This window comes from Aethalodelphis obliquidens, unplaced genomic scaffold (genome assembly GCF_003676395.1).
Source record: "Aethalodelphis obliquidens isolate GAN/ISIS:26980383/991018 unplaced genomic scaffold, ASM367639v1 scaffold16, whole genome shotgun sequence".
In the NCBI taxonomy this organism is placed as follows: Eukaryota; Metazoa; Chordata; class Mammalia; order Artiodactyla; family Delphinidae; genus Aethalodelphis; species Aethalodelphis obliquidens.
In genome coordinates, this window is record NW_020837960.1 from 27,111,573 (window position 1) to 27,183,661 (window position 72,089).

Below are 72,089 nucleotides of genomic sequence, written 5' to 3' on the forward strand. Positions count from 1 at the left end.
TTGAATCTCTGGGGTGGATGTAAGGGGAGTTGTCATACTGTAAACTTTTCTGTATGTGCATATGGAAAACAAGAAGTTGGAAGAAAAAAAAATCCCCTCCAGATATTATTGTTTCTTTAATCAGCTTTACAAAGGCCTGGAGAGAGTGGATCACTATTTACAGCTACTATCTCTACCTTCCTCTACTATTAACTCTTTTGACTCAGATTTTCATTCCTATGTACCCACCAAAACTGTTCATTTCCACATCAGTGTTGGCATCCATGTTGCCAGATTTGGTGGGCATTTCTTAGTCCTCATTTTCCTTTTGACATCTGAGCAGCATTTGACACAGTTGATCATTCTCTTCTCTCCTCCTCCTACCTCAAGTTGTCTTCTTCATCTTCTTAGTATCTTTTACTGGCTCCTCCTCTTTAAGCATTGGAATGCCTCAGAGCTCAGAGCTCTTCTCAGTTTGCATTTGCTTTATAAATAATATTAGCCTGTTCTGTAGCTTTAAATACTATACAGATGCTAAAGAGTCCCAAGTTTTCTCTAGCCCCAACCTTGCCCCTGAACTTCAGACTCATATCCATTTGCCTACCTGATATATTTATTCACTTGGCGCCAAGTAGATAGATATTTCAAATTTAGTATGTCCAAAATCGAATGCTTGAATTCCATCGGTTACTTCTCACTCCCAAATAAAAACAAAGCACTTGTTCCCTACCTGCTACTCCCACATCCTTTCTCATCTCAGTACGAAGCACTTCATTCTTCTAATTGCTCAGATGAGAAACCTTGGTGTCATCTTTGATAGGAATCCTTTTCCCTTGTACTATACATTTAATCCCTCAGCAAATACAGTCAGCTTTACTTTTAAAATATTTAAAAATATATCCAGAATCTAAGCACTTCGCCACCTCTCCCCACTACTGTCTTAATCCTTGCCACCATTCTATGACACATTATAACAGAGTTTCTCAACCTCAGCATTATTGACATTTGGGACCATAATTCTTTTGGGGGGGAGTGGGCTGTCCTGTGCATTGTAGGATGCTTAGAAGTATCCCTAGCATCTACTGTACTCTGTGACTTTAAAAATGATTTATAATTTCTGCTAATTCTATAGGTGACTCTAAAGTTCTGTTGGTCTCACCTGGGTCCACTCATGCAGCTGCTGTGAGTTGGCAGCTGGCCTGGGGCTGAAGGGTCTGAGGCCAGGATGCTGCATCTCAGCTGGGCCTGTCTCTCTGTCTCCAAGCCATCTCTCCTCATTCATGGTCTCCCTTGGACTTTTTAACAAGGCAGCAGGAGTGTTCCAAGAGGGCAAGAGCAAAAGGCGACAAGGTTTTTAGGCCTAGTCTCAGAAGCTGCACATCACTTCTGCTGCTTTCCACCACACTATTATGTATGCATATTACTCACTTAAACTTCATAATAGTGCTATGAAAAGTAGGGTACCATTATTACCTTCATTTCTTAAAATGAGGAAACTGGAGCTCAGTACTAGTAGTTTGGCCACAGGTACCCAACAGGCAAGCCACAGAACCAGACGTGGGTTTTAATCTCTCCTTACCTATCAGCAAACTCTGTGACATTAATTTATCTGAGCCCGTTTCCTCATCTGTAAATGGGGTTAATACTACTATATAGAATTATTTTTAAGATTGAATTATTTGCTTTCTAAAGTACATAGCAGAGTACCTGATACAGAGCAGGTACTCAAAAATGTTCATTCATCACCTTCCTCTTAATCTTCTTAGTTTCTTTATTAGTTGAAGAAATGTTTTTATACGTGATATTTGTCTCTGTCTTAAAAAAAAACTTGAATGACCTATACTAGAATTATTATTAAAGAAGACTGTCATTAACATTCCAATAGCAGGGCAATAATAAAGAAAATTCCATTATGATGGAATTAGTTATTTTAAGACTGCGAACTTAGTTGTTCTACCCTAAGGTGTTAGTGGCTAATGATCACTTAATATATTACATTTTCAGAGGAAACAAAATGCCAGTGAAGGAATAGAATAGAAGAATTTTAGGTTTTATGGCAAGCCAGTGAGGAAGCGGTGATTTGGAAAGGGAACTTTGGTGCTCCTTGTGGTCCGCCTACTACCGTGGGCCAGCCCTGGCAAATTATCAAGTAGATCACCACACTTTGTGTGCAATTTATAGATTTGGGTTTCTATAGGAAGAAGAGATGCTTTTTAATAAATTGAGGTCATCATGCTGTATTACTTCATTTGCTTATGTGACATGTAGATAAATAGAGATGCAGTCATTGTACTATAAATGCAAACTACAGTGTTGACAAATTAAAGTTTGGGCCTGTTATGGGCTGATTTGTGCCCCCCCCACCAAAATTCATATGTTGAAGCTTTAACCTCCAGTACCTGAGAATATGACTGTATGTGGAGATAAGTTCTTTGAAGGCGTGATTAAGTTAAAATGAAATCTTTAGGGTGGGTCCTAACCCATTATGACTGGTGTTCTTATAAGAGGAGGAGATCAGGACACAGATGTACCATGTAGAGAGGGAAGACCACATGAGGACCCAGTGAGAAAACAACCATCTGTAAACCAAGGAGAAAAGCCTCAGAAGAAACCAACCTGGTAACACCTTAGTCTTGGACTTCCAGCTTCCAACTGTGAGGAAATAAATCACTGATGTGTAAACAACTCAGTCTTTGGTATTCTGTTATGGCAGCCCAAGCAAACTAATACAGGGCCCATTTTCCACCCTTATAGATGCTGTTTAAGTTTTTCCAAAACTGAAAATTTTGTTATAGGAGAACAAATCAGGAATGGGTTATAGGAATCTTTTCTTAATAAGTAATCAATTAAGTTATATGATGTGGTATTTGAAATAAATTAGGTTAGAAGTGTCTTCCTTTATTTTACCACTATGGCCATGGTAACCCCTTTTCCTTCCACTTCTCAATCCTTTTCACCTGACCCTACATCACCCTGAGCCATTCCAACACGCATGCATACCAGAAAGCTGGCTTCTTTCACCTTGCATTTTCAGGTATATTCTCTAAACAAGCTTTAGTTATTTTTCCTAAGCAACAGGAAAATCGTCCATCTTGTTTTTCTATCTTCACTTTGTAAAACACATGAGTAGCCCAGTTAAAGAAGGAGAGAGGGCTTTAACATTTATGGAGCACCTATTTTATGCTAGGTACTACGTTATTCACTTTACAGAAACCAGCTCCTTTAGTGAGAAAACAGCAGTGGCCCAATTTAGAAAAAGAGAAGGAAAAGCAACAGTAATAGCCTGTGGCATCACCTTGAAACTTTAAGTCTCTGGCCCTTGTCTAGCTTTCTATATACTTAGCCCTGCTATCAGATCCACAGTACCTGGTGATTATGAAAAGTACCTTAACTGTTTAAACCTCTAGATGTTAATCATTTTGTGAGATGTGAAAGCAGCATATCCTTGGGGTTTTCTTGGGAATGTCCCTGGAAATAGCATGGGGGTACTAGTGCTTCTGAGAGTGTGTAGTTGACAGTCACAAGTAATTTGCATGTGCATGCCTCCTTCTTAATGGAGAGTAACTGAAGGAGAAATGGGGAAAGCTGCTAGTTCTGGACTATTACAGTGTAATAGTTATAATAGTCAAGAAGGGACAGCTAGCTCTAAGAACTTTGGAAGCATGCCTTATCTAGTGTAAAATATCTTCCATCTAGTTGTGAAAAGAATGTGAAATAGTTTCTCTGGGCTTGGAACTATGAGGAAGAGGAACCTAAGGAAAAAGAGGCTTGTTAGCCCTACACATCGTGGGTGAGCAGACTTGCCCCATGGGTCAAATGTGGAATGAGGCCTGTTTTTGTATGTCCCTTGGACTAAGTGATTTTTACATTTTTAAAGAGTTTTTAAAAAATAATATGTGACAGAGATCTTATATGTCCTACAAAGCCTAAAATATTTACTATCTGACTCTGTAGAAGAAGTTTGCCATCCCTTGAATATAGTTACAGAGGATCTTTTCTGTTTTCTGTTGAAAGACTGGTGGTATACTGTGAACAATTGAATATGAGAAATCTTCCTGAACATTTGTAGTATTTCATAGAATTACTCAATTTTAGACCTTCTGGAATGTTAAGAGATCGTCTCTTCTGTATTAGTTTGCTGTAACGAAGTACCAAAAACCAGATGGCTTAAACAACAGAAATTTATTGTGTCACAGTTCTGGTGGCTAGAAGTCCAGGATCAAGGTGTCACATGTTGGCTCACTGTGAGGACTGTCAGGAAGCATCTAGTCCATCCTAGCTTTCGGTTGTTCACCCGCGGATTCCGGTGTTCCTTGGCTTATACGCGTTATCACCCCAAATTCTGTTTTCATGTTCACGTGGCATTTTCCCTGTGTGCATTTCTGTCTCTGTCCAAATTTCCCCCTTTCATATGGACACAGTCACACCCTAAATGACTTCCTCTTAATTTATCAACTGCTGAGATTCAATTTCCAAATAAGGTTGTGTTCACAGGTACTGTGAATCTTTTTAGAGGACACAATTCAACCCAAGCCTTTGTTTTACAAATAACACAGAGGCCAAGAAAGTATAAAGAAGTCATTCACCTCCTACAGCTATCTAGGAGCGGAACTGATATTAAAATGAAGGTCCTCTGACTGGTCCAGTAGTTGTTCACCTACATGCTTTATGCCATAATACACAATTGATTATAGAGTAATGAGGTTCATATCAAGTACAGTACTTGTTCATGCTGGCTGCATTATTCCACTCATCTTTTATGTGCCTTCCACTAATCACAGGAGAACAGTAAATTATAAGTGGATCAGAATGTAATCCATCATTTCCATTAGAAACACAAGTACATCATGCATTATTTTGGGTTGAAACCATTTTAGTACATTTAGTTGAGAAAGAATTTGCTGAAGGTCTGTTGTTGCTAGAGAGAATTTAAGCATACGTGTTGAGTATACACTAGGTAGTGGTTGTTGGAACATTGTGGGCATGTGCATTGGTCTGGATCTGTGTTGCCTAAAGTTTTCATTCCTGCTTCTTTAAAAGAAGGGATGAGGTTTTCTAAAATCCCTTGTAATTCAAGGATTCTGTAATTCTGTGAATGTGAATGTGATAAGACTCTCTTGTGTTTGAGGTATTTACTGGTTAGGGGCAATTCTACACTTCATATTAAGGAGTGTACGGCACACCTCTGTACGGACTGAGACTTATGTGCCCACCTGAAGTAGTACATATGAGTGTAAGTCGTGGGGCCCCAGTATCTGATTATAAAAAACTGTAAAGCTCTCTTTGGATACATTCTAGTGTATGCGTGGTTAAAAGAGGGAGGAACATTGCCAGGCTGTTGTATTCTCTGTTACAATTACTGGCTTACTTTCTGAGTGAAGAACTAAATTTAAAAGGTTATACCACAGAGATAACCTAATTTTTTTTTTTTATCGCTGGCAGCCCAAGGAATGGAGTTATTTGCACCTTCTTGGTACTCCCTTGGTATTTTCTATCTTTTGTGGTAGTCAGCTCCCAAGATGGCCCCTGGTGATTCCTGCCCCTTGTTATTCATACCCTTGTGAAGTCCCGTCCTGTACTAAGTAGGATTGACCTGTGTAACCAGTAGGATATTGTGGAAATGATAGCGTGTGACTTCTGAGGCTAGGTCATAGAAGACGTTGTGGCTTCCATCGTGCTCTCTGGCCTCCCTGAGAGTGAGTGATTCACTCACTCTCAGGGAGGCCAGCTGCCATGTCACGCGTGCACTAGAGCAGCCCTGTGGAGAAGCCCATGTGATGCGGAGCTCAGGCCTCCTCCCAACAGCCAGCACGAACTTGCCTGGCATGCGAGGGAGCCACCTGGGAAGTTGATCTTGCAGCCCTAGTCAAGCCCTAGAAGGACTGGAGGCCCAGCCCACATCTTGTCTGCAGCTCAACCAGCTAAGCCCTCCTGGATTCTTGGCCACAGAGACTTTATGAAATAATAAATGTTTATTGTTTTAGGCTACCAAGTTTGGGGGAAATATGTTATACAACAATAGAAATACCACCTTTGTTGATTCTGCCCCTTTTTTCAGATCATAGTTTATATCTTTATCTCCCGCTAGATTTTTATCTACTGAAGGGCAGAGTTTGGGTCTTAAACACACTTTTGTAGGCCTTACAGAGGTTATTACAGTGCTCTGAAAATATTTTTAACTGTATGTGATTAACTTATATAAAGCCTAGAACAACTGGGTTGCACCTATTGCTTCTGTTTGGAAAGGTTGTAAATTACCTCTGCTATTTTATTTGAAAGTAAATGCAGAAGGAGTTAGAATGTTTGAACAATGTAAATAAAACAAAAACAATTATGTATATGAGAATTAACATTTTAACAAGTGTCTAAACAAATGGGGGGAAAGACTCACAGCAGAACCAGGATGAACTGTTGGAGTTGGCCACCCCTAAAAAATTTACTGAGAAAAAAGAATGTCCTTTTTTGATTACCTGTTTTTATTCATTTGAAAGTAATTTCAAAACTTACAAGTTGGTAAGTTGAAAGAAACAACAAGAAGAATACCTATATACCTTTTACCTAGATTTGTCTGTTAAGATTTTTTGTCTCATTTGCTTTATCATTTATACTCCTGTGTGCTCGCTCTCTCTCAGAGCATGTGTTTGTAGATACACACATGCATGTATCTACACACACTGTATCTTTTCTAAATCATTCAGGGGTAACTTACATACATCATAGCCCTACATTCCTAAATTCTTAAGTGTGTTAATTCCTGAGAAGTACAGTTAACAAACTTCAGTAAGTTTAACATTGATACTTTACTGTTGGTATTCCTGTTCTGTCAGTTGATTCAGTAATGTCCTTTATGCCATTTTGCCCCTTCCCAGTACAGGATTGAGTATGGGGTTATGCATTTAGTTGTGTACCTTTAGTCTCTTTTAACCTGTAACATTTCCATAGACTTTGTCTTTTATGGCATTGACATTCTGGAAGAACATTCTGTTCTTCCTCCCCTTTTTTAGAAGAATGCTCCTCATTTTGGGTTTTCTGGTGTTTCCTTGTGAATTAAATTCAGTATCCTTTTAAATTTTCTAAAGTGAGAAAACAATATTCCAGTCAAAGGATCAATTTAAAGCAAGATTTAGGTCAAACTTAGTTCAAAGGAATTATTAGAAACTGAAATGGAAAACCAAAACATGTTGTAGAATCTTAGAAAATGTTTAGAATAAGAGAGTTTTCTATTTTTCACGTTACTGTAAATAGTGTTGATTGACTCAACAACTGGATTTTTAAAAGTCAATCAGTGTCTTGGCATTGGGGTGACCTTAGGTGGTTTCATCTAGCTTCATCATGAACTTGCCTCCCCAGAAAGCCAGTGGTATCTTTCTGTGGAAACAAAGGATTTTCTTCCAACTATTGCTAAATTTATTTAACAGACATTATTAAATTCTTATTACCTGCCAGACACTGGCGTGGATCCTGGGAATACAAAGAAGAACATAACAGACTTCGTGTGCCCTGCTGTATATTAAAAGACAATCACAGAGCCCGACATGCCACAGAGGTCAGGAGGAGCCTCTGCCTGGGAATAGTTGTAACCACACTGGAGTGGGAAAGCCTAAATGCTCTTTTCTGCCCAAAAGGAAATTCCTGTTGTTCCTGTAAGAGTCGCATCCACCTGCTAGAAAAACTTATCTTGCTGTTGTTTGGCATTTTTACCTATTGTGTATTAAAAATGACAAGATCAAGTTGAATAATTTAGTGCAGGTAATCCCTTTAAGAGACTGGGCGATAAGAGTTTATTTCTTTTAATGCTTAAATCTTGGATTGTTGCAGTTGTTTTGTACTATATAAAATGCCTAGGAATTCATTTTTTTAAAAAAATAATAGCACTAAAGGCTATTATTTTTGTATGCATCATTCCCAACAGTATCACAGGTAAAGGCTTAAAACTTTTAAGGTGAAAAATGTTCTTAAAAGCTGAAGATAAAACAACTTTGAATCTTCTGATGCTGTGATCATAGTTATGGCTTTGTTCCTGACTCTTTCCATGTGGCCGTGTCCTAGGCAGTTCATTTCATCTGAAGACTAATATATTCTCAGCCACTCAACTTTGTGATTCTGGTGTAGGGAAATGTCATTATACATGGCTGCCTAAAATACTGTAATTTAAACTTGGAAATAAAATGCTAATATGCTGAAACTGGGATAATTTCTAATAAGAGTGCCACTAAAGATCATTTCTTTTTTTCCCAAATATAACATAGGGGAATGGATATGGTTGTACTATTGTAGAAGATGTTCTTTATCTTTAACTAAAATTATATCACATGAAAGATTGATATTTTCATGTAATTCTCAATATAAAAATAAAATGTAATATCTTCTAAATTCTAGATTATATTTTGTTAATACAGTAACCAAATACCAGGCTAAAGCAAAGGAACTATGATTTTATATTGTCAGAAATGAGATTTTAAAAGGCACCTAGAGAACAGAAAGGAATTCAAGAAGATCGGAAAATCTAATATAAGATTGGGAAAGATTTTTTTTTCAAGTCACTGTATATATGTCCTTGCTCCTATGTTGGTAAATACTGACCAAAGAGAAATATTTTATTGATAAGTATGTATTTTAATCAAAATAATTCTCTGATATGACATTCAAATAAGCTAATTTTGACAATTTGTCTTCTCTTAAAATTGAGAGGAAAAGAATACAGATGCTTTTCACCTGTGCAGTTTAAATGCAGTTAACTTTAGTGTATAAATATGATTGATCTTTCAAACTACCTTAGTTGTTCGGCTGCCTACAGTAGGACAGTATCGTGAAACATAAGGTAAGCTCTGAATCTGATGATAAATGGAATGTAGATTATGTAGAGGTTATTTCTTATTTATACTGTTAATAATGATTTAGAATCGACTGGGTTGTCTTAAATCTTAAAATCCCTGTTGCTTTGCACAGAGCTTAGCAGAATACAAAATGTTTTAAATTTCATAGCACAGTATAGTATATAAAATTGCCAGGTGTTTCTTTTTAAAATCAAAACTGGTTGAATATTGGAAATTTTATATTATTCAACCTTAAAATGGGTTTCTTTGTAATATGGCTTCTGCCCCAGTCCACCTTGCATCTTCTAACAACATTTAACAGTCTGTCATTTCCTTGCTCACATCTAACTTTCACAGTTAGAGTTGCATTGTGTGGTCTGATAGCCAGTACTTGCATGTAGTCATTTAAATTTAACTTTGAAGTCACTAAAATGAAATTAAAAATCTAGTTCTTGCTGCAGTGGCCACATATAAAATACTCAGTAGCCACATGTGACAAGTAGTTACCTTACTGGACAGTGCACATATCAGATGTTTCCATCATTGCAAACTTGGTATTAATGTAAGCATTTTTGAGGCTATCCAGTTGCTAAAACACTTTCCAATATAATGCCTCTGGTTGACCAAAATAGTAAATATTTTATTTAAATAATTGGAAAATACCTGCAAAATAACGTTTGATTAATTACATTTCAAAGCATATGTGTTTTGCTGAGAAAATGAGATGATCTAAGTAGAATGTTTTGTAGCTAGTCAGTAAACAAAATTTTATTAAGCACTGCTACGTTCCAGGCACTGTCCTAGGTATCAGTGATACAGGAGTGAAATGGTGTCTGCCCTCAAAGAATGCTTACATTTTAGGAGGTGGGGGGAAGACAACAAGCACATACTATTTAGTATAGTAGTAAGTGCTAAGTACCTAGTATAGTACTACTTAGTACTTAGCTTAGTGTTAGCAAGTACTGTGAGGAAAATGTAGTAGAGTGACTGCGATAACTACTTTTGCTGGGTGGTCAAGAAAAGCCTCTTTGAGGTAACCTTGAATTAAGACTGAATAAAGGGGGATGTCCCTGGTGGCCCAGTGGGTAGGACTCTGTGCTCCCAATGCAGGGGGCCCAGGTTCAATCCCTGGTCAGGGAGCTAGATCCCGCATGCATGCTGCAACTAAGAGTTCGAATGCCGCAACTAAGAAGTCTGCGTGCTGCAACTAAAAAAAAGATCCCAGGCTTCCCTGGTGGCGCAGTGGTTGAGAGTCTGCCTGCCGATGCAGGGGACACAGGTTTGTGCCCCGGTCCAGGAGGATCCCACATGCCACGGAGCAACTGGGCCTGTGAGCCATGGCCGCTGAGCCTGCACGTCCGGAGCCTGTGCTCTGCAACGGGAGAGGTCACAGCAGTGAAAGGCCCACGCGTACCGCAATCAATCAATCAATCAATAAAAAATTAAAAAATACATACATACCGCAACTAAGACCCGGCGCAGCCAAAATAAATAAATAATAAATATATTTTTTAAAAAGACTGAATAATGGGTGCAGGAGGTTATAGTCAGAGAAAAGAGCAAGTGTAAACATCTTGAGGCAAGATTATATTTGGCTAGCAGCGGGAGGGGAAGGCTAGTGTGACTGGAATCTGGAGTCATCTAGGAATAGAATGGTAGGAAATGTTCAGAGAGTTAGTTGGGATTATTAGTTTTATTGACTAGGAGGGTAAGGAACTTGGATTTGGGTTTTTTCCTTAATGGGAATCCATTGAAAGGTTTTAATCAGGGAAGGGGCATGATTAGATTTGTGCTTAGGAAGATCAGTCTGAATGCTGTGTGGAACATGAGGCATCTGCAGTCCAGGTGAGACATTGCAACAGTTCAGACTATGTTTTAACAGTGGAGATGGTGGGGAATGGGTAGATTCAGGGTGGATTGGACATGGGGTGTAAGGAAAAGAGAATCATCATATTCAGCAGAAACATTTGTAAGTACCTATCCTGATATGGTGCCATGTTAGATGACAGATATACAGATTGATTTAAGCAGTTATTTCCCTTCCTTCTTGCATAGTAATTCTTCATCACTTCTTCCCATTTTGGTTTGTGTGTTTTTTTCCACCACCTAAATGGTACCATAAAATTAATTTTCTTTCTACTTAAAAAATAATGTATTTTTCAAACAATTTTTTTGAAGCATACCACATCAAACTCCATAATTCTAAACTACCCTACTTCTCTTACGCATGTCTTGTTATACTCTACCTTCTTGTTGTTGGCTCCAGCTTTGATGCCCATTTGTTCTGGCATGATATGGTAACTCTGTTGAAAATCATAAAACGCTCCCTTCAGAAAGTCCTGAGACACTATTTCTCCCATCTCTCCTACCTTCCCAGAAGGTCTTGGGGCTTATTGAAAAAAGCAGTCTTTGCCAGGGAGAACCACCTATGGAAGCATGGTTAACAGGTTAAATACATAACTGAGCACTTGTTCACATGTTAAAATGAACTCAGAACTTCTTCCTGCAGAAAATTCTGACTTTGTCTACAGGTGTCTCCCTCCTCGTTGAGTTAAGGTGGCCTTATATCAAAGCAGGAGTCCTGATTAGGAACCTCAATTTCCATTATAGATTATTAACCTTATCACCTGCTTGTCTGGTTTCTAATACATGTAGTTATGCTCTTAATCAGCGACATAGAGTACTTGTACTCTCTAAGCATCCTCAAACTATCTGTAAAGGATCTGTTATGGACTGAATGTTTGTATCCCCCAAATACATATGTTGAAACCCTACCCGCACATGATGTAATTAGGAGGTAGGGCCTTTGGAAAGTAATTAGGATTAGATGAGGTTATGAGGGTCGAGCTCTCATGAATGGGATTAGTGTCCTTGTAAGGGTCAAAGAGAGCTTGCTCCCTCTCTCTGCTCTCCACGGTGTGAGGATACAGCAAGAAGTCAGCAGTCTGCAGCAGGGAAGAGGGCTCTCACCAGAGCCCAGCTGGGCTGGCACCCTGATCTTAGACTTCCAGCCTCCAGAAGTGTGAGAAGTAAATTATCTGTTGTTTATAAGCCATCCAGTTTATGGTAGTATTTTGTTATAGCAGCCCAAGCTGACTAATACAGGGTTAGGTTATAAATATTTTAGTCTTTGTGGGCCATAACTACCCAGCTCTGCTCTTGTAATGTGAAAATAGTCATTGGCAATACAAAAATGAGTGGGAATGGCTGTGTTCTAATAAAACTTTGCAAAAATAGCAGGCAAGATTTGGCCCATGAGCCATTGTTTGCTAAACCCTTCTCTAGGCCTTTGAAGGACAAACTTGTTACACTGTTCAGCTCTCATCAAAGCTGGGCTGTGCTATTTATGGAATATGATTAGAAGGAGCCACCATATATCTACTTCTTTAAGTAAATTATAAGATTCAGTTTTTGGATTTGATTCTCTCGCATTTGTTTAAAAAACATTTTTTTTTGTAAAAGGCAGGTAGACACACAGCTATAAGTCTGCATTATCTACAGTAGAAATGCTGAAGAGGAAGAATGTCTTTATGTAGCCAGTGGCTTCTAGGGAAAGGGTGTCTCGATGATGACCAGTGGTAATGGAAAAAATGGGAAATAGATAAAAACCTATTATTGTCTCTCCAGCTTTACCCTCTTTCTTGCTTCTGGATGTCATTCTAGCCTCTAATTTTATTCAACTAATAGTTGTTAATGTCTGTTAGGTGCAAGGTGTAGTGCTAAGCAATGTCTCCTGAGAGTATCCTTCTACTAGGAAAAGACGCCTAATATAAACATCTGACATCTGCTTTCCTGCCTATATAGCTCACTCCCTGGCATGGAGAAGATACTTAATAAATCTTTGTGGCTGAATTAGTATTTCCTATTATAAATCAATAAATTGATATTGTTTGTAAATTACTCTCTTACAGATTCAGTTAACTTGAATCAGTGGATGAATTGATAAATAAAACAAGCCAAAGCTAATGTCCAAACGTGAACCCAGGCTGCTTCCAAATATCCTGTGATGCCTAAGGATTTTAACAAGATTACTGAAATCTCTCTCCTTATACTGCCACATGTAACATTGAAATATGTAAAAGGTCGTAATTGAATTAAATAGATACAGTAGATTTGTTTAGGGAAAGTTTTATAAGGTATCACTGTGAGCTATGCTATGAACCCAGTCTGCCTAACATATTTTCACATCTCACTGAATGTTCCCCAAACTCTGTCATGGGCATTATATTATAGTTGAGGTCATTAAAAAAATAATAAGTTATACTAAACTAAGAAATGATCACATGCAGTGTTTTCCAAGCTGATTTTTAAAACCACACTCCGCAGTGGCAAAAGCATTTTACATTTCAACTAGTACACAAACACACACACATACAAGCAACTGAAACAAAATTGTGTGAACTAGTACCCACCCCTACTGTATGTGATGCCCTCTGAGGTTTTCAATTATTTGAATTCTTTTCATAACGGATCATGACCTACAGTTTGTAAAATAGTGATCTAATATGATTTTACTCAGTATGTATTTTCAGTATGACAGTATGATATTCAATAAGTCATTTAAGAGGTTCATATCATTTTTTCTAGCCATTCTGTTCATTAATTTATTTTTAAATGTTTGTACATATTGAGTGCTTACTGTACGTCAGATGCAGTTCTAGGTCCCAATATATACAAAGATGAGTATGATTCAGTCCTTGCCCTTGAACTCAAATGGGTAAGGCAGACAAAGTTATAATAACTTTTAGTAAGTATTATAATATCAGAATAAAAAATGTACTATGGGAACAGAGAGGAGCAAGCAACTAATTCTCCCAGCAGAAATCCAAGAAAGGCTTAGTACAGGAGGTGACTTATGAAAATTAGGTTATATAGAATGAATGCAAATTTTCCAGGTGTAAGAGAGAAGGGCATTCCTGGCAAAGGGACCTGTATGCACAGGCGGGAAGTATGAAAGGGTGGAACTTGTTCCAGCAGCAATAAGAAGTTCAGTGTAGCAAGAGTTCAGGAGCGTAAAGATAAATAAGGCAGAGAGGTAGACTGAAAGACCTGTGTTCCTTGTTAAAGAGATTAGATTTTGTTCTTATGTAGTGAGAAGCCCAGAGGTTTTGAATCTAGGATATGTAAGGTAAGATATTTGTGTTTCAGGAAGACAGGTCGGCTCTTTAAGGGGTGGTAAGGATAAAAGAGATATTAGAGACAAGAAATTCTTTGCATTGCTTCAAATGAGAAATAAAAGGTTGAACTAAGATAGCAGTGCTAAGTATGGAAAACATGGTCCGAATTCCACAGTTCAGTTTGTCAGACATTTATTGAATGTTAACTGTATGTCAGGTTATTAAACACTGTGATACAAAAAAAAGAAGAAGAACTGGTCTCTGATCTTGAGTTTTCTGTCTAATGGGAAACAAAGACAACAAATAGATCCGTTTTGTATTATAATGGTCAAGTGTTATGACAGAGACTTGCATAAAGTATGAAAAGAGCAAAGATGAGACAAGGGGCATTACAGGCAGAGGGCAGAGGAAAGCAGTCCTGAGAATTCCAGAACCTGCGGGGAGCTCCCTGGAGTTCAGTACTGCTGGAGCACAGTGTGGGTGAGGAATGATACGAAGGAGCCCAGAGCAGGAGTGAAAGGTTCACACGAGTTCTTGTAGTGGGACTTGCAGGTTTGTATGGAGCCTAGACTTCATCCTGTCACCGGTGGGGAGCCTGTGGACTGACATGGGCAGCTTTGTGGTTGAGGTGGCTTATTTTGATAATGTGGAGGATAATGACAGCTAACTTTCATTGAATGCATGTGATATGCCAAGCACACTGTTAAGCATTTTACATGTATCACCTTGTTGAAGCAACCCTGTTGTTAATAGTCTCATTTTACAGAGAAATTACTGACACACAGATTAAGTAACTTGCTCAAGTTTACACAGTCAGGGGCAGAGCAAGGACTCAATCCCAGTGATCTGACTCTAACCCATAGTGATAATGGTGCTGGGTAGATGAGCGAGTGGCCAGACTATAGGGAAGAGATTGTGATGACCTGCCCTGGGGTAATGGTAGCAGATGGAGAGAAGTCTGCTCGGGCCGCCATAACACAATAGCGTAGACTGAGTGGCCTAACAACACAAATTTATCTTCTCACAGCTCTGGAGCCTAGAAGTACAGGCTCTCGATGCTGTCAGTTTTGGGTTCTGAGAGGGCTCTCATTCCAGCTTGTAGATGGCTGCCTTTTTGCTGTGCCTTCACTTAGCCTTTCCTCTGTGTGTGCATGTGGAGAGAACAAGCGCTCTGATGTCTCTTTTAAGGACGCTAACCCTGTCGAGTCAGGCCCCACCCTTATTACCTCATTTAACCTTATTACTTCCTTAGAGGCATCCCTTGGCCAAATACATTCACACTGGGAGTTAGGGTTTCAACATATGAATGGGGTGCGGGGGGAGGCACAAATACTCAAGCCATAACAACAACAATTGCAGAAAATATTTAGGAGATAAAATCAGCACAAGTTGGTGACTGATCTGGTGTGGGAAGCAAGGGGGAAGGGAGAGTTTAGGATGACTCTCAGGTTTCTCACAAAGGATACAGAAAAAGCAAATTTGTTGGGGGAAATGACAGTTCCGTTGGGATTATAGTAAATCAGAAGCACTTGGAAAGCATCCAGGAGGTGGTTGGCAATACTGGTTGAGGAGAGGGATCAGCATCTGATGGTCGTTGAAGCCACAGTTTGGGTAAAATCACCTAGGGAAATAATGCAGAGTGAACAGAGGTAGTACTGCCAAAAATGGAAGAGTACTTATGAGGTAAGCAAACGAACAGCAAAGGGAGATACAAGAAGCAGGAGATTTCTATCCCTGAATCCAAAGGAGGAGAGTACTTCAAGCAATAGGGAATCCTTAACACTCAAATTCTTTAGCCTCTTGTGTGTCAGATTCGTACTCTTAGGTGAGAAAAGGAAACAGTCTCAGAATCATCGCATTTTATTGCCTAATAGGCCCAAAGAGATGATTTTCCAATCCCCTTATTCTGTAAACAAGGAAGCTGAAGCCTTGCAAAGCCTAGGGATTTGTCTTTTTCATGGTACAGGAGGAACTAGAATTTAGGTCTCCCAAGCCTCTTGACTTCAATCCAGCGCTTTTTACAGTATATCAGACTGAATCTATTTGTGGGGTTTGAAAATTGGGTCTAAGTTGTAAAAACACTACACTAAATAAAATGGAAAAAGAAGCATCAGAATTTTATTATTGTATGATTTGGGTAAAGGAAGAAGTAGTATATAAAATGTCTAAAACTCGAAAGGAGAGACTGATCATGTTGATCTTGAATGATGATAAGAAAATTGACTAGGGCTTAGAGACAGGGATTCTGTTTTTTCTCTATTTAGAAGGGAAATGGCACATTGTCAAGGTCACGTGTTAGGCCCTGGGCACACATTTATACATGTGATTCCTTTTTATGTTTTTCCTATCGATGACCCCATATTAGGAATTTAGCAATACCATATTATTAGAAAATTAGTGTTAAGTCAGTATCTTATTATAGGCTTCAAACTGTCAGACTTCATTACTTTTGGAGAGGAGTAGCTCGCTCTTTTACAGGATTTCAAAGTTGCCTTCAGCTCATGGACTCCCCTAAGTGAAAATTTCTGTTGGTATAAGAGAGATCGTTTGTCTTATAATTCAGTTAATGAAGTATATATTGAGTCTTAACTATATAAAGCACTATGCTAAGCACTTCAGGTTTGTAGGTTGTATCAATATTAATGAATTGGATACAGTCCCTCTGTAAGACATTTAGAATCTGTTTCAGGTACCAATAATGTCATGTAAACCTTTAGACTCACAAGTATTTTAATGGTGTCAGTGGGGTCAGTAGTGCCGGTATGTCCTCATCGGTACTTACCATTGAAAATATGAGCTGCCTTTGGTTTGTATTTATCCCTTTCAATATTTTAAAAGCAAACAAAACTGAAGCAGGTTTAGCCACCATCTTGGCTTGTATATTAATTGCTTTCTTATTTTTTCCCAGCTAAGCAAGCCTGAATTTGACTTAGTAACACAATAAAAAAACTATTTTTCCCACTTTATAACTCTGTAAGCTAACGTTTAAAATAATAAGTATATACATACCATAAAGATACTCTTGCTCTGTATTTATATTTTTGGTAGATTTTAACATATCAAATAAGGTAGAATTGTACAGAAAATAACTGATTCACCAACAGACACAGCTTTGGTACTAGGCCATTAACAGAATTTTTATATGGTATATGCATATTACAAAGAGCACATTATGTGGAAAATAAACCAAGCTGGGAACATGTAAGCATCATATAAAAGGACTAGATAGCCTGCAGTTTGCATCATAAAAAGAATATTTGTGTTTGATACAGTAGGGTAAGTTTCTGCATCAGGAGAACCCTCAGCAAAATTGTGAAATAGGCAAAGCATAGCTTCAGAGGGATCAGAATCTTGGCATGGCCCATGGTATGTGTTATTCCAAATACGAAATTTTTTTTAATTAATTAATTTATTTATTTTTGTCTGTGTTGGGTCTTCGTTGCTGCGCGCGGGCTTTCTCTAGTTGTGGAGAGCGGGGGTTACTCTTCGTTGTGGTGAGTAGGCCTTTCATTGCGGTGGCTTCTCTTGTTGCTGAGCACGGGCTCTAGGGCACACGGGCTTCAGTAGTTCTGGCACGCAGGCTCAGTAGTTGTGGCTCGCCGGCTCTAGAGCGCAGGCTCAGTAGTTGTGGTGCATGGACTTAGCTGCTCCGCGGCAGGTGGGATCTTCCCGGACCAAGGCTCAAACCCGTGTCTCCTGCATTGGCAGGTGGATTCTTAACCACTGCGCCACCAGGGAAGCCCCCCAAATATGAAATCTTACCACTGAAGGCATTTAATGAAAAGTTTGATCCATAATGCTGCACTAGACAAGACTTTCAAGAGAATGGGGAGCTTATCATATTCATATTAATATTTCCATGCTAGCATGGTTCATGGAAATTAATATTCAGTAAATGTTTATTAAATGAGTGTATTCTGTTAAGTAAAACATTAAGAAGAAATTTTGACGGGGAATTATATTAACATTGTGCTATTATCATAAGAAGATTCATTTAGCAATTGTTTACTGAGCATCATCTATGTGTAGATGCTCACTGTGTTGGCATTAGGAATACAAAAATGAGTAAGATGGACCTTCAAGTGGTGAGTTTGGGGAAGAACTTGTAAACAGCTCTGATAAGATAATTGGTGCCACAGGAGAAATATGAAGACAAATAACTATTAAATAGTCAATCATACTAGTACCTACGAACAAAATATAGTTATATTATCAAAATATGAAGTGCTGTGTGATCCCAGAATAGAAACTGATTCCATTTGGAGGTGGGAGTGTCTGGCAAGGTTTCATAGGGGAAGTGACTTATGAGTTGAACTTTGAAGAATATCCCACTGGCATCTTGGGCATCTCAAATCCACGGTGTCCATTGGTATATTCATTATTTTCCTCTTCCACCCATCTGTCCCAGACCCACATGTCTGATAGTCTTGAACATGGTTAGTGATTTTACCATTCACCCTTGGATCCTTCCTTATGGAAAATGCTAGAATCACTTGTCTCCCTTTCTTTCCCCTCCAGTATTAATTTGGTCACTATAGTTGCATGAAGTTTTGAATAGTTGAGTTTTTTTATAATCGACATACTTTGTTCATAACCAAAGCTTATCAAACATATTTGTATTTGAGCATATCCACCTACTAATGACATATTTTAATTTTGTTGAATAATACACAAAAATGTCATATTTTGAAACCACTTATTTTTTGCACATTGAAAAAATACAATTCTAATATGTAAATAATGTACTGAAAATCCAAAGAACGTAGTATTCTAGAGAAGCTATCCTGGTAAGCAGTCATGACAGCATTTTTATTTTAAATAATACTATTCTACTAAGAATATATTTCTTTTAATTTGTCCTTATCTCTACAGACCATAAAATTTTAGCACCACTGCAGAATTTCTAGACAGTAATACATTTCTGCTGCCATTTGGAGGAGCCTGCATCACAGAGTAATGAGGAGTTCAGTGTGACTTGCAAAGATGCCTTCATTTGAAATTCAGAACCCCCCAGAAGAATTTAGTCAAATTCCATAGTGAATTGTGTCTTCTAGATTTCTCTAGTACTGAATTTAATGGAAGGTACAATTATAACTAATTATTTTGTAGAGATTCTAATGATGTTCTTACACCACTGAAACAGTAGATATTCTGAAAACTGAAAGTGAAACTGTCAGACCTTGACATCTGTAGTTAACAACTACTTAGAGTTTTGTTGATAGATATCTAGATAATTGTGAAATTAAACCACTGAGTGTGGGAGGCCTCTGGGCTTTTCTAATGAAACTGTTTAAGTTTTGATAAAATCCATGACATATAATCCTGGTCTCTTTCAATCCAAATTTTTAAATAATATCTATGAATACTTATTCTCTAGAGTGGTCTTAGGAGTTAAGGAAAGCAGAAGTTTATGAAAATTTCATTGTTTCTCCTTAAACCTTATGCCAGAGTTACTAAGAATTAGCAAAGTTCTTTGATACAAGATTTACTCTTCTGATATTATGCTCTGGTGAAATACTAGAAAAATGTTTTGAGAAATAAAAGACATGTGTGAGTTAAAGGAAATTTTAGTTAATTAACAGAGTTGTATTACAATAATCTTAACCATGATTGTGAAGTCCTGAATTCTAAATTTGCCTGTGCTAGTATAATGCTAATTATATATTTTACTTAATTTTTACGCTTTTATAATAGTCCAATTTCTATCAATAAGGTGGAGAATTCGCATTTAGAATTGCCTTCAAAATTAAATTCTTATGCCGTTACAAAATGTAACTGAACAGTCTGGTCTCCAAAGACCAAGATGCACACACTGCATATCTCTGATATGTCCTTGCAGTCTGTTGCTGATGTGTATGAGGAAAGAAAGGTACTTCCTAATTGGAGTATTAACACCACTTACCCCTAATACTCATGAAAAGTCCTGGAATCATTTCATACCTGGTGACATCACATTTATCCTTTAAGTTTTAACTCAAAGTCAGTTCTTTGAATGAAATCATGCTTACTCGCAACATCATAAGCCCGCAGAGCTAGGCCTGAAGCTATTTTCTTTCCTCCAAAGTAATACCCGCTATCCAGGTACATATCAATACAGAAGCAGTCTCGAGTGTAGTCTCACGGTCTATACAGCTAGACTTATGGTACACTAAATTTACTGAGAGCCAATATATCTGTTTTCCATTAATTTTTAAATATATATATATAACTCACTAAAATGGGTGGATGTAAATATTAACTACTAATACTATAATATAAAAATATATAAAGTAATACTTGTAAAATATAATACTCAAATTTATTAATTTTTCTTACTAATCTTAAACTGTTTTCAGTCTCTGCTTAGACAATCCCAGTTTTCTCCAGATTTGAATAGATTTAAATGCTTTTCATTAATCTGTTTGTGGCTTCAAAACCACAAGACTATGCCATCTCTTAAAAGTGGAATTTCATTCTTGAGCTTAGTTATCTTTAAAATAACTTAGTCATTTTTTGCTAATCCTGTAAAAGTGCTTCCCTACCATAATCAAAAGTAAAGCAATACAGAATGAAATGTCTATATATGTCAGAAATTTCCTTATGACTTGCATTTCTAGTCAGAATAAGATTTTTGTACCACCTTCCAGCTATTCTTGCTCTTTTACATTTGACTTTATGAAAACCTTTATAATGAATACACACATTTGTGAAGCTGACTTTTGAACAAGACTTTTTAAAGGACCTCTGATACTATTTCTTGAGAATTAATTTATTTGAAAAATCTTATGAGAATATGAAGATGCATATTGCCTTTATTTAAGAAGAGAGAATTGTATGAAATAGAACTCCTCCAGAAAATGTGAACTATCTCTATGGAGCATGGGGCTTACCTATTTGATGCGTCTTGGTAGAGTACCTGGCACAGTTGCACAAAACAATGGGCATTTAACAGAAAGCTTTTAATAATCACGGAATGAACTTCCTTAGATATGAAGTAGCCAAAACTGCTTTTATTCTCATTGTCTCTACAAGTGTAGGAAGCAGAGCATTTTAACATAGTGCTTGAACGAGAAAGCGGCGCACAAAATCAGTATACCATGTAGAAAGATCAAGATTTATGGAGGCCCGATTACATGAAGGATATGTTAGTAGAGCCCCATGTGTCATTATGTGGATGTAAATTAAGCTAAGCACTTACTGAAATTGCTTTCTGAAAACTAACTGATGATAAAATAAAATGCAGAAGTTCAAAGTGAGAAAGTTACCTTAGATCAAGAGGAAATGAGAACCCAATTATGCACTAAAGCAGTTTTGCAACACTTAGAAGTTTTCACTAACATCTAGAAATTCACGAGTGATTTTTTTCAAAGAATGAGAACTGAATCATTTGTTGCTTGCTTTATTAGTGTACTTGTTTAAGCAGAAGGGTGGTTTCTATGCAGTGCCTCAGATTTCATTTTCACTCCTACTCTCCCTGCTTATGAGTCATTAAGACCAGAGTGCTTTCCTTCACACACAAAGAAAATGCTGCTGACCCATTGTCTTGGTCTGCTCAGGCTGCTATAATAAATTACCATTGGCTTAAACAACAAACATTTATTTCTCACAGTTCTGGCGGCTGGAAGTCTGAGATCAGGGTGCCAGCATTGTCAGGTTATGGTGGAGGCCTTCTTCCTGGTTTATAGACTGCCGTTTTGCTGTATCCTCACATGGCAGGGAGAGAGAGATCGCCTCTCTTGTGGCTTTCTTATAAGGGCACTAATCCCATTCATGATGGCTCCACCCTCATGACCCAGTTACCTCCCAAAGGCCCCCACCTCCAGATCTCATGTTGGGGATTAGGGCTTCAACATATGAATGGGGTTGGGGAGGGTCGTGACAAACACCCATCATCAGGGAATGCACTGGATTTGTAATCATCAGTTCTGCTTTATTCATATTCCTTTTAATTAAGCCCGTGCATTTATAAATTTTTGGCAGGTTGTTAGAGAACCATGGATGGCTACAGACTCCGCTTAGACAACCTAAGCTTTCTCTAGACTTGAGCAAGGATAAAACATGCAGAGGTGAAATGCATGACCTTTGGCCTCATTAACACAAGAACTGATTCAAGTTCTAAATATATAGGTTTGGTTTTGGTGTCTTAAAAGCTTATTTTTTATGTTTTTTATCTTCTTTTCCTCCTCCCTCCACATTCCTTTCCTATCTTGTGACCTGTGCTTTCTGCTCTTTATCCGTCAAACCATACTCTGAAGGCAATATAGGAAAAGCATTATAGTAGTTAATAACAGAGGCTTTGGGAACCAGACTCAGAGTAGCTCATAGCCTGGCTCTGCCACTTAATAAATATATCATCTCAGACAAGTGAGACCCTTAATGGCATTGTTTTCTCCATTTCCTCATCTGTAAAATAGAAATAGTGCCTTCCTCACAGAATTCTGTAGAGGTTAAACAAGGTAGTGCATTTAAGGTGCTTAGTGTACTGCCAAGCATATAGAAGTACATACTATTGAATAAACAGCTAAAAATGAAAAAGGAACTAGACTGGTGGATTTAACTTATAAGATAATGTGTGACTTTTCTCAAAAAAATTCACTTTTTTAACAGGGGATAAAGAAATAATCTCTAAATATGATATATTTAAATAATCTCTAAATATGAAATTAGGAATACAGCGCAGCTGGTGGAAAAGGCTTTATTTTGAAAGAGCTAATCCCAGCACTCCTGTAACCATAGGCACATGCCTGTTTTGCTGAATACTGAACTACAGACCTTTATCAACCTCTTTGCTACTTAAAGCTTGGCTATGTCCTAGGATGAACCATTTTTACTTTTTTATACTGTGAATTAGTTTCCTAATGCTGGCAAAACAAATGACCCACAAACTTGGTGTCTTAAAACAACAGTTTATTCTTCAGTCCTGGAGGTCAAAAGTCCAAAACCAAGGTATCAGCAGGGTTGGTTCCTTCTGGTGGCTCTGAGGGAAAAACTGTCCCATGCATCTCTCCTGGCTTCCAGGGTTGCCAGCATTCCTTTTCTTGTAGCTGCATCACTCCAATCTCTTCCTGTCTTTCATATGGCCTTCCCTCTGTGTCTATCTCAAATCTCCCTCTGCCTCTCTCTTATAAAGATAACCTGTCATTGGATTTAGGGCCCACTCTAAATCCAGGATGATCTCATTCAAGGTTTCTAATTTAATTATATCTTCAAAGACCATTTTGCCAAATAAGGTCACATTCACAAGTTCCAGGATTAGGACGTGGACATACCTTTTTGGAGAACCACCATTCAACCACTATGTACTGTGTATGAGAACCAGACTCCGGAGAATGGGAAGATGAACTGGGAAAGGAAAACCATACTTCCTGAAGATCCCACAGAGTGGGAATACTAGAGCCTTGCTGCCAGTGTGGCCACGGGGACCATGGAAGATTAGTTTTCTAGGTACAGTTAAACCTCTGCCCAACTGGCAAGTCTTCATCTTCAGCTGCAGTGAACTGCTTTGGGATTTGTCCAGTTTTCCTTTCTTTTCCAAGTATGTCAATGCTGTCTAATTTCTGAAGCCTATTAACTCTCTTTGGGTAAAGAACAAGCAGTGGTGCTAGAAGTGCCTGCCTGTGATTTGGGCTTGAGAGCTATGGTGGAATGTTCTAAGAAGCACCAGCTGAGGAAGATAGCCATAGGTCATAGTACTTATTAGCCCCTTCAGTCACTTCACCACCATCACCCCTTTTCAGCAGGAATTTACCATGCCTCAGGGGTGTGTAATTGGAAATTTTGTTAACAAGTAGATAAGTGGAGGCGATTAATATTCTTGACATTTTTGGGTTTGGTCTGAATGGAGCACTGGAAATTGGCTGCAAGGGCTGAGTAAGGAAAGATAAAGGAAATCACCTAATTTTATTCACCACAGTCATGTGACTTGTGACTGGAAGAAGGACATTGTTAATACCAGGGCCCTTTACCTGAGACATAGAGTTTGATCCTAGTAGTTCTACCTAAAATGATGGTTAGTTCAAGAAGACCCAGGCTGGTAGAGTGTTGTAACTGCATGTGATAAAATTTCCTACCAACATGCATAGCAAGCTGCCCAGAAAAAGAGCATTGCACAAATTTTTAAATCAACTCATTAGGTCATCAGATCTCTACCTAGACCAAGACATCCTCAAAGTTAATTACTACATTATTCCTTTTTGTGTCTGTGGTTCCTATTACAGTGCTTATTTAGGAGATGTTTAATCAGCCAACTATCACTGCTCACCTTTTAAGTTGCTCTTATTGATTTCCATAAAGATCAAAATATTGAGAAAGTAAACGATATCACCTAAATGCTGGATTGAATAGGTATGAACTTAATTTTTCAGGATAACTTATTGTTTTCTTGGTAAAAAGAAATAAATGCACAGTTTCAAGGAGAAAAATTTGTTGATATAAATCGGATCAAGGTATTACTGCTTCTAAACAGTGAGAGCAAACTATGGCCTGTGGGCAGAACCCAGCTCCCTGCCTGTTTTTGTATGGCCTGTAGGTTAAAAAATGGTGGTTATGGGTCTTCCCTGGTAGTGCAGTGGTTAAGAGTCCTCCTGCCAATGCAAGGATCACAGGTTCGAGCCCTGGTCCGGGAAGATCCCACATGCCGCGGAGCAACTAAGCCCGTGAGCCACAACTACCGAGCGTGAGCTCTAGAGCCCACAAGCCACAACTGCTGAGCCTGTGTGCTGCAACTCCTGAAGCCCGCATGCCTAGAGCCTGTGCTCTGCAACAAGAGAAGCCACCACAATGAAAGGCCCGCACACCGCAACGAAGAGTAGCCCCCACTCGCCACAACTAGAGAAAGCCCGCGTGCAGCAACGAAGACCCAACACAGCCAAAAATAAATAAATAAAATATAAATAAATTTGTTTTAAAAAATAGATAAATAAAAACAGGTTAAGGGCCAAGACAATTCAGTGGGAGAAATAATAGTTTAAAAAAATGGTGGTTACCTTTTTAAATGATTGGACAAAAATCAAAAGAAAAATAATATTTCATGACACATGAAAAGTATATGAAATTCAGGAATTTATTTTAAAACAAATAAAGTTTTATTGGCACACAGCTCATTTGTTTATATATTGTCCATGGCTAATTCTGCCCTCCAATGGCAGAATTGAGTAGTTGCAATAGAGACCATTTGTGGCTGAGAATCCCTAAAGCATTTACTCTCTGGCGCTTTACAGAAAAAGTCTGATGACTCCTGCTGTAGTGCAGTGTTTATCAAAATGCTGATTTTTGAATTTCAGAATATCAAGAACTTGAGCTTCTCCCCTCAATCTGCAGTTTGACCCGAGGAAAGTAGGGATGTGTTGTATCACATAGCTGCCCAGCTTCCCTCCCATGGGCTGAAGGCAGTGTCCAGGCACTTGTAACTGGCAGGCTCTCCACAGTGTTCAGGAAATGACCAAACAGAGGCGGGCAAGCCAGGGAACAGTCTGAACAGGACACTGCCCCTGGCACCACTGACACTGAGCTCTCAATGCCACTCGTGCTGGGAATTATTTCTAAACTGTCCTTGCATTTTTGCAACGTGGCCTCAAGAATCATGGCCCTGGAAAGAAGCTTCTGGTTGGCTAGAGCCAGGCCACATGCCCACACCTAATTGTCAGGATACAGGAGAGTGAGGTACTCGTTCTAATTTGCTGATTTTCAACTCATCCCTCCCACTATGATGCACAGAGGAGATTTACCCCAAGTGAGAAGCCATGGTAGGCGGCCAGAGAATGTAAATCAAACATTTCCTACATCTTTGCTACTAGAACTGTGGTCTGAGGCCCAGCATCAGCATCACCTGTGAGCGTGTTCAAAGCGCAGCCTCCTTAGGCCCGTCTCCTGACCACCCCCCCCCCGAATCAGATTCCGAATTTTAACAAGATCCCCAGGTGATTTGCGTGTGCATTAAAAACTGAGATGATGCCCAAATAAAGTCCTAATTTGGCAGAATTCCAGGCAGTATCATGAAGTGAAAGGAAGTATTCAGGCGGCTTGGGGGTACATAGTTTCGGCCCTGCAGGTTACCTATAAACATGAGAGCTGTCCCTGGGAGCCTCCTCCCCTAGGCTATCCCTGCTTTTCTGCTTCTTCCTTTCTTAAACCCTCAGATTTAAAACCTCTTAAGCTTATAGCATTTCCCACAGCGGTGTACCAGGAGCCCCAACAGTGAAAGGCAGTGGGGGAGAGGGCATTTAGACGTGGGTTGTTTATAAACGACGGCTTGCCTGTGTAGGTCACAGGGCCAAATAATATTTTAAAGGGCCACAGGTGAGTTTATTGACCTAATATAAAATCAGAAAAGGAAGCTTAATTTGAACCCAGTCATACTTGGATTCAAGTCCCAGACTCTGTCACTTTGTGATTTTATGTAATTCACATAACCTTCCTGAGCCACAGTGTTCTCATCTCTGAAGTGGGGTTAACAAAATGAGTATGAAAGATAATCTATGTAGAGGAGATACCGCAGTGCTCAGCAAGAACTGTGTACTCCATTTATTACAGCTATCATCATTCGTTTTAATTTGCTCCATTCAGAGACCATGGTATTTTATGCCTTAGTTAACCAAAGTGTCAGAGTTTATTAACTCAGTTTGCAATAGAATTGTTACAACTACTGCTGCTGAGTGATCTATGCTGAGTTCTGGATTACAGATTTAGGCATTCAACTTCTATTTCTGCCTCCAGTTTCTGTCATCATGAGGCATCACAGAGTACAGTTGTTTATACCATCAGGACAATTTGATAAATTGTCCTCACGAATATTAAAAGTACATATTTGAAAAACTGCTGAGTGTACCTAAGGATATTCTTTATATATGACTTCTGGAATATTGCCACTGCTGACCACACTTGAAAACTCTCAGAAGAACCTTTCTGTAGGGTAGAAATGATTACTCTTAGTTATCATAAACTTACTGAAATTTACTACCAACTGTCCTTGGAATTGAGGAAAAACAGATCTTTGCAGGCACAGGGCAGTGGTTGGTATCTTAAGCATGTGCTATCCCTGATCATTTGGATACATTTCCTTCGAGAATCTATCACTTCAATAAAATTGATTTGAAAAAAATGTGAATTTTTATTTCCACAGCTAAAACGTTTTGGGCACAATGCCCCTGAAGTTATTAAAATAAACTCTTTATTGAAAAGCAAAATAGGTTTTCCAGTTACTATTTTAATTTTTATTGCCCTGTAAATTAAGGAAGAACACAGTTATAGAGTCGAAAACCAGCTAATAAAGCTTAAACAAGTTGTTAATAAATCAACTGGATACATAGAGTCCTTAAGCTATATCTCAGTTAGCAGTGAAGTGTCTTTATCCTCAGTTGTTAATACATCTCTCCCATGTGCACTTGTTTTTTTAACTATTTATTTATTTATTTGGTTGTATGGGGTCTTAGTTGCGGCAGCTGGCTCCTTAGTTGCAGCTTGCCAGCTTCTTAGTTGTGGCATGCGAACTCTTAGTTGCGGCATGCATGTGAGATCTAGTTCCCTGACCAGGGATGGAACCAGGGCCCCCTGCATTGGGAGCACATAGTCTTATCCACCGCGCCACCAGGGAAGTCCCTACACTTGTTTTAAAGACACCTCTAACGTGAAGGTCTCAGGTTACTTTTGACTAGAATCAACCTAAATGTAGATTTGCAGAAACATAGCTACTAGACTTTGAAGCACATGGCTGTAATGTACCAAATGAATGAAAATGCTGTATTATTAATAGCCAGGCAATGTTATTAATATTGGCCAGGCAGTGTAGGGGACACCCTGTCAGACATTAAGTTTGTGGGAATTTTCCCCTATTCTTTAAACAAGAGAACTGCTAGATGCTTCTGTAAATGCAGGAATCCATTTTGACATCTAAGCAAATCTTCCTTGTTGAAGTAAAATTTGCTTGAGTAGTTGCCCTCAGAATGCAAGGCTGGGAGACTTCCTGCTCTCACTGCTACGTGGAGCCTTATGCATTGTGCTCTGGAGGCTGACTCCAAACCAGAATGTCCACCCCAGGTCTAACTCTGACATGCAGTCATTAACGCTTAATCTGCTTCCTTTCCTTTTCTGGAGCTAATCTCATGATTTTATGCCTTCTATAAACCTTCTTAACCATAACCCTTTCGGAATCCTCTAGTTTACATACTAACAGAGGAAAGCAGAGACTTTCTCCTTGATTTGCTCCCTGTCATCAGGGTCAAGCCCCTGCCATCGTAGAAGCAGCACCTACTCCAGCCAACCCGGGGGCAGTTGTCTCCCCTTTAAATGTGTTGGCCAAATCCTGACCCCACCGACTCCAAGAATGAGGTTTCTCTTCAGGTCTGTGAGTCCATCCCACCAACATTTAAACATGCTTAAGTCTCCTGTCTAATAAAAAAAAATCTTCTTCAGCCACAGGCTGCTTTCCAGCTACTCCCCTTTCTTTTCTTTTTTTTTATTCGTTTTTTTAAAATTAATTTTTATTTTTGGCTGCGTTGGGTCTTCGTTGCTGCACGCGGCTTCCTCTAGTTGCGGCGAGCGGGGACTACTCTTCGTTGCGTCGCACGGGCTTCTCATCGCGGTGGCTTCTCTTGTTGCGGAGCACGGACTTTAGGCACACGGGCTTCAGTAGTTGTGGCTTATGGGCTCAGTAGTTGTGGCGCGCGGGCTCTAGAGCGCAGGCCCAGTAGTTGTGGCGCACGGGCTTAGTTGCTCCGCAGCGTGTGGGATCTTTGCGGACCAGGGCTCGAACCTGTGTCCCCTGTATTGGCAGGCGGATTCTTAATCACTGCACCACCAGGGAAGTCCCTCCCCCTTTCTTTCTTAACTGCAGTTAAAGGTCTTGGAAGACTGGTCTGTGCTCTGTTTGCACATGCACACACTTCTCACTCTCTTCTCACTCTCCGACCCAGTATAATCTGTCTTCTTTCCTGCAGCTTCACTGACTTCACTCTCAACAGGGTCCTCAGAGATTTCCTTGTCACCCATATTTGGCAGCCATCTCACTGTTACTGATTCATTCTTCCTTTTGGAAACGTCTTCCCTCAGCTTCCCTGAGTCCACTGTCCCACCTCTCTGGGGACAGTTGCCCAGTCTCCTTTGAAACCTTTCGTGTATTCCCACCACTGCCCCACTTAATATCTGGAACATTAAGAAACTTCTGGTCCTTCTCTTCTCATTTGACACATGCAGACTGGGTAATCTCAGCTACCTCCATGATTTAATACCACTGGATAGAATTACCTCCTCGTTCTGAGCTCCAGACAAGTTGTTGGCCGTTCCCACCTTTGTGAAATACTCTCTTCTCTTGGCTTCCCTGGTTCCAGAATTCCTTGGTTTTCTTCCTTTTTTTTTTCTTTTTTCTCAAATATTTCTTAGTCTTCTTAAATCTGTCACTTTCCTACTTAAGCACTTCAGTTATTTGAATTCAGGGTGAACTATAAATGCAGTCATTTTCTGGCTCCTACCCACTTCTCTAGATGCTTCCCACCTCACACTAGCTTTAGCTGTACTGATCTTTCATTTCTTCCAATACCTTGCTCTCTTGTCTCTTGCACCACGTATATAACTGTGACCTGAAGCCAGTTCTGATGTATGAACTCCAGCCTCTGCTGGTCTAAGTAGTTATTCCAAATTTTTATCACTTTCCAAATCCTTTCGTCTTGTTAACCACTACCCTCTCTCTTTGCAGTTGACTTTGCCACCTGCTTTACATTAAAAAAAAAAGGGGGGGCTGGGGAGCAGAGAATGAGGGCATGATGCTAGAATTTTCTGAGCCTCGTCCGTAACACTTAGAAATTTACTTCCGTGAGAACCCACCCAATCGTCCTCATTTTCTGTCTTAGGGGAAGAAATGCAATTCTACCTCTTTAAGCCTAATCCGATCCGTCCTAGCTTTTCAGGAATGTATTCTAACTTCCTTGTTGATATTGGCTTTTATCTCAAGTAGTTTCACCCAATGTTACACTCTTACACTCTGGAAAATCCGGTCCCTTGACTCCACATTTTCTTCTAGTCATGGACCTAGCTCTGCTTCCCTTCAGATTCAAGTTTCTTGAAAGAGTGGCCGGTGGTTGGCTATCCCCACTTCCTGATGCCTGTTTGATTCCTCAACCCACTACAATTAACTTCTCTTCCCAAAGCTGATAAAATAGCTCTTGCTAACTTGCCAACAACCTTCATGTTTGCCAGAACCAATAGACGGTGTGCTGTCTTTTATCTTTCGTTGCGCCTTTGTGATATTAGACACTGCGAATCGCCCTCCTTGGAACTTTTCTCTCCTTCGATTTACAGGATCCTACTTTGCCCTAGTACTTCTCCCATCTTTCTAGCTTTTTCCTTTGCGGCTTCTTTGGGAGCCCGTCTTTCTTCATTTACTCACTCAACAGACATTTCTTGAGCTACACGCTGGAGCTACAGTGATGAGTGGAATATAATCCCTGCCCTCGTGGAGTTTCTAGGGTATAAAGAAGGAGAGACAATCACATAATCGCACAAATAACTGTAAATCATTCCGAATTCTGGTACCGTGCTGTGAGAGCATGTGTTAGGGGCCTGATCTAGTCTTAGGGCACCTGAGGTCTTCAGCATAAGTAGGAGTCATCCATCAGACCGTACTGCCTTCCTTCTTCAACATGAGACTTTGGTGAATGAATACATATACATCTTAGTCATGCCCTTAATAACTGTCAGTCACATACGCTTTCACAATCTGCTGTTGCCAAATGGAGGTATTTTTAGCCTTTTTATGCACAGTCTCCTTCTCAGCCTCTTATTAGTAGTTATGTGGAATCTCGGGCTTGGGGACGTTTCTGTAAATTTCCTCAGCTCAGCTTTACCTTACTTGAGCAGGCAGCAGCAGGGCTTCACAGCATTCCAGGCGCCCATCTTTCTGAAACGGAATTCCATTCACTTTCTTCAAAGTCGGGTTCTCCACCTGTAGCAATCTAAATTTAGATCTCATGTGTTAGAGTAGGCAGCCTACCGCAAACACAGCTATGAGCACTCCCCTTTGATGTGCCATGTTGTTGAAGAGGTGCGGACGAAATACACAGCTGCTTTGAGTCTCACCTCCATCATTTCAGAATTTGGACCAATTATTTGGATTTGCTCCTGGAGGAAGCATTGAAAATCAGCATTGAAGCTCTGGCGATCTGACTGGGATTGGGGCTTTAACCTGTAAAATCGTCCATTGTTTTGTAAATGACAGTCATCACAGTGAGAAAGCAGTGTCGACCCCCAGTCACCTCCCACCCCTCGGGCCATGGTGTGCTTCCCTAGCCATTCTAAAGGCACGGAAAGCGACCAGCCCTGGAATGAGGTAAGCGCCTCATCTCCGTTGGTAAGGAAAGATCTAAGTCAGTGGTTCTCAACAGGGAATGATTTTGTCCCCAACCCCTGGGTACATCTGACAATGTGTGGGGACATTTCTGATTCTCATGATTGGGTGGGCGCTACTGGCATCTAGTGAGCAGAGGTCAAGGATGGTGCTGAACATCACGCAGTGCAAGAGACAGACCCCCACAGACAAAGAATGATCTTGTCCAAAATGCCAGTAGTACCCAAAGTGAAAAATCCTAATCTAAGGAAGAATAGCAATGTAACAATTTAGTGACTGCACCTATGAGAGATGCCAGAAACAGATTCACCTATTTCTGGTGAAGTACTCAAAAGGTAATTTTAATTTTAAAAAATAATTCAATATAGATTCGGAGTTTTCTGGGGAAATTTGTAGGTTATTTATGTATTCAACAATGAACCATGTGCCACAGTTTCAACTTTCAACAAGTTTTGGTCCCTGCCCTCAAGGACATAATCCAGTCTGCAGTAGTGGTCTTTAACAGTGTGGCAGACTCACCTGGAGTCTTATTAAAATCCACTGCTGTGCCCCACTGCCAGTTTCTGATTCAGTAAGTAGGTCTGAGGTGGAGCCCAAGAATTTGCATTTCTAACAAATTCCCAAGTGGTACCAATGAAGCTGGTCCAGGATAACGCTTTGAGAACCATTGCTCTAGGGGATACAGAAAACACCTGTAGTTCTGCGATGGACTAAATGTTTGTGTCCCGCCCAAAATTCATATGTTGAAATCTTAACATTAAATCTTACTTGGGATTTCCCTGGTGGTCCAGTGATAAAGAATCCGCCTTCCAATGCAGGGGACGCAGGTTCGATCCCTGGTCGGGGAACTAACATCCCACATGCCATGGGGAAACTAAGCCTGGCACGCCACAACTATTGAGCTCGTGTGCCTCAATGAGAGAGCCTGCCTGCCGCAAACTACAGAGCCCACATGCTCTGGAACCTGTGCTTCACAACTAGAGAGAAGCCCACGTGCCGTAACGAAAGATCCCACGTTCCTCAACGAAGATCCTGTGTGCCACAACTAAGACCCAACGCAGCCAAAAAATAAGGAAAATAAATATTTTAAAAGGGGGCTTCCCTGGTGGTGCAGTGGTTGAGAGTCCACCTGCCGATGTAGGGGACGCGGGTTCGTGCCCCGGTCCAGGAGGATCCCACATGCCACGGAGTGGCTGGGCCCATGAGCCATGGCCGCTGGGCCTGCGCATCCGGAGCCTGTGCTCCGCAATGGGAGAGGCCACAGCAGTGAGAGGCCCGCATACCGGAAGAAAAAAACAAAAACCCAGTTCTGAAGTCCCCTAAAGAATTGAATTATTTAAAAAAAATAATTAAATCTTACTTAATGTGATAGTATTAGGTGGTAGGGCCTCTGGGAGGTAATTAGGTCAGGGGGTGGAGCCCTCATTAATGGGATTAGTGCCCTTTTGAGAAGAGAGAGCTTGCTTCCTCTTTCCCTGCTCTTCGCCTTATGAGGATACAAGATGGCCATCTGTAACCAGGGAGAGGGCTTCCACCAGAAATTTATCATGCTGACATCCTGATCTTGGACTTTCAGTCTCCAGAATCATGAAAAGTAAATGTTTGCTGTCTAAGCCACCCAGTCTATGGTAATTTGGGAGTGTATGTGGGACACTAAGTTTAACATTGGGAGTATATGTGGGACACTAAGACTTGATTGTATCTGTCAGAATGTCTTTGGAGGAAGGAAGATTTCATAGCCCATGGCCGCTAGAGATAGACTTAGTGTTTCACTGAGAACTAGTGTTATTGCTGAAAGCTCAGCTGTTTTCATTTATGTTTCTGTAAAGCTAGCAAGGTTGAATGTTTTTTCATCTTTAAAAAAAAGTTTATTTTTTAATGTGAATTATGTGTTCGTTTCAGTTATCTCTTTTGTATTTTCCTGGTGACATCTTGGTGAGCAAATGGTTTTAAACGCCACAATTTTGGCTAACAATGAGATGCAAGATATAGACACTAGTTCTTAAAATTCAGCACTGTTCACTTTTGCCAAGTGAACATAAACTGAATCGCATCATATTATAGATAACAGAGTATCTAGAATATTTTATCCTTTTTTACTTTTCCCATTGAAAAATATAGTCAGGCAATCAACGTAGCAAGGGTTAAGTTTCCAGATTGCCACAAGTCAGAATTGACAAGAAAAGCTTTCTGCTCCATATTTTCCTGGGAAGGCTCCAAGGGAAAGGCAAGAAGCAGTAGCTCAAATCCTTGTTCCCTCCATTATCCTTTTTTTTTTAATAGCTTTTGCATAGGCTCGATTTGGGGAGGTTGTATGATGCTAATTTAGGTATATATGTCATTACAATTTTAGTATGCATCCTTCTCAGGCATACACAGAATATGCCAGACGTGTGAAAAGAGGAGGGAGTCAGGCACAGGAACCTCTGGGGCACTGGTGTAACAGTATTCCAGGCTCAGTGACCTCTTCAACACATACCAAATTGATAGACCTGAGTTTCAAGTCCATCTCTCAGTACGGAGGATTAACTCTTTTTCTTGTCTAACTCATCCCAGTGTCCCCTGTTCTTTCCATAACTATATTCTACAAAATTCCCTAGGTTAGAACTAGAACCAATGGGTGAAAAACTAAAAAGAGGTGAAGTTTGACTCAGTTTAAGAAATAAGTATGTAACAATTAGCCTTGTCATGGTTAATGAAATTGTTTATCTTGGTGTAGAGGCATTCTTTTCTCTGGACATGTTTTTGCAAAGACTGGCTTTTCATGAAGTAGGATGGTAGAGAATTGGGCTAGATGACCTCCAAAGCCCTTGTAATTCCAAGGTGAATCTATAAATCTAGGATTCTTTGATCAACATTTATTGGAGGGTAGCTATAGACAAAGCTAGGCATTGGGCACATACAAGAGATATAAGCATGATCTTTGCCCTCCAGACACATGCACACATAAAAAATAACAGCACAAAATAATGCAGACTAGGCATTACCTTTTTAGCCCCAGACCTTGTGTTGAAGATCACTATGATTATGTTTAGAATTAAATTCTTAGAGATTACTTTATTTAGATTGATGTGTGGCAACCAAAGGACATTTTTTACTAGGATTGGGGGACTTATTTCCATTAGAACACTGCTTGTATAAAAATAAAGATGAAACCATGGGAAAAAGGTAACCCTGAAAAATGTGGAATTCAATGCACATTTTATGAGTCTATAAAATCACATTATACAATATTTACTCTTCCCTACTGTGCACATTTAAAATATTTACATAAAATCATAAAAAGCTATGTTAAAAAACATTAGCATAAGACATAATTTGTTTTTAATTTGTTGTGTAAATAAATTTCACTGTCTTAAGGATTCGATAAATTGTAACTAATTCTGTCTTTGATGACTTGCTGGTGTCTCCTGGTTTTTGACGAGTGTGGCAGCTGTTTCCAAAAGCTGCTTTTTCTGAGGTCTTTGCAACTTTCTGACACTTCTCCTGTTGAGAAAGTAAAATTTTTCTTCTGAGTAATTCTCATTTCCCACTAAGTGTATAAACAACCTGGAGTATTTTGTGAGATACAGATTAATATTTCAAATATTTTGTGAGATACAGATTGATATTTCAATATCAATGTTACAAATTAATATTTCAAATTACAGATTAATATTTCAAATATTCAAATATTAATATACAATTAATATTTCAAATATTAATATTTCATAATAATCCTTATACATTCTGGTTTGATAATGGAGATTATGGTAATGAATAGAGGTTTTGATCAAGACTGCTTCTGAGGTCCCAAGGCTTTGAAAATCTTAGGTAGAAATAAGACAACATATTCCTATGAGATGCTAATGCTATACTAGTTTTCTTAAATTTCTCATCTACCGATTGAGAATTTCTTCCAGAAATTTAGATTTACTATGTTACATTGTACTGTGAAATGTGGTTTGTCTTTTCCTACATTTAGGATGGTTATTTTTTAAAAGAATTGTATACGTTTTTTTTTCAGGGTATTAGTGTATTCAGTGCATTAGTTAGAACTTTGGTTACTAATAAAAATGACTAACTAAAAGTAACCAATGCGAAAAAAGGGATGTAGGTAGAAGAATGCAGCTGGGCCTCAAGAAGGGGATGGACGCTGGTATTAGGAGCCATCAAGGCTCCAGGAAGTTCTTTCTCCGTCCTCTCCCTTGTCTCTGCTGCTTCATGAAATACCATAGTGAAGTGCTACGCTTCCTATTTGCTTCTTTCTGTAGACTAGGTTTTTGTGCGTCGTCATCCACGTGGCAGAGTATGACCAATCCACAGACCCTGGATTTATATTTTATAGCTAAAGCCATGCGAGAGGTTAACTATTTTTTTTTTTCTAAAGTTCAGTTTCCTAAGATAAAGAATCTACTCACAGTCCAATTAGCTATGGCTAGAGGGGGAGGATCACAAAGTTTCCTAGTAGACATGTGAGCCCATGAGCCCACTCCCAAGGAGCTGAGGGGGAAAGGTGGTAAGTTTTAAGGGAAATGGAAAGGAGGAAGATGGTTCCTAGGCTGTACAGACACCCAACGTGGTTTATTATGTTTAAGTATTACTCTAGGAATCTATGTACATATACACACACATCATATATGAGGAAGGGAAGGAATTTTTTTTTTTTTTTTTTTGGCCACGCCACACAGCATACAGGACCTTAGTTCCCTGACCAGGGGTCGAACCTGTGCCGCCTGCAGTGGAAGCACAGAGTCCTAACTACTGGACCACCAGGGAATTCCTGGGAAGGAATTTTTAATTTCTAATTATCATAATCCTGCAAAGTATTATTATCCTTATTATAAACTGAAGAAAGTGAGACTGAGAGAAGTTAAATTACCAGCTCAAGATCATAGCTAGTGAATGACCAAATTGGGATTCAAATTCAAGCCTGTCTGACTCCCAAGCCTGTGTTCTTGTCCCTTTGCCACACCGTGTCAGTCTGGGCTCTCCTGAAAGCAGAGACTGCCCCGAAGACTTGGATGCAGGCAGCTCGTTTGAGAATGTGACCACAGGGAACAGGCTGTGAGAGACAGGGGAATGACCCCAGCAAGGAGAGAAAGCCCATCTGTGGATCCTCTTCAAACTGGCAACCACGTGAATACCTGCTACTTGTTCCTGTGGGAGCATTTGAGGAACCTTACAGAATGTATCTGAGAATCGGCCACCTTGGGGTCAGAAGTGGGAGAAGCATTTTTCCTTGAGCTCCTGTCTCTCAGTGGTCAGAGGTGGCCCTAGAGACCTTCACCGCCCTGTTTCCATATTGTGCGTGCCAGATTGAAGGCCAAGTGGTTCCCATTGGAGTCCTTTGTCCCCACACCAGTGTAACCCTGGGGCCAGAAAGGGGAGTTCACAGCACAGGCTCAAAGCAAGGTGCTGTCAGGTCGCATCTGCTTACAAGGCTGGTAGAAGCCTATACAGGACTGGGCACCAGTGGCAGCTTTTGAAATAAGAGGTGAAACTGAGGAGACATGAGTGGTGCCCAGAGGCTGTGAGACACATTGACCAGTTATAATGAGAGAGTGGAATGAACATCTCGAATGTCACCATTCATTTATCCATTCAGTCAACAACGAACGCCAGGTACTTATGAAGTGCAAGAGAAGTTGAAATGAGTCTAGTTGAGTTTCAGATACTACAAAAAAGGAAATGGACAATGTGATAGTGTGGGAAGTGCTTCCATAGAAGTATGAGAAGGGTAGTAAAAATAAGGAAGAGAGACACCTGACGCATTGTGTGTGTGTTAGAAAGGCATGTCCTTTTTCTAAAGCTTAATCTTTTTTTTTAAATTTTTATTGGCGTATAATTGATTCGAGCTTAGTCTTGAATGATAAATGATAGCCAGTTGGGGAATTGTGAGAAATTTGAATATTGACTGTGTATTCCAATTAAATTTTAGTATTTTAATGTTAAATTTCCTGAGTGTGATCATTGTGTTGTGCTTATGTAAGAGAATGCCCTATTTTTAGGAGATACATGCTGAACAATTTAAGAGTAAAGTGTCCTAATGTCTGCAACTTACTTTCAAATGATTTGGCAAAAGTAAACATGCATGGGAAACAAATGAACAAAGGAACACAAATGTGGCAAAATGTTAACAACTGATGAATGCAGGTGAAGGATATGTAAGTGTTTATTGTACTAAACTTTGTGAAATTTTCCAAAATAAAAAAATTGGAGGGAAAAGTTAATTGGGGGCCATGGGCAGGGGCTGGGAGAGTGTGAGGGGGAGCTATCTAGGATGAGACTGTGACACAGACACCAAGGCAGGAGGAAACTTGGGGCTTTTCAAAAATTGCTAGTGGTTAGGTGTGACTGGAATGCGGAATGCTTATGGGAGGGGAATGACGGAGGTGAGGCGAGAGAAGCCTTGAGCCGTGCAGGAGTGCCTGGGCTGTATCCCGAGGGCATCAGGGTGACTGAAGGATTCCACACACCTTCTGCGTTTTAGGTGATCACATTAGCAGCAGTTTAACAAGAATGGATTAGAAACGGGCAAGATTATGGTGGAAAGATTAGTTCATAAGAAATTATAGTAGTTCAGATGACAAATTCTGTAGGCCTGAAGGAAAATGGTGCCAAAGATAAAGGGGAGAAGCCAACTTTGCGACTGTATAGGGCAGAAGAATCACCAGGACTTAGCAGTCAGTTTCAGTACGTTCGTAAGAAAGCTGACTTGGTTCAGTTCCATTCGATGAGTCTTTTAAACCCAAAGGAAAAAGCAAGACTTGAGACGGATGAAATCAGTTCTAGAACTTCTTCAGCCATGACTGATAAATTAAGGAGATTGACTTACACGTCAAGGGTTTATTTGACTTTTATCACCCTATCTGGTACTGCTTGGCATATAGTGAGTATTCAATAAATTTTTGAAATTGTTTTTAGAAATCATGAAAGTGGTTAGTAAAATGCTTTCTTCAGTTGCTGATATCAGGGGAAATAGGCTCTATATTTCGTTCATGTTTTCTCCCTGGGGGCTAAGCATTTGGCAAACATCTGTCTCCTAACACCTGTTGGACTGTTCTACATGCAGTCTACAATGAGCACATGTCAGGGTAGTGCCACTTAAAGTACCTGCACTTTTTTAAATCTATCAGATGTGTCTAGAATTACTTGTCTTCCACCAACTAGTTTATTTTCTCAGTTTTAAAAGTACAGGTATTTCTACTTCTTAGTAAACTTAATACATGAAATGTGCATTTACAGAACTTGCAAAGTTATAAACATATTTCATATAACATGAACTTGCAGTATAAAATTTCTTCTCAGGAGTAATGCCTGTGCTTGAGAAGCAGTGACAGAATAAGTATGGTACTGAAGCCAGGCACACCTAGACATTGCAGGTACTCTGGCAAAAGAAGAGGTGGCCTAGGTGTGTCATCAAAGGATCCCTAGGATGGGAGCAATTCCTTTGGTGGGTGGTGAGCTGAACAAAGAAGACAAGTAAGTGATAGGTAGTTACAGAAAGAGGCCAAGGAAACACAAAAGACGCCAGGATTCAATTTAGATTTTCTGGCCTTGACGTCCCTCCCCCATCCTATTAGGGAACCCGTGTGCTCTCACCACACTCAGCCACAGACGTATTACACTTGTTATAATAGCTTATAATTGTTTGCTCTCCTCCTTAGACTTTACATAAGCCCTGTGGAAGCCACCCCCCACCCTTTGTGTCCCTAGCAGTTTACACAGTGCTTAGCTCAAGGTCAGAGCTCTGTGGCTTTTTACATATATGAATGAACATACGGACAAATGAACATGCATGACTTCTTGAAAGGATCACAGGTCCCTATAGTCATAACAGGACTAGTATTAACCCTTTTCTCTGTAATCAGTTGCAGTTTAGTATTTTAAAGAAAACGTGAGATTTTTAAATAGTATACGCACATGTTCCATTTAGAGTCTTTCTAGTAGATATGAATATTAACTTGTAAAATCATCTAAGCTCACATGCTTTACAAATTAGTGCTTATTCCTGAAGTGGTGTTCTGGGATCCGCCAACTACAAGGGTACTGCCCCAGTTTGGCCAGAGCTTTCTCCAGTTCTTCTGATTTCAATAAAATGAAAATTTCGGGATACCAAAAGAGAAAGCAGCCAAAGGGGCTCACACTGTCCCCTTTATTTACTATTAGGGACACTTCACAGTGACCGCTTCCAGCTCTCTGCACAATGGCCTTTGCTGCCCGAGGTCAGCACTTCCAAAACAGTGGTTCATTTAGTCTTAGGGCCCATGAGGACCTAGTCCACAATTCACAGCACAGCTCTGTAGGCAGCTGCTTCCCTGGGAGAGATGTTCGGACTCTTTTATACGTCCCCCGGGGTTAACAACTCCAGGTCCTGTGAGTGACATCTTATCATAACCCAGTGCAAACACTGAACAGCAAGCTAGCATAATTCTGGGCAAAGAACGACTTCTCTCATAAGAATTTTGCAAACAGTACATATTCTCTGTTTTGTTACAATGCATATAATTTATCTTTTGGGAAAGAGGCACACAGGTCTTCATGTAATTTGCACACTAGTCACTGCTTATTAATAAAATATCCTTCTTAGTGGAAAGAAAAAAATATTCATGATGTCACAGTTTCCCATGACAGGTGTTATGTCACGATTTAGAACCCTGAAATATAATGGTGTTCCCGTCGCAAGTTCTGTTAGGAGAACGCCTTTAGATGAAATACAACAAATGATGAGAAAGGGCTTTCCATTGTAGAGTGAGAATTTTTACTTTCTCCTAAACATAGGTGGCTTTATTTATTTATTTTTCTAAATGCTAGAGTCCTGTTTGTAAAGACCCTTATCCCATGGTATTAGACAGCTATTGCAATGATAATGTCTTGCAACAAATCACCCCAAACACAGTGGTTTATATCACCATGTAGTTATACTCACAAGTCTTAAGGTTGACCAAGGTCTAGCTTGTATAGGATGGGCTCAGCTGGATTGCTCTGCTTCAAGCTGTGGGTAAAAGACACTAATATTTAGTCAGATGAAAACAACCTTGCCCTGTGGGACTTCCCTGGTGGTCCAGTGGGTAAGACTGCGTGCCTCCAATGCAGAGGGCCTGGGTTGGATCCCTGGTCGGGGAACTAGATCCTGCATGCATGCCGCAACTAAAACATCCCGCGTGCCGCAACTAAGACCCCGCTCAGCCAAAATAAACAAAATATTTAAAAAAAAAAAAAAAATATATATATATATAATCTTGCCCTATATTAGGTTCCCTAGGTTTTGCCACCATACATAATTATTAAACTTTCACTAAGAATGTTTAGCGGGGACTTCCCTGGTGGTCCAGTGGTAAAGAATCCACCTTCCAATGCAGGGGACGCGGGTTCGATCCTTGGTCGGGGAACTAAGATCCCACATGCCGTGGGGCAACTAAGCCCAGCGCGCCACAACTACTGAGCTTGCGCACCTCAACGAGAGAGCCCGCGTGCTGCAAACTACAGAGCCCATGCGCCTGAAGCCCGTGCGCCACAACTAGAGAGAGAAAACCCTCACACCACAACTAGAAAGAAGCCCGGCACTGCAACAAAGAGCCCACGCCTCAAAGAAGACCCCGCATGCTGCAACTAAGACACGACGCAGCCAAAAAAATAAAGAAGATAAGTAAATAAAATAAATATACATAAAAAAAGAAGGTTTAGCAACAATGTTTTTCATGAAATGAAAGGATAGAGAAAATAACTAGAGCAGTGTCTTACCTGCAGTAAGTTCTCAAATAATACTCGGAAAAAGAATAAAGCACAGAATGTTTAAAAAATCAGAGATGATAAAATTTTATGAAAACTGTAGCATTTCGGAGCAAACCTTGGGGAAATTCTGCTTGACAAAGCTGAACAACAGACTGCTTTGTACCCACTCACTGTGTTGTTAGTTATGTTAAGAACATTCTTAGGAGGACTTCAGGTTTAACATGGCAGGTTGAACATGTTTATTTCTGTTCCCTTCCTAAAACCCATTAGAGTGATAGTAGAGGAGTAGAATAGGTATAAACATGTTTTGGAAGATGGAAGACAGACGGATAAATGGTAATTAACAGTAGAGAGCTGAAACCTACTGCCTGCAAGTGTGTTTGCTGGAGTGGGGAGTGGTTAAGTCCAATTTCAAGAAATGGCCTTCGAGTACCTCTGAAGCTGGGTTTTTGGTGAGGTTGAAAATTAAAGAATTACTGTAAATCTAAAAATTATTTAAAAAGTAATCAATGGGCTTCCCTGGTGGCGCAGTGGTTGAGAGTCCGCCTGCCGATGCAGGGGACACGGATTTGTGCCCCGGTCCGGGAAGATCCCACATGCCGCGGAGCGGCTGGGCCCGTGACCCATGGCCGCTGAGCCTGTGCGTCCGGAGCCTGTGCTCCGCAGCGGGAGAGGCCACAGCAGTTAGAGGCCCGTGTACCGAAAAAAAAAAAAAAAAAAAAAGAATGAGTGAATTACCACTACATGCTGGCATAGATGAATCTCACAAACTTAATGGTGAATAAAAGAGACCAGTAGCAAAACAATACATATCGTATGATTTCATTTATACAAAAATTCAAACAGGCAAGCTGATCTATGGTGTTAGAAATTAGGATAGTGGATACCACTAGGGCAGGTAGTGGCTGGAAGCATGCTCTTGGTAGTAGTCAGTTTCTCTATCTAAGTGCTAGTTACACAGTATGTTTGTTCATTCTGTAGAAATTCATCAAGTTGATATTTACGACTTGTGCTCTCTTCTGTAAGTGTATTATTCTTCAGTAGAAAGCTTACATTTCTAAAAGTTCCATAACCAAACACATCATAATGAAATTTAGACCAGAAATAGAGGAGATTCTAAGAGCTTTGAGTGTGACTGGGAAGGGGTGAGGAGATAAAAGGATCAAGACAGAAAATAACTCCACTTCTTTAAAGTAGTGCTGGAAACCACAAGACAATGGAGAAATACCTGTAACATTCTGAGGGAAGATGATTTCCAACATGTCAATCAAATTCAAGTATTGATTAAAACACAGTCTCAAAAAATTTACCACCCATGCATCCTTCCACAGGAGGTTTCTAGAAAATATACTTCACAAACATAAGAGAACAGGGAACAGAGAGGATCCAGGAGGCAGAAAAGAGTGAAATGATGGTAATAAGAAGCCCAAAACTACAGTCAAGCAGCAGGCTTAGCAATGAATTTGGACCATGGACAGGGGTCCGGAAGGAGCCAGAGTAGCCTGAGATATGAGAGCAGGTTTACAGTTCTCTTGGAGAGTAAAGTGAAAATTGGTGATAGGCACATAGAAATCTAAATAAATGAAAGCAGAAAAGATAGCTACTAACTCTAGGAAAACAAAGATGTATAAGAAAAGACATGTCGGGACTTCCCTGATGGCATGGTGGTTAAGAATCCGCCTGCCAATGCAGGGGACACGGGTTCCAGCCCTGGTCGGGGAAGATCCCACAAGCCACTGAGCAACTAAGCCCGTGCGCCACAACTACTGAGCCTGCGCTCTAGAGCCCGCATGCCACAACTACTGAGCCTGTGTGCTGCAACTACGGAGCCCGTGTGCTGCAACTACTGAAGCCGCGTGCCTAGAGCCTGTGGTCCAGCAACAAGAGAAGCCACTGCAATTAGAAGCCCGCGCACTGCAACGAAGAGTAGACCCTGCTCGCCGCAACTAGAGAAAGCCTGCGCGCAGCAATGAAGACCCAACACAGCCAAAAATAAAAAAAGAGTGCTGTATTGTGCTAGCAAGCATTTTATCAGAAAAATACACCCCCAAAAGTCAGTAATTTATTCACTTTGTTATTCTAAGAACTGGCATGTTTTTGAAATTAAACCTAAATTTTGATCAACATAAAATGAAATAAACATTTTCATAATATTTAGTTTCATTAATTAAACCTTTTTTCTCTGAAAGTTTTATTCCAAAATTTAATCCCCATTCATGTGAATTCATTTTAAGTGGCCTTTTCTGGTGTCATTTTTTTTTTAGGTGTAAGCATCTCTATTACTTTTAAAATGTATTTTATAGGTGTATCTGTTATTTTTCACATTGATTAATGTCTACGCTTAATGAGTGTACAGCATGACTCAGTGGTGTAGCGTATAATAAAATTAACACATTTTTATATAAAGAGCACAGCCACCATTAAACATTCCCTTTTATTTACTTAATATTAGAGATACAGAGATGAATAGGATATATTTCCTGCCTTCATGGAGCTCACAGTGTAACAGGAAAAACAAAATGATACAAACAGATAGCTGCAATGCAAGAACTCAGTAAAACGTACAGAGATGGCACAGAAGGAGAGAGTATCTCAGGGCTTAAAAGAAGTGTTTTCTTTAGAGAAGAGGGACCTTAAAACACAAATCTTTGCATATTATTTTGGCCCACTAAAGAATTATCCTCACTGCTGATTTGCACTTTGATATTCTGCCCTTGGCTTTAATTAAAGGGCATTATAAGAAATAAATTATATATATAATTGCTGTAGGAAAGTGGTCTAGAACATTGTTTTTTCTGTCATTTTTGTGAAATCTACCCCTTCATGCAAGTAGGGCCCCAGACTTGGGCACCTTGCCTGGAGGTACAGGGAGAGGGAACCCAGGTTGAATACAGGGGTGAATGTCACCGGTCCCACTGCCAAGCCAAGAGGGAGGACGGATGAGGAAACCCAAAGAGGAGTTAAAAGGTTTCACAAAGGGTTGGAGACAAACGACAGCAAATTCCTCAGCTCAGGAGGTAACTGCAGCTGTTTTTACTATGGGTAATCGCAGCTATAGACCAGATGGGAAGGGACTTACGATTCTTTTAGAATTTGGTATTAGGAAAAACCTTATATCCCTGAGAAAGTGTATGATTCTATCTGATAAGAAAATTATGTAAGTGACCATGTCTCACGTTTTACCTTTCTTTTTTCAATTGTGGTAAAATATACATAACCGAATTTGCCATCTTAGCCACGTTTAAGTGTACAATTTAAGTAGTGTTAAGTATATTCACGTCGCTCTGCAGTGGATGTTCAGAACTTTAGCATCTTGCAGAACTGAAACTTTGTGATATCTGTGAAACAGCAACTGCCCATTTCCCCCTGCCCCAGCCCCTGGCAGCCACCATTCTACTTTCTGTTTCTATGATTTTGACGATTTTAGATACCTTATTATATTTTAGATAAGTGGAATTATACAGTATTTGTCTTTTTGTGACTGACTTATTTCATTCAGCATGATGTCCTCAAGGTTTATCCATGTTGTAGTATATGTCAGAATACCTCCCTTTTTAAGGCTGAATAATCTTCCATTGTATAGATATATCACATTTTGTTCATGGACATTTGGGTTGCTTCCACCTTTTGGCTATAGTGAATGATTCTGTTGTGAACATGGGTGTGAAGATATTTCCTGAGATACTGCTTTCAGTTCTTTTGGATGTATACCCAGAAGTGGGATTGCTGGGTCACACGTTTTCCACGGTGACCTCACCATTTTACACTCTCCCCAGCTGTGCGCAAGGGTTCTAGTTTCTCTACATCCTCGTCAACACTTGTTATTTTCCGGGGATTTTTTGTGGAGGGCTGGGAGCGGTTCTTTTTTCTTTTGGTGGGGGAGAGGGGATTGTAATCATCCTAACAGGTGGGAGGTGATATCTCATTGTGGGGTTTTTGTTTGTTTGTTTTATCTTTTCTGCATATATGCCCAGGAGTAGGATTGCTAGATCATACGGAATTCTATTTTTAGTTTTTTAAGGAACCTCCATGCTGTTCTCCATAGTGGCTGCACCAATTTCATTTTATTATCTGTTACAGTATCTGTGTGAGTCAGGAATTCAGGATGGCTGATTCTTTTTTTTTTATTTATTTCAATTTATTTTATTTTTTGGCTGCACTGGGCCTTCGCTGCTGCATGCAGACTCTCTAGTTGCGGTGAGCGGGGGCTACTCTTCACTGCGGTATGTGGGCCTCTCACTGCGGTGGCTTCTCCTGTTGCAGAGCACGGGCACCAGGCTCACAGGCTTCAGTAGTTGTAGCATGCGGGCTCAGTAGTTTTGGCTGGCGGACGCTAGAGCGCAGGCTCAGTAGTCGTGGTGCACGGGCTTAGTTGCTCCGCAGTATGTGGGATCGTCCCAGACCAGGGCTTGAACCCGTGTCCCCTGCATTAGCAGGTGGACTCTTAACCACTGCGCCACCAGCGAAGCCCCTCATTGTGGTTTTGATTTGCATTTCTCTGATGATTAGTAATGTTGAGCATCTGAGCATCTTTTCATATGCTTGTTGACCATTTGTGTATTATCTTTGGAGAAATGTCTATTTAAGTCTTTTGCCCATTTTTAAATCAGGTTATTTGAATTTTATTGTTGAGTTGTAGGACTTCCTTATTCTGAATATTGACCCCTTACTGCATATGTGATTTGCAGATGATTGGCTTTTCACTCTGTTGATTGTGTCCTTTGATGTACAGAAGTTATGAGTTTGATAATACATTTTTGCTTTTCTTGCCTGTGCTTTTTTTTTTTTGGTGGCATATCCAAGGAGTCCAATGTTATGAAGCTTTTTCCTGTGTTTTTCTCTAGGAATTTTATAGTTTTAGGTCTTACATTTAGGTCTTTAGTCCATTTTGAGTTAATTTTTGTATATGGCATAAGGTAAGGGTCCAATTTCATTCTTTTGAAAGTGAATATTGTTTTCCTAACACCATTTGTTGAAGTGACTGTTCTTTCCCCGTTAAGTAGTCTTGGCTCTCTTGTTCAAGATAATTTGACCATTTATGCAAGGATTTATTTCTGGGCTCTGTCTTTTGTACCTTTGGTCTGTATGTATGTCTTTAATCCCCTTTTGCCTTTGATGGTCAGGAAGCTTTCAGGCTAAATCAGGGTTCAACTGTAACATTTATGTGGACCTTCATGATCCAGAAGTGTATGTTCTTTTTTTCCTTGCCTCGGCCTTGAACTCCTCTTCTTTAAGTTTTTCCTGGTCCAGATTCCTAATTCATATTTCTGTTATATTTTTATGCTGTGATAAGTTGTTATCATGAAGTACCCCATATCCTTTCTAGATAGAATGAGGCATCTCATCAATTACGTTAATCAATCTGTCAGTCAGACGCGGCCACCAGAATGCACACGATCTCATTGACAAGGCCTGGTCTCTCACGTGGGACAGTGCAGGACAGGATCTGTGTCACGACATATAGGCTCAGGTATTAAGTTCTCAGAGATAGAAAAGAAAGAGATCCGTGTGGGGCAGAACGTCCAGGGCAGGTTGTACTTCAGCTGGACTTCTAAGGAATGTTACTCTTTGGATTGATAACCTAGAGGTTAGAGAAAACAGAGCTTTCCCCTAAAAGGTGAGCCCTGTGAGGATAAAATGAGAGGCAGGACTGAACCTGGCCTAGACCGTAGGGTGTGATTTGACTGAAGACTTGTGAAGTGGCCGAGACTGAGTAGGTGAAAGGGGAGCAGGTCGTGAAGGAACTTGAATACAGAATGAGGAATTTGGATGGACTTTCTTTTTTTTTTCTGCCCACCCACCTGGGGAATAAAGATGATCTTGTCCAGGATATAGTGCAGAGTTTTCATACTGGGGGTTTTGACCAGCATTATTTTTTTAATGAAAGAGAAAATTTCACAATGCTTTGCATATAGCAAACGTTAAGTATTGTGTCATGACACTTCTGTTGCAGTTGCATATGCGTGCATGCATGCCCGGTCACAAGGTGGAATGTTTTTCTTACTGAGAATTATGTAATCAAAGACACTGGTACAGAAGAAACCCTGTGGTTCTGTCACGGATTTAAAATACTGGGAAGCCCTGACATAGAGACATGTCAGAGCACACCACAGTACTGTGAAACCTCCAGGCTGTGGGAGCACAGATGTCCCTCGTGCTCCAATCCCAGCCCCTCCTGGCTCGGGACATCCCAAGGTGTATCCCAAGGTGTATTGGACTCCCCACCTCTGTTCAATCCTTCACTCTCTCCTGAGTGTGAGTCCATGTTAGTGTAGTAGAAAGAGTACATGTTTTAGACTCAGCTGGACCTGTGTCTGAAGCTAGTTCAGCCACTTACTGACAAAGGTGTTAAGCCATTCTGAGCCTCAGTTGCCTTTTCTGTAAAAATGGGAGGAAGTCATACCTATCTCACAGGTTATAATGAGGATTTAAAAGAATATATGTCCCCTTCTATCAAGCTATATTCTACTTCTAGGGGCATATCTATGTAAATACTCATACGTGCAAAGATTCATATGCGTGGATGGTTGATTGCAATCTTATCAACCAAAAATTTAGAAACACTTAAATATCTAATAGGTGATTGATTTTTTTAAATTATGATGTATCAGTAGCATGGAATTGCTATGCAGCCATTAAGAAGAATGAGATAGACCTGGATCTACTGATATGGAAAGATACTTGCAGTACTATTATTTGGAAAGAAAAGTTGTAAAACTGCTATCCCGTTTTTGAAAATATATAGTTTTTTGGACATGCATAAAAGATGCTGTAGTCACATATAGATGGCTATAGTAGTTATCTCTGGAAGTCAAAATTATGAGGGAGTTTAACGTTCACTGTTGAGAACGTCCTCACTGGTTTCTCCATCTCACGATCCAGAGATACCTACTTGTGAAAGAACATGTGTCTTTCTGACCACTCAGCTCCTCCAAAAGTGATTCAATCTCACGCAATTTTCAGTCAAGGAGATTTCCCTGATCCTTCTGCTGCTTTCCAGGTAGGCCCAGTGGTTTTCATCTTTTTGCACATCTTGAGAGTTCACGTCTTCCGAACCCTCTGCATTCACAACTAATCCGTTGTTTCTCTTCTTTTTTAAGTCATATTCAGATATGTATATGACTGCGCATAGGGCTTCTGGTCAACCTTTGGCAATCACTGTTACCTCATGAGTTTATGTAAACTCAGTCACCAGCAAGGGAAGGTAATACGTTAGTACTTTTGTGGGTAAACATGATCTCACCCTCCCCCAACACAGTAGTCAATTTCTTTATATTCCTAAAAAGGGAAGGTCTCTGGGCTGGGAACCCCTTAAGTTGTCCCTTCTAAATGGTTCAAATTTCCTTTTCTCCAGCCCTCCGGCTTTCCTAATTAGCTTGTGGTTGGTCACGAAAGAGAGTGAGTGGCTCAAGATCACTCACCTCACTCTCTTACCTGAAAAAGGACATTTCACATTCACATTTTGCGGGTGACAGGAGCCCTGAGTCCAAAGTTTTATGCAGAAAACAGCCTAGGAAACGAATTGCCCGGTCACTGGTGCTATAGCACATCGAGTTCCCTGCCTGGGATCAGGAGGATGAGGTGCTATAAAAGTGTCTTCCTTTTCAATTTAGCTTTACCAGAGTCCATAAGTCCCCTGGCAGTTTCTGTAAACAGTTCTTCTCCACTTTAAACAAAATTTTTAAGAAATTAACACCTGGTTTGCATTTTTTATTTTTTAATAAATTTATTTATTGTTTTTTGGCTGTGTTGGGTCTTCGTTGCTGCACACGGGCTTTCTCTAGTTGCGGCGAGCGGGGGCTACTCTTCGTTGCGGTGCGCGGGCTTCTCATTGCGGTGGCTTCTCTTGTTGCAGAGCATGGGCTCTACAGCACAGGCTCAGTAGTTGTGACGCACGGGCTTAGTTGCACTGCGGCACGTGGGATCTTCCCGGACCCGTGTCCACTGCATTAGCAGGTGGATTCTTAACCACTGCGCCACCAGGGAAGTCCTGGTTTGCTTTTTAAAAATTTTTGATGTGTGAGGTAGGACAGGGGGAGAGTGTAGAGCTGGGGGCTGTGGAAGGCATTCCAGTATAAGGGGAAGGACACAAGGTTTTCATCATTAGACGTGTTTGACTTTGAACCCTGGCTTCACCAAGTATTTGGCTGTCGTGACCTTAGGAAAGTGCCTTTTAAGTCTTGACCCACATTCGAGTGAGTGGGATGCTACGACCTTGCAGGCTTGTTGTGCACATTAAATCCTAACAGCAGACCCCTGGCACAGCGTCCCAGCTCAGTAAGGGGTACTTGCCTATCTCCTTTCCCGTCTCTTTTTCTGTCACAATGAATCGGAGCCTTCTAGTCCATCCGTATTTAAGGGAGCTCTGGATGCTACATGGTGATGCTGACCCTGAGGAAGGGACAGTCCATGGGGGAGAGAGAGCTAGAAGACAGACAATCGTATTTCACCCATAGAAGCACATCCCTGCCTGAGCCATCGCAGACTCGCGGACCCCGGGAAAGGTGAGCAGGGGCTCAGTGGTGGGAGCTGTCACCTAATGTTCAGGCTTTATTCACCCAGCTACACTGCCTCTGGGGTCCCATTATCCCCTAGAGGGAAGGGGAAGCAGTTCCTTCCTGGATTAGCTGAAGGGCAAGGTGAGAGGAGGCCAAGGGCTTTGTCCATCCTCCTGCCTCGGACCAGCGTCCCCTGTTCCCGAAGTGTCTCTCAGAACTGAAGCTTAAGTTCCGGCAAACAGGAACCAGTGGGCCTAAGTCCTGGGCCCCAGCACTAGCCTCCCGAGTCAGGGTCCTGTTCCCTTTCTGAGGTAACTGCTCCTTCCTGCGTGCTCCCCTACCTCCCTGCGGGGAGAAGAACACCGCCCCTGACCCATGGCCACCGTGGACCCTGCTCTCGTGCGGATTCTTGACCGCCAACCCTGACTACTCAGGCTGCTTGCTGGGAATGCAGACCCTCGGCCCCTTTGGTGATCTAGCCGACGCAGGAGCCTGCATGGCTGTGATGCAAAGAAAGGGGCCGTCAGCAGGAGGTGTTGAAAACACTGAGATAAGAAACAAGTGGCTCATAGGAGCGAAGACTCCAGGCTGATCGTGATCAGAGAGGCTGAGACGGAACAGTGCCAGGTGTTTCTAAATTGTTAGAACACTTATGGAAATGGCAAGAGAATAAAGGTCTTCTTTGACCTCGCCCTCCCACAGGAAGGCAGTGTGGTATAGTGGGGGGAGAGCATGAGCTTTGGTGTCAAATAGGCCAGGCCCCTCCTGGTTATTTGTCTTAGGACATGTGACTTAGTAGTGACAGTGGAAGGGGAACTGTGATAGTAGTTCTTGCTGTGCTGTTCGTGAGTATTGAGGTCTTACTATGCACCGAGCACTTTCAGGGCTTTATAGCTGCTGTCTCCCAATAGCCCTATGAGGTGGTCACTATTATTTTCTCTATTTTATAGATAAGGAATGTGAGACACATAAGTTAAATGCCCGCAGATGGAGCCAGTATCACTATTCTCTATCCAACCTCTCTCCACCTTCATTTCTTGCCTGCCAAATGGGAATTTAAAAAACACGATGTCACAGAGTTGGAGAAACAATGAATAATTCACATCAAGTCTGTGGTGTACAAGAGGTGTTCAGTAACTGTAAATTGTCCTCCATGAGAATGACTCCTAATGAACTAATTTAAAAAAGGAGCAAAAGGCCTTAGGTACAAGGATACAGCCTAGAAGCCAGCTTCGTGTCCAACAGTAGGAAAAGGCTTAGCACTTGATGACAGAATACTATACGGCCACTAAAATATTTATGAATACAAGATAAAGTAGAAAGTTTTATAGCATTATGTTAGATTAATAAATATACAAAATAGTATATGCATGTTGATTACAGCTCTATAAATTACAGTAGGCAAGGGTTTCAAAGCAAAGTGTAATACTTAAACGTTGTTAGATATAGGTTGTTTAATGTTGTTATATATTGCCTTCCAATTGAAAGACGGAACAAAAACAAAGCAGTACCAGGTGCTGTCAGCACGATCAGGGTAACCCCAGCACGTCTCAGACGTGCAAAGGACACCAATCCTTTTCAACACATCAGCATATTCGGAGCGTGGGCTCTATCAATAACATCATTTTGTTGTTGTTATACTAAGGACGTAACACATCTGAAAAATTCTGGAAGAAAATTTTTGGCTCCAGTAGACACACCACATGCTCAGCAACCTGCTGCACTCCTTAACTCCAATAATGTTTCATGGTCCAGAGATTGGAAGTAGACTTTATCAGTGAGGTAGGAAAGCTTCCTTTCAAATGCCTTCTGCCTTTAGTATCATGCAGATTTTCTTGAACTAGAAAAGAGTGGTGCTGAAGCACTTAACCTCCGAGGAGATTATTTCATAAAATATTGATTTTTTTTTACACATAAAGGAGATAGTTCCTGAATAGAAAATGTAAGCATAAGCGAAAATTCTTGTGGTCTGTTGCTTTATGAGCACCAAAAATAATGAGTCCAGCTTACCAACCAAGGCTGCTGTCTACTATACCTGCTGTGAAACAGGCAGACCTGGAATATTATTCTTCCTTAGTGTTATAATTCCGAAAACAGATGTGGCAAAAAGAGACTAACGTGGATTGCACAGTCTTTTACTGTAGGCTGTGAAGGCAAAGCTGTAGACTTTGTTGCAAGTTGTAGACTTCTTTTGCCTCTATACTTCCCAAGCTGCAACTGGGCCTTTTCCCAAAATCAGACTCATCTTACCGAGCTGTTGCAGGTCATTATGGTCCGCTAGCTATTACTGCCTTGTGAAAACCAGTAACAATGTCACATCGCCAAAAATGCTATGGCAGTACTACGTCCTGTACCAACCTTCTCCCACCCTCCACATCTTACCTATAATCCGCCATCATTCTTGACCTTACTCTGTAGCAGGTAGCTATGCTGAGGTTAGACTAGCCTGGTGTGGTAGAAGAGCCATGGTTTCAGAATCTACAAGCATGTTAGTTCATATGCTGTCACAAACTGAACTATCTTGAGAAAGTCAGTGATTCAGTCAGTGTTCGCTTCCTTAATTGTGGATAAAGAATGTTGACACATGTTGTGAGGATCAAATGAGAAAGTGCAAGTGAAAGTACTTTAAAAATAAGTGCAACGCAGCAAAGGAAACCATAAACAAGACAAAAAGACAACCCTCAGAATGGGAGAAAATATTTGCAAATGAGCAACTGACAAAGGATTAATCTCCAAAATATACAAGCAGCTCATGCAGCTCAATATCAGAAAAACAACCCAATCCAAAAATGGGCAGAAGACCTAAATAGACATTTCTCCAAAGAAGACATACAGACTGCCAACAAACACATGAAAGGATGCTCAACATCACTAATCATTAGAGAGATGCAAATCAAAACTACAATGAGGTATCACCTCACACCGGTCAGAATGGCCATCAAAAAATCTACAAACAACAAATGCTGGAGAGGGTGTGGAGAAAAAGGAACCCTCTTGCACTGTTGGTGGGAATGTAAATTGGTACAGCCACTATGAAGAAGAGTATGGAGGTTCCTTAAAAAACTAAAAATAGAACTACCATGTGACCCAGCAATCCGACCCCTGGGCATATACCCTGAGTAAAACCATAATTCAAAAAGACACATGGGGCTTCCCTGGTGGCGCAGTGGTTGAGAGTCCGCCTGCCGATGCAGGGGACGCGGGTTCGTGCCCCGGTCCGGGAAGATCCCACATGCCGTGGAGCAGCTGGGCCCGTGAGCCATGGCTGCTGAGCCTGCGCGTCCGGAGCCTGTGCTCCGCAACGGGAGAGGCCACAGCAGTGAGAGGCCTGCATACCACAAAAAAAAAAAAGACACATGTACCACAATGTTCATTGCAGCACTATTTACAATAGCCAGGACATGGAAGCAACCTAAATGTCCATCGACAGATGAATGCATAAAGATGTGGCACATACATACAATGGAATATTACTCAACCATAAAAAAGGAACAAAATTGAGTTATCTGTAATGAGGTAGATGGACCTAGAGTCTGTCATACAGAGTGAGGTAAGTCAGAAAGAGAAAGACAAATACCGTATGCTAACACACATATATGGAATCTAAGAAAAACTACTGATGAACCTAGTGGCAGAGCAGGAATAAAGATGCAGACGTAGAGAATGGACTTGAGGACACAGTTGGGGAAGGGTAAGCTGGGACGAAGTGAGAGAGTGGCATGGACATATATACACTACCAAACGTAAAATAGATAGCTAGTGGGAAGCAGCCGCATAGCACAGGGAGATCAGCTTGGTGCTTTGTTGACGACCTAGAGGGGTAGGATAGGGAGGGTGGGAGGGAGGTTCAAGAGGGAGGGGATCTGGGGATATATGTATATGTATAGCTGATTCACTTTGTTGTACAGCAAAGACTAACACAACATTGTAAAGCAGTTATACTCCAATAAAGATATAAAAAAATAATAAGTGCAATGCCACACAATGAAGATATCATTCCATACCCACTATGTTTATATTGACGGCTATAATCAAAGACAGATAATGACAAATGATGTGAAGGATGCAGAGGGACTGGGAACCTTGTACATTGCTGGTAGGATTGTGAAATGGTGCAGCTGCTTTGGAAAACAGTCTGGTAGTTCTTCAAATGGTTTAACCTAGAGTTACCATGTGACCCAGGAGTTTCACTCCTAGGTGTATACCCAAAAGAAATGAAGACCGATGACATCTACACAAAAACCTATACATGAATGTTCATAGCAGTTTTATTCATAAGAGCCAAGAAAGTGGAAACAACCTAAGTGTCCATCACCTGAAGAGTGGATAAACAAAATATGGTCTATCCATACAATTGAATATTATTCAACAATAAAAAGGAATGAAGTATTGATCCACGCTACAACATGGATGAGCCTTGAAAACATATGCTAAGTGAAAGAAGCCAATCACAAAGGACAGTATATTGTGATTCTATTTATTTGAAATATCCAGATTAGGCAAATCTGTAGAGTTGAAAAGTAGATTAATTGTTAGGAGGGCTGGGAGTTGAGGGGAGGAATGGTTACTGGCTGCTAATGAGACCAGGGCTTCTTTTAGGGGTGATGCAGTTGTTCTAAAATTGATTTATTGTTATACTCTGTGAATACACTAGAAATCATAGAATTTTGCACTTTAAATGAATAAATTATATGGTATGTGAATTTTATCTCAAGCTGTTATGGGGGAAAATATAGGTGCAATGCAAAGACTATTAATAATAATAATACTGGGCTTCCCTGGTGGCGCAGTGGTAAAGAATCCGCCTGTCAATGCAGGGGACAGGGGTTCGAGCCCTGGTCTGGGAAGATCCCACATGCTGCAGAGCAACTAAGCCCATGGGCCACAACTACTGAGCCTGCGCTCTAGAGCCCGCATGCCACAACTACCGAGCCCTCATGCCACAACTACTGAAGCCGCGTGCCTAGAGCCCGCGCTCCGCAACAACAGAAGCCACTGCAATGAGAATCCTGCGCACCGCAAAGAAGAGTAGCCCCGCTAGCCGCAGCTAGAGAAAGCCCGCGCACAGCAACGAGGACCCAATGCAGCCAAAAATAAATAAATAAATTTAATGATAATAATAATAATAATACTGTGTTTTCTGCAAATGATCAAACAGAGCTGAACTCTAGCAAGGATCAGTTCAGGGCTTGATTGACTTACTTATTACCAACATCTATGAAATCAAGACACTTCTTATAAATGAGGATTCTCACAATCTGTTGGCCAGGCTACAGTTGTCATTGCCTACATATCCATGAACATCAAAAACACCAGTGTCCGGACTTGGAAAAAAGGGTGTCAGTTGCTTGCAATAAAATCCCAGAAGGAAGAGTGAAGCACTCTTTCAATCCCTGGGAACCAAATGTTTATGGGAAAGAGAGTGGGGGAAATGATAAATCATCATGTGCTTGGCAATATTCTTAAAACAGGGATCAAAAATAGGCAAGCAAAGAATCTAGCCCCAAGAGCTCTCAGTACTTTCGGATTCTCTTAAGAAACGCTGCATTGCCAGTGCCCTTGATGGTACAAAGGATGACATTGAGTGAATAGGCAGTGACAGGACTGCAAGACAAGCAAGGCTTCAGAAGACTGGGACTCTGAATGTGGAGACAACTTAGGAATATTTGAAAGCCATTCGTTTTGCCTGTATTTTCCTTTTTGTGTATGCAAAAGAATGATAGATATTTTTAAAAATCTAAGTCTAAAAGACAGCTTCATAAAGTATAAAATAAAAATTGTAAATAAGAAAGCATTATCTCATAGTTAAGTTGGTAGCCTTTTTTCTTCCTAAGTGCTACGTAATATAATGCTGCATCTTAGAATCAGAAGCCTTATACTTGGTACTATTTGGTACTTACTAAAGGTAGTTCACGGGAATTCACTGGCGGTCCGGTGGTCAGTGGTTAGGACTCTACACCGTAACTGCCAAGGGCCCGGGTTCAGTCTCTGGTCGGGGAACTAAGATCCCACAAGCTGCACGGCCCAGCCAAAAAAATAACAATAATAAAGGTAGTCATGAGGGTGGCAGGAACTTCCACGTTGAAAGTGACATCTCTGGCTGTTTCCGTGAAAAATATTATAGTGAGTCCAGGCCTATCGGGCCAGGCCTCAGACCTGCCTACCTGGCCATCCATCCAAAAAAAAGAAAAAGAAAAAAGAAAAGGAAGGAAGGAAGGAAGGAAAATATTTAATATGATTCTTGATTCTCAAGATTGAAATTGACCCTTGTTCTAGGGCTTTCATAGAGTTTTTGTTAGTAATATCCATTGTGGGTTATCTATCGCCTCCTTACTCTGGGCCAGGCACTGACTAAGTGCTTTTCATGCATTTTCTCATTGCCTTCTAACAGCAATGATACGAAGTATTTCCTATTTTATAGTAAAAGAAACTGAGGTTAGGAAATATTAAATAACTCTCCCAGAGTCCTTCAGCAACTAAATGACAGAGGCAGGACTTGAATCCATCTGACTGTTGACCACTGTACCGGAATACCTTTATGGCTGATTCTAAATTGAGTCTTAAAATCACAGACAATTAAACAAATGTGAAGGGAAATAGGAAAAGGAAGATGGAATGTAGAAGTATATGGTAGTTGCAGACTTCTGGGCAGCCTCTAATTACACTGCTGGTCAGCTCGGTCAACTGCGTTTTCCAGGTTACTGGAAGGAGGTCAGAGCAAAGACAGCTGAGAATCTGTAGTTACGTGTTCCAACTATCTCCTTCAGTAAATTCTGATGATCAGCTGTAAAACGAATTCCATTTCTGTCTTCCACCTTTATTCTCCAAGCATTCTGGTTTTGCTTTTGTGTGCTGAAATACCCATGGAGAGAACTGCAAAGGATTTGAGGTACAGAGCCAGAACAAGGCTATCCTATACCAAAATCCCCAAACATGGGACTTCAGAGCTAAAAAGGAGCTCCGAGGTGGGCACACATTGAAACCACCTAGGAAGCTTTTACCAGACTTGTTGAGTGAGAATCTCAAGGGAGTCAGTACAAGAACTAGATTCTCAGTGGTTCTCAAAATAGGCTTCCTGGACTGCAGCATCAACATCACCTGGGAACTTGTTAGACATGAAGATTCATGGGCCCCACCCCAGACCTCTGGACCAGGGACTCTGAGGATGGGGTCCAGAAATCTGTGCTTGACGAAGCCTTCCGGTAGTTCCTGAAACCTGCTAAAGTGTGAGAACCCCTGAACTGGAGCAAAAACTTGGGTAGAATCCTAAGGTTATTCCTCCTTTTTGGAAATCCACCACAACTCTTATTTCAAATTCAATTTAAAATATTTATTTTCATATTTTATACTTTAAATCTCTTTCAGCGTGTATAGTATTTAAAAGCACAAGAATCCTAGCCTAAAAATCTGAACCTATTCTACTCTCCTCCTTAGCAATGAACATTAACTAAAAATACCTTTTGTTAAGGTATTTGTCAGTCTGAAGGGTTGCCTGCATTAAATTGTAAGGTATTTGATGACAGAAACCACCTTGTTCCAATTAATTTTGAAATATATCCACTTTAGTAATGCACAAATAGATATAGGATGTCACTAAAACTATTCTAGAAAATTCCTTGGCACATTTATTTTGCTGAATAGGTATTTTGTTAATATAGTTGTTAAAAATCACTTTCCCAATTTATTGACTCTAGAAAAAGAAATAGTGAAAACTAGCTATAGCCAATAGGGAAAGAAGGAAGATACTTTTCTGGCTCCCGAATATCTTTCATCAATTCAATTTCTGAAATATTTCTTTCTCTACTAATATTTTGATTTGATACTTGGTCTGGAGAAGTGAAAAATTTGTTTAGATCAGCATTTCCCAAATGGGGTTCCTGCAAGATGTCAAGCTGTTTCTCAAAGCAAAGGTTCTGTGGTAAATACATCTGGGGAATGCTGTATTTAAAAAAATTAAATATCGGGGAATTCCCTGGTTGTCCAGTGGTTAGAACTCCGCGCTTTCACTACAGGGCTTTGATTCCTGGTCAGGGAACTAAGATCCTGCAAGTCACGTGGCAAAAAAAAAAAAAGAAAGAAATTAAATAGGTAGATTCCCTTCGTGACGTCTTTGCGTTGTTAGTATGGTAATAGGTACTGTGAATCTCCAGGGGGTATGTAGTACACAGCATGTGCCAGATTCTTCTAATAAAAATTTGGGGGGCACCAATCAATAGAGCATTGTTTCCAAGGACCTTCTGCATTGACGTGGAAATATTTGTTATATAGGATTCTCCTTTGTAATGGTAATTTACGCAAAGAAATTTTGCCTGTAAATTCCTCTGACGATTACCTTCATTTGTAAAATAATCCTACCAACTGGACTGGTAGGATTGGGGTCCTCAAACTAAAGTGTAGTCCCTAGGTATATGCAGTGTGTCTCTAGGTGCATCTCTGCTTTAAGTAATTCTTTTCATGTTTTATAAAAACACTGCTTCTGGAATATAATGTGTTTTAAGCAATTTAACAAATATAAAATGAGCGTGACACAGGACTTCCCTGGTGGTCCAGTGGGTAAGACTCCGAGCTTCCACTGCAGGGGGCACGGGTTCAGTCCCTGGTCGGGGAACTACGATCCCTCAAGCCTCACGTGCGGGGAAAAAAAAAAAAAAAAAAACTATTAAAAAAAAAAAAAAGCAATGGCTTATAAGCCCAGGTACTGTGCTGTTTACCAGTATTATCTCATTCAATCTTTACAAAAATCCTGTAGTTATTCCCATTTTACAGTTGAGGAAACAGAAGTTTAGAGAGGTGAAAGCACTGGCCAGTGGCAGAGCCAGGAGCAGTGTCAAGCCAGTGGACTCCTCACTCTTCAGTGTAACAAACCTTCGTTAGCTGTGCCAGGCACTTTGCTAGTTGCTGCTAAAAAAAAAAGTAAGATACAATTCCCACCCTTAGGACTTCACAAAAAGAGGAAGGGTTGAGAAAATAAATCATTGCCCTAGAGTATGTAACATGCAATAACAGTACAATGGCTTCACAAAACAAGGAGTGATCAGCTCTGCTGCAGTGGGTTACCAAGGACTTCTCAGAAGAACTGACACCTGAGCTAGATCTGAAGAATGAATAGTTCTCCAGGAGAATGTGGAGGGTTGGGATGCACAAGGAGAAATTCCAGATGTGGGCAAAGGCGAGGAAGAATGAAACCATGTGACCTACTTCCGAAATTGCTAGCGTATCCTGGTGGTTCTGCGTGACTGGATCCTGGGTGACTGGGAAAGATAAGAGGTGGGTCTGGAAAAGAAGCCAGGGGTCCCATCATAAAGGAACTTGCAGGACATAATGGCCAGTTTGGATTTATCCCATAAGTAGGGAATCCATTGAGTTGTTTTAAGCAGGAAAATAACATGGACAGAGTTATACCCAAAAAAGATAATTTTAGCATTCAAGTGGAGGATGTATTTGAGAAGAACAAGAGGAGAGCAGGGATACCAGTCAGAAGACCACATCGCAACCCAGATGAGTGATGTCAGGGGCCTGAGGTAAGAGGCGAAGCAGACAATGTGAAGGTACAATGGATAGACGAGACCTGCTGACTGATTAGATGTAGGACATGAATAGGAACGGATTTAGAATGACTCTTGTATCCAATTTAGCTTGTTTGGATGATGGTACCACTGACTGCTGTAAGGAGGGAAAATCCAGTATTGGCCAAATTAAGGCTGAATTATCTGTATTACATCCAAGTATATAGAGACATCCGAACACACGTGCATACATTGCAGTGTCGTGTTGGGCACGTGCACGACCTACCTGTGGGGTGACTCCCTAAGGCAATGATTCTAGGGAGACAGGAGTAAAACCAGGAGGGAATCGTGAAACGGATCTTCTATAGAACAAGTGAAAAATGCCTAGAGAGCCAAAAATGGGGGTAGCTGGTGCACTCAGCACAGAGTGATGTGGGAACCGTGCCCACAAGGTGAGCAGACTATCTACCACAAGGCTTTCCCAGAGCACCTTTACCTTGGCCATGGTCGTGACGCTCTTTGTCTGGCTCAGAAATCTGTTCTTTTGTTAATTACCATTATTGTTGGAGCGGAAGTGGCTCCATTTCTCAGCAGTGGCCTTACGTTAACCAAGCTCACCGCGACGGATCACTCATACACACGCACACCCGAAGGCAGTGCGTCCATCTGCGGGTGGAGCTGTACTCCTGCCTGGCTGACCAGGACCCCTTCTGTGGGAAACCCAACTGGTCGGAATTTGCTCTGGGTTTGTGAGGGGCGAAGGGGATGGCTGGGTGATTCCAGCGTTCACTTGCGTCAGAGCCTGAAGGCTCACGTTCTCCCGTGTCCGTGGAAAACCAGAATGTTTTACATGTATAGTGCTTGTAAACATACACCTGAAACAAAGTACAACGTTAATTAAAATACCTAAAACACTGCCAGTAATCATATAGCTAAAGAAAATTAGTAGATCACGTTTTCCTCTTTTCTATCTGCCATAGCCCATCGGTCATCAAGAAGCAAGTAACATAAAAGGGTACATAGCTGAGCTGCTAAGCTGGCGCAGGGATATCAGCGGTATTTAGGTACAAACAGGGCGATGGGCCTCTAGAAGCCACAGCAGAGAAAACAGCAAGGTCAAGGAGGGCAGAAAAATCATAGCTTGAAAGGAGCAGGCAAACTGGGGCCAAGTAAGTTTAGTAACAGCTTCCAGAGGGATTTATCCTTTCTTTTTTTTTTTTCTCCTCCCAGAGGTTTATTCTTTGCAAAACACTTTTATGTGTATTAATCTCATTTTAGCTCTGACACAATCCAGCAAGGGAGGCAAGGTGGGGATTCTAAAGAGGTAAAGGATTTGAGAGAGATTTATGATGTAGAAACAGCAGGATTTGATGACCAATTAATCTTCTGGTTGAGGGTGAGGGAAGAGGTAGGATGCCCTGCCCCCACTCACTCATTCACTCACCAAAGTACTCATACAACAAATCCTTCCTGAGGGTCGATGACGTGCCTGGTCTAGGCACTGGTGCTAGGTTTCCAGATTCCCGGCTGGGGCTACCACATAGATGATGGTGCCGTTGCCTGCATGGGAAACGGTGGAGTATCCGATGCGATTGTCCAGGTCTCCACCCTGTGAGTTCAGGCTGTCTGTGGACACCTGGGGGCAACTGACAAGTAGGTAATTTTACAGAAAAGTTTGGCTTGTTCAGGGAAGCGGTCTGGGATATGAAACAGATTTGGAAATTATTAGCCTCTAGGTGAAAGTTAAAACCGAGAGTGGATTAGATGACCCGAGAGATCTTGGTTAAGACACTTAACAATGCCGAGCGTCAGTTTCTTTCTGTGGGGAATGAAGAAGATGGCATCTACATCACAGCCTTATCTTAGGTCAAATGAACATGAGTGGGCCTGGAAAACAGCAAAGCATTACATAAATTGAAAATATGATTGGGAATTCCCTGGCCGTCTAGTGGTTAAGACTCTGTGCTTCCAATGCAGGGGGCGAGGTTCATCCCCGGTCGAGGAACGAAGATCTTACATGCTGCACGATGCAGCGGAAAGAAAAGAAAATATTATTACTGATATTTCGTCACTATAGTATCAGCATCTTCTCTAACCGAACAGCTTAGCAAGCTCCCCAGAGAAGACCAAAATTTTGCACTAATATTCCTCTCTCATTATCATCACACCCCCAGGCAGAGGTCAAGAGCCAAATAGGAATAGGTCTTGATATCTGGGCTTTGAATAGAAATTCAGAATAAGAGATTCCGAAGTGTTTTTTTTGTTTTTTTGGGTTTTTTTTTGTGGTACGCGGGCCTCTCACTGTTGTGGCCTCTCCCGTTGCGGAGCACAGGCTCCGGACGCGCAGACTCAGCGGCCATGGCTCATGGGCCCAGCCGCTCCGCGGCATGTGGAATCTTCCCGGACCAGGACACGAACCCGTGTCCCCTGCATCGGCAGGCGGACTCCCAACCACTGCGCCACCAGGGAAGCCCTAATCTTTATTTTTATGCATGATGTTAGTATAACTAACTCCATGGGTTAGGACATGACTGGGAATAGAAAGGGACACATTTACGCTCACTTTTAAATTTTTTATACAGTATGGTATGGGAGCAGTGGCTCAATGCCACATTCAATGAGTCATTGAGTTTTCTGGCTTGTGTTAATTGTTGCGTAGGTATGTCCACTGTGCAAGTAGTCACTGTGTCTCAGAAGTTAAACTGGGGAGAAAGACGGGTCACCTTGTGCTAGAAATTTGCTTAATCTACTCTCAGCAAAGCACGGTGGGCTTGTTTCATGAAATTTTAATTCATAAGGCCTAAAAATTCAAACTGCGATGCTAGCCTTCCTTTGGTGTGAAGAATCAGTTTGTGTTTCTACAATGACAGAAATTAAAGGAATCAGCTCCTTCTTCCCCTCATTCAGTCATTCATCAAATGTTTATTGAGACGTTTATATGTGCCAGACATTGTGCTCATGGCTAGGGACACATGCATGGTTGAAGAAAAAGTCCTTGCTCCCAGGAATCTTCTAGTCCAGTGGAGAAGACACCAGGGTTAGGGTCAGGGCTCGCTTCCCACAGGTGCTGGCACTGAAACTGAGTCTAAAAGGCTCAGCAGGAAGTGGCCGGTTGGATTAAGGGTTGAGATCCCGGGCAAGGGAGAGAACCACAAGAGAGAACTCAGTAGGGCACTGGGAGAAGTTCCTGTTGTAGTGGGAGGTGGCGTTCTTCTCAGTGAGCAGCAGAAGCTTGGACTGAGAGGTCGTGAGGCTCAGAAGGGCCCTGCAGGTTGTGCTAAAGAATCTGGAGTTTTCCCATGAAAGTGAGGGGAAGCCTCCTGAAGAACAGGAGGTAGGCAAGCACTCTGACCCCTTGCTTTTGGAGGGCGGCCACTGTATACACTGAGCTACTCTGAGAGCACGGAGGGTTTTGTTCATCTTTGGGTCCCTGTTGCTTTCCCACAAACACTTCTGAGCACCTTCTGAATGAGCAGCCTGAGAGCCAGGGATGCAGTAGAAAGACTCGGCCTCTGGCCTCGGGGCTTCAGCCACGCTGGAAGAGAGGGATGCCCCACACACCGCACCCACCGGCCGGCGGGCGTACACTGAGCACACTGCCAGTGAGTCAGCACAGGCATGGCAGGCTCTGTGACTTGGCAGGGAAAGTGGCAAGTTCAGGAACGTTTCCTGAAGATGGTGAGGCTTCAAAGAAGGGAGAGCTGGGGGAGCAGCCGCCAGAGGAGGGCTGGAGGTGGGCAGTCGGGGCGCGTGTGGACGGATAGATGGCATTTGGGTGTGTTGCAGAGGACTTGCCCGTTGAGAGGCAGAAGGGCCGCTGGGCAAAGCAGAGGAGGGGGCAGGAGGGCGCAGGGTGGAAGGAGACACGTTGACCAGGAGCAAAAAGGACACATCCTGGGCTTCCTGGTGGCACAGTGGTTAGGAATCCGCCTGCCAATGCAGGGAACACGGGTTTGACCCCTGGTACGGGAAGATCCCACATGCCGTGGAGCAACTAAGCCCATGCGCCACAACTACTGAGCCTGCGCTCTAGAGCCCGCGAGCCACAACTACTGAGCCCGTGAGCCACAACTACTGAACCCGCGTGCCTAGAGCCTGTGTTCCACAACAAGAGAAACCACTGCAATGAGAAGCCCGCGCACTGCATCAGAGAGTAGCCCCCACTCGCCGCAACTAGAGAAAGCCCGCGCACAGCAATGCAGACCCAGCACAGCCAAAATAAATAAATAAATAAAGGTATTAGGAAAAAAAAGGGCACATCCTCCTAAGGTTGGAGGGAAAGGTGTCGGGATAGATGAGGCCACAGGTTGGTGTAAAGAGGGACTTGGGGACAGACAGGATTTCACCAGAGGTTGGTTCGGTCAGTCGGGTCACAGTACCGTGTCCTCAGCAGCACCCTTGGGTGGTTCTGGGAATGCATCTTACCTGTCCTTGGGCAGTGCCTGCTCCCTCTGCCTCTAAAGCTATGTCAAGCAGCCAGGATGGAAGTCGGCAGATCTTAAAGGCTTCTGCCACTCAAAGGCCCCACTCCCGCTCCCAGAGGCCCCTGACGTCCCCGCCTGGGAAGGGGGTGGGAAAGGGCCTGGCTCTGCCTCCTGACCTTTTCCTGATTCAGAGCTTTCACTCTCTCCCTTTGGGCCAGTTTGGTATTTCTGTGGAGACTTTTCTTCTCTCCTGAAATCGGTCTCCTTGTTGTCCTCAGATTACTGCCCAGAGTGGATGGAAGAGAGTGAAGAGAAAGGCAGGATCAGAAAAGCAGGCTTGACCGTAAAATGATTGGGACTTCCCCGGCGGTCCAGTGGTTAGGACCATTGCAGGGGACGCAGGTTGGATGCTGGGGAAATAAAATCCTGCAGGCCGTGCGGCGCCGCCAAAACACACGCGCGCGCGCACACACACACACACACACACACACACACACACACGACAGACTATAAAATGACTGTGCTCACTGAGGGAATTACAGATGAAATGAAGGCTTCAAAATAATCCAGTAAGATGAAGTACGGATGAAAACAGATCAGCCAGTGTGTTGGGAATGGTTAAAGCTGAACAGTGGGTACACAAGGTTTTATTACACTCTTCTCTCTACTTTTGCATGTTTGCAATTTTCCATAATAAAAAGTTGAAATATAATAAATATAATAAAATAGTTGGTATTTGAAAATACTGTGAATTTACAATAATACTTCATTTTTGCCAGTTCATGTGAATAAACATATTATTTACCAGTGTAAAAAAAAAATGCAGGAACTGTCTTAAGAGAACACTGCTGGTTTGGATTTCTCCTTCCTCTCTCACTTCCAGCTCTGGCTGTTGACAGTGCTAAGCTGGCATTTTCCCTCCTTGGTTTTAATCAGAATTCATTCCTTCTGTCTGAGCATACTTGCGAGAAAGGGCACCTTCCTCTATCTCTGTTGTGAATTTGAAAGGCTAACCCTGATTGTAAGGAAGTTGCATGTAAACCTAACATAAACCTTCCCCTAGACTAAGCTCTTCCTTCCACCCCGGCTGTGACTTTGAAGTGACAGGGATTTGCTGGTTGTCATACTTGTTTTTAAATTACCCCCTTGGGCGTCTCTAAAATCCTTTCTTGTCCAGCTTTTTCATAGGTCTCTGATGTTTTAAAAAGGGACTAAAACTTCTCCAGCGCTGAAAAGATGCTTCAGTAATAAGCATGCAAAACCAATCTGAGATTATTTTCAGTTGAGACTACATTGTGATTGAGAAGCTCAAAGACAAGTAAGTTTATGACTCAAAAGATAAGGAACCAACTGGCAACAACAGCAGATGTTTTGGGTGGAGCGTGTGGCCCAGGCTGGGACAGAGTCATTCACACTCAGCCTCCCAAGTATTCCCTCCAGGCCTCCCCACTCCCTTCCACCTTCTTAGCGACTCTGCATTTTCTTCAGGGGCATTTAAGGTTACTTGACATCTGACTCAACCCACCTCTCAACTCTTATCTCAAGGTTTCCTTCCTGGGAACCTTCCTTATTGCCTAAATCATTCTCATTCCTCCACTGGTGGCTGCCGCAGTTGTTTTCCCTCCTACGAGCTCCCTGGGCTCAGCTGTACCCTCCTTTACCTTTGCAGTACTATGCTTCACACCTGGGAGGCTCCCCCAGAAAGCCTAGTGACATCAGCCACCCTGCAGAATGGGAGCAGCTCAGGGTGAGGACCGCTGATGAAACCCGTAGACTGGCGACAGAAATGTTACTTTTCTAATAGTGGAGGAGCATTCTCCCTAAAAGAGATAGCATAGAATATAATAATGATTTTATGTTATTTGTTCGTTTGTTTTTATTGTGTGCTAACTAGGAGCCAGCCACTATGCTAAACCCTTTACCTGCTCTGTCTGACTTTTTTCCTAAACCACTCCCTGTCCTTCACCCCCTTCCCTAGCATTCTATCAAATCAGTTGAGAGTGTCGACTCCGAAGCCAGTCTGCCTGGATGTGAAGCCCAGCTCTGCCTCTTTTCAGCTTATTGGTTTCGTAGACAGATCACCTGATCTCTTGTGCCTTAGTCTCCATGTCTGTAAAATGGGTATGATAACAGTAAATACTTCATGGAATGGTGAGGACTTAGGAGTTACTGTGTGTTCAGCTTTTAGAACAGTGTCTTGCACGTAGTAAAGGTTAAATAACTGTTAGCTCTTTATGTTATTATTTCAAGACACTCAAAATTGCCAGCTTTTTGTGTGTTTTAAAATATTTTCTGTAACTTTTTTTTTTCCCAGTTCACTTTTGGACTCAAGACATTTTGTAAATCAACTAACTTCTCTTCGCCTGTTGAAATAACAGGGTTACTATATTCAGTCCTAATTGCTGTCTTTCAGCATCCTTTTTCTAAGGAATCTGACAAGGGAGACGGAGCTAGGACACATTCCTCTCTTTGTAGAAAGTAATCGCAAATCTGTCTATGCTGACATTGAGAGACAGTCTTCAAGGTTTAGTCCTAACTGAAAAATGAAAGTTATATATACATATATCTGTATATCACCATAATCTAGATAAGTGAATTTAAAAATAAATTATAGATATAATACATATATTTATAATTTTAAACTTCACTTACCTAGATTATGATGATGGTTGCACAAACCTGCAAATATACTAAAAATCATTGAACTGTACACTTTACAGCAAGTGAATTTTTATTTTTATTTTTTTGGCCGTGCCGCTAGGCATGTGGGACCTTAGTTCCCTGACCAGGGAGTGAACCCTGGCCCACGGCTGTTTTAAAAATCCTTCCTAGGTAAGCTGGGCCAAAGTGAGACAGCAGCATGGACATATATACACTACCAAACGTAGAATAGCTAGCTAGTGGGAAACAGCCGCATAGCACAGGGAGATCAGCTCGGTGCTTTGTGACCACCTAGAGGGGTGGGATGGGTGGGGTGGGAGGGAGGAAGACACAAGAGGAAGGAGATATGGGGATATTTGTATAGCTGATACACTTTGTTATAAAGCAGAAACTAACACACCATTGTAAAGCAATTATACTCCAATAAAGATGTTAAATTAATTAATTAAAAATCCTTCCTAAGGTAAATAAACAAAAACTCTGGAGGAAAATACTGCTAAAAAGGTAATTATTGCAAAAGAACTGAGATGGAGCAGGCCTCCAGGAGGAGAACTTTGATTTTTTCATTCTATATGCTTCTGTATCTGAATGTTTTATAATGAAGCTATATTTATGTGTTATTATATATTTTTGGTCTGTGTTGTTCACTGCTGTAACTCTGTCACCTAGATCAGTACCTGCACATAGCAGAGGTTCAATACATATTTGTCGAGTGAATGGATAAATAAATAAATTACATTTTGAATGTAAAAAAACGGTGTGCACAAAAACTTGATGGGTTTGTGTATGGCTCTCACAAACTTGCTAATTTTAAAATTTTCTAAGATAGATTTATGGAAGTGACGCTTTTCAGCAGTTTGAGAACTATTCTTAGAATACTCTGAATGGGACCTGGCTTTAAAAACATGGGCTCTGAATTTGATTTTTGGCTGCAGAAATTGCCTATGAAAGGAGTTTCCACAGTATATCTTTGAATCAGTCTGTTATAAAGTATGTACAATAATTTATTTTTCTTATCCAGTATAAGAAAATAGGTGCTGTAACTGAGGAACTGTGTTAAATTGTGATTTTATTTGTATTCGTATTGCCTTTAAATTGCCTGATTGAAGTTTTTCTTAGACAAAAGTGGAAATAAGTCTATTGGTAGTTTTCAATCTAGGTTAAAATCTGTATTTGAACTTGCCCCTCCCTGATAAACTTGTTTTATGTATGTTAAGGTAAATACTTGTCGATATGTGTCTAAAATGCTAGAATAATATTGTCTATATTAGCATTCAAACAGTTACTAATCATGTTATGACTAGTTACAGTATTCAACATTTTTTCTTACTGTTTGCTGAAATGGAAGTTATTTGCTGTTTTTATTTACTGCATTTAGTAATGCATAAAATAATAATATCTTGATTTTAATCTTATTTTTCCCCTAACACAGAGGTTCTTAAACCTTTTGGAGGCCACAAACCCCTTAAGGATCTGATAAAAGTGATGAACCTTTGCACTAGAAGACTGTACACATTTGAAATTGGTTTCAAACCTCAAGTTAATAACTCTTTCTCAATCATTAAAATGAATGGAGATATTCATAGGTATCTTCACATCCATATATTTAACTTGAACACATGGAATTTGACCAAGGCTCCTAGCTTTGTATTGATGGAGACTTTCACATTTAACCTGTGGCTCTTGAAGCTATCAAATTCCCTTATTAGAATATCATTCTTGCTTCTCCAGGTATAAGGTACTCAGGTGACTCTAGGATGATTGGCAGATGAACTGCAGGTTCACATTAACCAAAACCCCAGTGGCTTGGGGCAGAGTTCTGAGTTCTTCGGGTAAAGTCATTACATAATTGGTTAAAGGTGATGTAACTAAAGGATTGACTTCTCAAGATTCCGTTTTGGTCTTATGATAGTAAGAAGTTCTAGACTAGCAACGATGGTTTTTAAAGAAGAGGGAGTCTACAGTTAATTAAGACTTATTTCTCAACTTAGTGCTTCTGTGAGAACAAGAGGAGGGAATTGTGGTTTTTGAGTGTGGTTTGGGGGATGCTCGTGATAATGGAAAGATCATTGTTGGGACAGACCACGAGGCTGAGTGAAAGACAACGATACCGAGAGAAACACAGTCTGAAACAAGGACAAAGAAATGGAGAAGATACTGAATTCAGAATTAAGGATGGCTGAGAGCTGCAATTCTTGAAAAAGGACGACTGAGAGATTTTCAGGTGAAGAGCCACCCAATGTGGAGATCAGAGATGCAACGGGGCCCATCTCAGACCTAAGCATACCTACCATTCAGTTATAATTAGTAGGGAAAGGAAGGGGTTGGGGTCATTTCTGATGTCATCTTCAGGGCAAAGAATTTGCTGCTTTCCTACACAAACTTTTCTCCATAGTGCTGTCCCTAAGGGCGTAGCGTGGGTGACGACAGGGGAAACTGGCAGGGGAAACCAATCCCAGCAACCTCCACAAACCCCCAGCATCTATTACCGCTCTGAAGTCTCCCCCACTGCTGCTGGATCCCAAAGAGATAAGGAAAAGCATATGCGAAGATCAGTTTCAAATGAAGACCATTGAATTTGTCCAACCCAACGTCCCTATTGACCTTCGGAGGATATAATTTTGCAGGTTAATGAAAACGGAGTAAGTGGTGAATCCAAGGAAGGAATAAATGTTGAATAATCATTTGAGATGTTCAGCTATGAGTGAAAAAAAGAGAGGTGGGTTGGTACGGTGATATTGAACAAATATGTTTTCCACATTGGAGGGTGCTGGTTGTATTGAAAGGAGGAGAGGAAAGAGCCAATGGAAAGAGCTAGGGGATAATTTTGGAAAAAGAAGAGATGACCGAAGTCCTTAACATCCCTGTCTAGGATAGAAGGGAGAGAAGGCTGAATGCCACGGAGGGGATAGTTTTCCCATGTGGAGGAATATTAGCTCTGAATTTCTAAGAGGCTCTGAGAATGGTGACAGTGTTGGTAGTGTGTGTGTTAGGAGGGTGGGCGTCTTTGATCTGATGGAAGGAATGTCTGTATGGAGGATTATTAAGTAATGATCAGCCTGAAGTTGACTATAAAGGAAAAAAGTACCAAAATTTGTTCAACTGTCTTTCCTCTTAAATGACTTGAAGTTTCAAGGAAATTGCCTGGAAAAGCAGTCCTTCTCTTCTCCCATTGAATATATTGTACTTTACTTTAAAAATCCAATAAAAAAGATGCAACATTTCTTTTATGAAGAATCTCCACGGAAAAAGGCAAGATAAGTGACTGTTTTCTTGGTCCATTTCCCTGCATATTTATTTATTTATTTATTTATTTATTTATTTTTGGCTGCGTTGGGTGTTCGTTGCTGTGCGTGGTCTTTCTCTAGTTGTGGCGAGCGGGGGCTACTGTTTGTTGCAGTGCACAGGCTTCTCATTGCGGTGGCTTCACTTGTTGCAGAGCACAGGCTCTAGGCATGCAGGCTTCAGTAGTTGTGGCACATGGGCTCAGGAGTTGTGGCCCGCGGGCTCTAGAGCACAGGCTCAGTAGTTGTGGCGCACGGGCTTAGTTGCTCCGCGGCATGCGGGATCTTCCCGGACCAGGGCTCGAACCCGTGTCCCCTGCATTGGCAGGTGGATTCTTAACTACTGTGCCTCCAGGGAAGCCCTCCCTGCATATTTCTTGATAAGGCTTTTCCTTGGCATCTGCCCTGCCAAGCACTTTAAGATAAATGCACTTCCTGGATGTGTCTGTTCTACGGCAATTGCCAACATTTCCCGCTTCTAATCACTGGCCACAAGTGCCCAGTAGCTATCAGGGATAGAACTGATGGTACGAGGAGGAGACCTGTGTGTGAGACTGTGCGTGTGGGCAGATTGTCGAAGAGGCGCGCGCTTACTAGGGACTGCAGTTCGGTAGGTAACCGACTGATAGGAGGCCTGAAGGGAGGAGTGGGTGTGGACATGGCCTGCATTTGCTATCAGGAGTGGTAAACATTTAATAAATAGGCAGAATTGACAAGGAAGAAATTCTCTCCTATCTTCACCCTCTTCCTTCTTTTGGCCACCCCGTCTTCAGATGCCCGATGGTGTCATTAAAATTTACTTGGAAAAAAAACCACCTCTGAATATTTGAATTTACTGCAAGTTAATATACATCAGCTTTGGAGCTAAAAAGGTTAGTGGCATGTCAGGCTGCATTACAGTAATAGAGCAGCAGAAGAAAGGAGATGGTAATCCTACCTTCCATCTAGAGGACTAGATACTGTCCCAGGCGTCCCATTTATACTGACCAACTTGGATCACAAGCAGAGAAGAATAGCTGGGGCCACCATGTTCTCCGAGGAATGACTAAAGGCCTGGAAAACGGAGACCCAGGGAGTATCTTCAGATACTTGAAGGGTTGTCTGCCATGTAGAAGAATAAAGTAGTTATTATTCAGTGTTGTTCTGAAGGGCAGAACTAGGAGAAATGGGAGGACGTGACCAGGAAATATATACTGGATTAAAATAAAGGAATTGCAGCTAATGAGAGGTGGTCAAAAGTGGAACGGGAAAAAGTCTGCAGAACAGCATTAGCCATGGTTCCCATTTTAGTTTGCAATTGTACACGAAGTCTTTGAGCAATGCAGGGACAGAAAAACCACACTGGCAGCAGATTAGAAGGTGCGTGAGAGAAGTAGGCAAGGATGGCCAGTTAACAGACCCCTGAAATAACCCAGAGCATTATTTCAGTAGCAGCGGGCCTTCCGAGTCACAGATGACCCAGCCATCCACTGACGGACGAACGGATCAGTAAAATGTGGTTTAGGCATACAGTGGGATATTATGCAGCCTAAAGAAGGAAGGCAGTTTTGACACCTGCTACAACATGGAGAACCTTAAAGACTTTATGCTTAGTGAAATAAAGCAGTCACCAAAGGGCAAATACCGTCAGGCTCCACTTACATGAAGTACCTAGAGTAGTCAAATTCATAGAGACAGGAAGTAGAATGCTGGTTACCAGGGGTTGGGGGAGGAGGGGAATGAGGAATTGGTGTTTAACGGGGACAGAGGTTCAGTTTTGGAAGATGAAAACGTTTTGGAGATGGATGGTGGTGATGCTTGCACAGCAATGTGAATGTACTTAATACTATTGAGCTGTACACATAAAAATGGTTAAAATGGGGCTTCCCTGGTGGCGCAGTGGTTGAGAGTCCGCCTGCCGATGCAGGGGACGCGGATTCGTGCCCCGGTCCGGGAAGATCCCACGTGCCGCGGAGCGGCTGGGCCCATGAGCCATGGCCGCTGAGCCTGCGCGTCCGGAGCCTGTGCTCCGCAACGGGATAGGCCACGACAGTGAGAGGCCCGCGTACCACAAAAAAAAAAAAAAAAAGGTTAAAATGGTAAACTTCATGCTGTGTATGTTTTACCATAATTTTTAAAATACACTTCTGAATTTTTTAAAAAGGGAGAGAGAGAAATTTGAGAAGGTTTAAAGGTGTGAAGAAGGAGGGCTGAAGGTAGTTACCAAGCTATGTAGCTTAGCTGATCAGGTAGATGATGAGGCCATCAACCAAGAAAGAGAACGTTAACCAAAGAGAGAAATAGGCGTGGGAGGGGAAGATTATGAGCTCAGTTCTAGAAACGTGAAGTCTGAGTGGCCTGAAGAACCTTGAGGTGGAGATTTTGTAAATAACAACTTTATTGAATTTTACACAATAAGTTGCATCTGCTTAAAGTCTACAATTGAAAAAGTTCTGAGAGCCACATGTACCCATGAATCCGTCACAGCCAAGATACTGAACATTTCCATCATCCCATCCCTCCCCCAGAGCCACATGTACCCATGAATCCGTCACAGCCAAGATACTGAACATTTCCATCATCCCAACCCTCCCCCAGACAAGGACTGGTATGATTTCTGCCACTTACAGGTTAGTTTGCATTTTCTAGAGTTTTATACGATGGAATTATATGGTATGTGGTTTTTCTGTATCTGACTTATTTCACCCAGCATAGTGATTCTGAGAACCACCCACGTTGTTGTCTGCATCAGTAGGTATTCCTTTTTATTACTAACTGATGCTCCACTGTATGG